Source organism: Myxocyprinus asiaticus, chromosome 23, assembly GCF_019703515.2.
Source record: "Myxocyprinus asiaticus isolate MX2 ecotype Aquarium Trade chromosome 23, UBuf_Myxa_2, whole genome shotgun sequence".
Classification (NCBI taxonomy): domain Eukaryota; kingdom Metazoa; phylum Chordata; class Actinopteri; order Cypriniformes; family Catostomidae; genus Myxocyprinus; species Myxocyprinus asiaticus.
In genome coordinates, this window is record NC_059366.1 from 11,521,836 (window position 1) to 11,593,924 (window position 72,089).

Sequence of the window (72,089 nt, forward strand, 5' to 3'; positions counted from 1 at the left end):
AATTTCACCACCAGCAGATTTCACTGAGTGAATGGTAGAAAAAGACTCTCTCTGCTTTATATATCTAGCCAAAAGCTTCCCTGCTTTGTCCCCCGACTCAAAGTATGACTGTCTTGCCCTGAATAGCCAAAACTCCACCTTCTGAAACAAAATAGTATTATATCTGTATTTCAATCGGGTCAATTCTCTGAGGCCATCAGACGACATTCGACGCTTCAGCTCTGCCTCAGCACTTTTAATATTCCCTTCCAACTCCACGAGTTCTCGTGCTTTGGATTTTTTGTGAATGAGGCATACTGTATGATCCGGCCCCTAAGAACCGCTTTAAGTGCCTCCCAAGCCATGCCTACAGAGGATACTGAGGACCAGTTGGTCTCCATATAAACATTGTTTTCAGCCTTTAACATTTGTTGGAAATCAGGATTTTTCAAAAGGGATACATTAAAGCACCAACTATATGATTTCTTTTTCTCCATATGTGGCAACACCTCTAAACACACCAGGGCGTGATCTGAGAATAAAATGTTTCCAATTGAGCAGTCAACAACAGATGAAATGAGGGACTTAGATATATAAAAAAATAAAAAAATAAAAAAATCTATTCTAGAATAAATCTTATCGACTGATGAAAAGAATGTATATTCCCTATTCAAAAGTCTCCAAATATCTGTAAGACCAAGATTTTTACACATCCTGTGAAGCATCAGTGTTGCTCTGGGGTGCTTACACACTTTAACAGTACAATAATATATTGATCGAACATACTATAGCACAGTGCAAATATATACAGATGGCTCAAATGATCCAGATTCTGGAATTACAGCAGCAGCAGTTTTCATACCTCATTTTAAAGTTACAATTCCAAAAAGAATCTCTGATCATATTTCTGTATTTACTAAAGAATTAATAGCAATATTCCTAGCACTTCATTGGTTAGAAGAAGTACAACTTACAAGGTCAGTGATATGTACAGACTCGCTTTCAGCTATCAATAGTTTGTCAAGTGGAATATCTGTAGCAAGACAAGATTTGATATATGAAGTGATGCAGAATCTATTTAGAATTAGATAATCTGGACTTATAGTAAACTTTTTGTGGGTACCATCACATATGGGTGTAAAAAGAAATGAGGAGGCAGACCATCTGGCTAAGCAGGCTTTGAAACATTCACAAATTGACATAAAAGTGTCTTTAAGTAAAACAGAAGTAAAAGGATTAATAGCGAATGAAATTAGAAAGATATGGAAGAAAGAGTGGGATAGTGGAACTAAAGGTAGACACTTGCATCACATTCAAGAAAAATGTGATCTAGAAAGAAGAAAATTTGGAAACAGGTAAGAGGATGTTTTAATTTCCAGAATGCATATTGGACATTGTACATTAAATAAGTGTTTGTACAGAATAGGGAAACACGAGAATGGTAACTGTAACAAATGTGGTCAAGAAGAATCAGTAGAACACGTAATTATAACATGATGCATATGAAAGAGCAAGATTTCATTTAACTCAAGCTTTAAGATCTCTGGGAGTAAATAATGTGTCAATTCAGGTTTTGTTAGGAAATGGCCCAAAGCAATCGAGAATTTATCAAGAATTATTTAATTACTTAAAAGATACAAGATTGATCAATAGAATGTAAGATATGTTTTTTGTTTTTGTGTGTGTGTGTGTGTGTGTGTTTTCCCAACTTCCCTACTGTTTAGCGTGCCATACTCCAATCCAGTAGGTGGCAGGAATGCATCATTTAAGTTGGAGTGCCAATCGCCATAAAACACCAGAAGAAGAAGAAAGAAGAAGAAGAAGAAGCATGGTGTTTGCATGCCACTCTCAGAATCCAGATTGGGAATTGTGGTGATTTATGCTCAATTAATTTAAGATGCTGTTTCTTTTCTTTGTTTCATGGGTGTTTGTTTATTGCTTATGTTTATTCTTATGTATACTGATGTTAGGTTAGGTTTTTTTGATTGTAGAAGGACTCTTTTTTTTGTTGTTCTTACTATTAATGCCAAAGATGGTGATTCTCAAGAAAAGAGTTATTTAATCTATGGACCCCTTGAAGACATACTATCTTGTGACCTTCAGGTACCAACACAAGGATTTAGGAATCAATGTTTGTGGGATATTGGTTGGAGTATTTCACCCTACTTCAGTTTACCCCATCTAAGGATTTATCTTCATTCATCTACAGTTACCGGGTGTAGGGCTTTACTGGTTGTTTAGATCAGTGTTACTATCAGAAATAATTAATAATTATTTCTGTAGTTATTAATCAATATTTAAATTAATTAATTGGATCTAACTCATTAAAACCTCATATGGGACTCCAGTAAATGTAGTGTGCTACGTTTAGGAGCAAGTTTGGTTATTAGCAATAATTAATAATTATCAAAGATAATTATTAATTATTAAAATCAATAGAACATTGATGAGAATCAATGTAGCTTTTCTTAATCCTTTAAAAAAACAATTATCAAAGATAATCGTTAACTGTAAACATCTATAAAACAATTAAAATTAACACTAGCTTATTGAGCATTCAAATTCAATCAAAGATAATTATCAATTATCAAAAATCAATAGAATATTAATAAGGATTAACATTGATGGGGCACCACCCTAGAATTAGGGACTAATAACCGAATATTAAAACAGTCTCAATATTAGATTGTTTTCTTAGGAAAATCGACATCTGAAGAATATCGATTTTCGGGAAAAAAACAATGAATGAAGGTTTGAATCCGAGCACTGACATCCCGTCAGCATGACACAGGCGTATGCAAAACAAACCAAAACACTTCTCTTTGTAATATAAACAAAGTTTATTTATGCAGTAATATCAATTAATAATTAATACAATGCAGTCAATAAACTTCCAACTTCCAACTACAAACTAAACAGTGACATGATTAGATATGGAAATAAAAATAATCCTATAACACAAAGGTGTGTGTGTGACAGTGTGTGTGTGTCAGTGTGGTTAGTGAGAGAGAGAGAGATTATTAAGTGACAGCCCGAAAGCTGATTTCGCGATAGCTGGAGAGAAAGCAGCCGTGTTCATCACTCAGAGACGCGGTTTTACGAGCGGGGCTCGTAAAAGTCCTGCGTTATTTGACTCTAATGGATGAACTCAGTTGCTGTCTCACCCGCAATGGCGAAAATGCACAACAATCCAATTTGGTTGGACCACAATACAGCAAAACAAATTTGTGATAATTAATACCCTGAGTATTAATAATGAGCGGACATGGTGGTCCGTAAACTGTACAAGCAAAAACCTTGAAACACAAGAATAACACGCTATAATATTCTATCTCTGCCCAGAAATAACCTCTTACTTGAATCGCATGAGGACACTGGTAGAATGTGTTTTCCTCCGTCCTTTAACTTTGACCCGGTTCCTTGAGGCTTGGGTGATGACGGGAGGCCGTTTCCTCGCTCTGTCGGCGGGCGGTACGGCTGTTGATTCTCGGCGGGCTGGCGGAGAACTCAGAAATGTTGACTTGATTGAAGATGGAAGAGAAATCTTTAATCTCTTCACTTCTGTAGGCCAACGGATGAAGATGCGAATTGCTCAGCGGTCTCCTTCGGATCTGTTAGAGTGTTCGGTTGAACACAGAGTAATCTCAACTCGTCCAGCAAGATGGAGATTGTATGGCTACAGTTTCAAGTGGGACATTACTCCCTTGTGCCACGAGGTTACACCGGAGAGCAGCAAAAGCTACGTCTTTACTCGGTGAACGAAGTCGCTGGAAGCCACTCTGGAAGCATTTCAGAATTATTTGAACTCCTGATGATGTCATGTTTGAGGGACGTTCTGTTGTGTGCCTCATCCAATAGGAGTTGAGAGATCGATCCTTTAGTGAGCAAGGCTTCATGGATTTGTAGTCTGTTTTGGACTCCCTTTGTTTGATTTTGGCGCGATTTTTATCAGTAAAATCTACGACATGGAATGTGTGGGGGCTGAGTTAGGTTTTACAACTTTTAGGCCTGCCTTTGTCTTCTATCTGAATACATGAGGCCCAACACAGGACTTTATATCTCCACTGTGAACTAAACCAGATAAGACATTTTATTTCAATGAGCTATGATTATTTTCTGTGGTATATTTGAAACTTCCATCTCAACTTTTTATTTATTTATTTTTTTTTTTTTGGCAGTTCATTGACTCTGGTTTTTGTATATATTTATGGTGTTTTGAAATTCACCTCATGAATTTATGTAAATAGTCTTTATATTTATTTTTTCTGAATTATGCTTACCACCTGCATATATCTTTTGTCCTACTGATTATTTGGTTTGCACACATTTCAGTTACATATTAGCCAGTGGTTCCCTCCCTAATATAGATTTTGTGGCATGTGATCTGGTTTTGAACACTAGGCACCGTTACAACATGTTCTTAACATCACACATTCCCACATGGATGCAATCCCAACCACAGGATCTGCTATTTTAAAAGACCTGCTGATGTCTGAGGAAAAGATTAAGCTTAATGGGAAAGTTCACTCAAAAATGAAAATTCTGTCATACTTTACTCCCCCTCATGTTGTTCCAAAACTGTATTATTTCTTACTTCCTTAGGCAACAAAAGGAGAATTTAGGCATAATGTTATGAGAAAAAAAAAAAAAAAAAACTATTGCTATTTTTAAATTGTTCTGTCCCAGGGGATCTGGCAAAATGAGGGCATTTCTAAAAGCTGTGTGGTGTCCCCAACTCAGATCAGTCCCCCACAGAGCACAAAAGTCACCTTCAGAACCATGGGGAGTATCCCCACTAGCAGTGAAGGACATTAGGTATTGTGTTGGAGGGGAGGTATGCCCTAGCCAGTAGAGATGATCAGTACCCTGAAGAACTTCTATCAGACACCGTTGTGCTGCATCTCCAAAATGCTAAAGAATCTCAGGTGTGCTGCATCATGCCTCAGCAGCACACTTGAAAAAGGACAGTGGAGCCACAGATCAATCAAATCAAATCCCTTTGTCACTCAACCATATACACAAGTGCAACAGTCGGTGAAAGTATTGGGTGCAGTTCCAAGCAACATAGCAGTATGACAATTACAATAAACATCTGATTTACACATAACACAGTTTACACATCTTGTTACACAATATACAGTATACACAACATAAAAGACTGTATACAATAAAAATAATATACAGTATACAGTATACACAAAATAAGAAGACTGTTGATAGTCAGTTGCCAGTGTGTTATTAAGTATAAAATGTGAGTCCAGTCTGAGGCTAATAATGTGCGGTGCTGCTATATGTATCGTGAGCGATCAAGAGTTCAAAATCTGATTGCTTGGGGGAAGAAGCTGTCATGAAGTCGGCTGGTGCGGATCCTGATGATGCGATACCGCCTGCCTTATGGCAGCAGTGAGAGCAGCCCATGGCTTGGGTGGCTGGAGTCTCTGGTGAACCTCCAAGCTTTTTTCACACACTGCCTGGTATAGATGTCCGGGAGGGAGGGATGCTCACCTCCGATGATGTGTCTGGCAGTTCGTACCACCCTTTGCAGGGTTTTGCGGTTAAGGGCGGTGCTGTTGCCGTATAAGGCAGTGATTCAGCCAGTCAGGATACGCTCTACAGTGCTGGTGTAGAACCGTGTGAGGGTATGGTGGTTCATTCCAAACTTCCTCAGCCATCACAGGAAGAAGAGGCGCTGGTGAGCCTTCTTCACAACGGCCTCAGTGTGGACGGACCATGTGAGTTCCTCAGTGATGTGGACACCAAGGAACTTGAAGCTGCTGACTCTCTCCACCGGTGCTCCATTGATGGTGATGGGGCTGTGTTGTCTGGCTTTTCTCCAACACAAGCTCCTTGGTCTTACTGACGTTGAGGGAGAGGTTGTGCTCCTGACACCAGCGTGTCAGAGTTTCATTATTGTCAGTGATCAGACCTACCACCATCGTATCATCAGCAAACTTAATGATGGCATTGGAGCTATATGTTGCCACACAGTCAGTCAGAAGCTACCTCTGTAGCTTCGGCCGCAGGAACTCTCTCCACGAGGGTGATGTTGTTTCCCTCGAAACTAGCATAAAAAGTATTAATCTCATCCAGGAGAGAGGCAGAGTTTTTATTCCCTTTGAAGTCCGTGATGATATTAATTCCCTGCCACATGCTTCTAGAGTTGATGTTGAACTGTCCTTCAATCTTGTCCCTGTACTGGCGTTTGGCTGCTCTGATAGTTTTACGGAGGGCATAACTGGCTTGTTTATGCTCCTCCGCTTACCTGGAATTAAAAGCGGAGGCCCACGCATTAAGTGCCGCACGAACATCGCTATTAATCCACGGTTTCTGGTTAGGGTAGATCCGTATTGTTTTGGTCGGCACTACATCTATGCACTTCCTGATGAAACACGTTACGGTATCAGCGTAGACCTCGATGTCGTCATCAGAGGCGGACCGGAACATCTCCCAGTCCACGTGATCAAAACAGTCCTGTAGCATAGAATCTGATTGGTCTGACCAGCACTGCATCGTTCTGAGAGCGGGTGCTTCCTGTTTCAGTTTCTGCCTGTAAGCGGGCAGAAGAAGAATGGAAGAGTGGTCCAATTTGCCAAATGGTGGGTGGAGGAAGGATTTGTAACCATCCCGGAAGGGAGAGTAGAAATGGTCCAAAACCCGGTCCCCTCGTGTGTTGAAACTGATGTGTTGGTTGTATTTCGGTGCTATTGACTTGAAGTTGGCTTTGTTAAAGTCCCCGGTCACAATGAATGCAGCCTCAGGGTGCGCGGTTTCCTGCTTGCTTATATGTGATTAGGATTGCTTTTGTGTGATTAGGAACCCGAACAGGCCTGTGAGCTTTCAAAGACAGCTCTACCTCAAGGACATGACATTGTCTTAACACTCTCTCCTTTCCCTCTTCTCTCCTCCAGGCTGGGACACATTGGAGGCTGAGAATCATAAAAAAGTGGAAGATCTGAGTTATCATTTCTCACACTCCCCTGTCCTTCATCTGATTGATACATTGTTTGAGATCCTTTACTGCTCTCTAGTCATTTTGTTTTGGTAAACAACTACATTATAGTGGGGAAAGTTGCTACAACTTGTAAAAGTGAAATTGAAATGAAATGTAAAACACGTTAAGTAGTGTGACTTTGATATTAGGTTTGTTTGAAATCAAGTTCAATCAAGAGCAAGTTGTGTGTGTGTGCTAAACCACTACATTATATAATTATTTTGTGACAAAAATTACATTATTAATTTTGACTTATTGCCTGTTTATACCTTTTATGTAGAATAAGTTTTCTCAACTGATTAGACATAATTTCTAAATTCTTCTAAATTCTAATTTCTAAATTCAGTTCAAATTTTAATTCTGTATTTTGCCATACAGCACTGCAATATATGTTTATCTGGGATATTTATCATACCTGAAATAGTGCCTTTATTTAACTTAAAATGTATATGTATATAAAAAAAGGCACAGATTTTTTTGGGAATTCCAAAACAGAAACATTGTATTGCTTGTACATCATATTTATCTGCATATAAAAGCAGCAGTATTTCGATTTTATTAGCTTTATCAGCAACAAAGAACACAACCGCAATATGTCCAGGTATTGTCTGACTTAGCTCTTTTCTGGTTCCCCCCATGACTGCAACCGCCAACTCTGGTCTACTTTCAAGGCGAGGTGCTTTACATCTCAAACGAGCCTATTTTTATCAAAGCATGTTTGCATATGATTTCTCCAACCCAATTAAGAGTGCACGTGCTTCGCTCAAAACATAAATTAAAAATATTTTTGGAATTCTGATGTATAAAGCTTCAATATACTGTATTTACTGTCCCAGGCTATTCTTTTTACTGTTTATCTTCTCTCGTCACTGTCAGAGGAGTGTGCTCCTTCCCCTCACATCCCTGTTTAGATCTCTAATCAGCCTTTCATGAGCTGGCCAGTCACAACATCTGCTGTTTATTTTATTTTATGCAAATCGGGATTTATGCAGACACACCACAAAATTGAAATTAATGAGGCAATAGAATGTCAAAGTCTCTTCTCAGTGACCCTAATTTTCACAGAGGGAGAGCAGATGAGGTGACAGCAAAATTGCAGGGGATATGGAAGGTTGGAGGTCATAGTACTATGGTTTGTAAAGACATTTTTTTTAAATATCCAATGTTTAGAATGTAGATAAACAAGTATTGTAAATAAGTGATGTGAGTTGAGAATTTAGTCCATAAATATTTATATATGTGTGTGTATATATACAGGTGCATCTCAATAAATTAGAATGTCGTGGAAAAGTTCATTTATTTCAGTAATTCAACTCAAATTGTGAAACTCGGGTATTAAATAAATTCAATGCACACAGACTGAAGTAGTTTAAGTCTTTGGTTCTTTTAATTGTGATGATTTTGGCTCACATTTAACAAAAACCCACCAATTCACTATCTCAAAAAATTAGAATACATCATAAGACCAATAAAAAAAACATTTTTAGTGAATTGTTGGCCTTCTGGAAAGTATGTTCATTTACTGTATATGTACTCAATACTTGGTAGGGGCTCCTTTTTGCTTTAATTACTGCCTCAATTCAGCGTGGCATGGAGGTGATCAGTTTGTGGCACTGCTGAGGTGGTATGGAAGCCCAGGTTTCTTTGACAGTGGCCTTCAGCTCATCTGCATTTTTTGGTCTCTTGTTTCTCATTTTCCTCTTGACAATACCCCATAGATTCTCTATGGGGTTCAGGTCTGGTGAGTTTGCTGGCCAGTCAAGCACACCAACACCATGGTCATTTAACCAACTTTTGGTGCTTTTGGCAGTGTGGGCAGGTGCCAAATCCTGCTGGAAAATGAAATCAGCATCTTTAAAAAGCTGGTCAGCAGAAGGAAGCATGAAGTGCTCCAAAATTTCTTGGTAAATGGGTGCAGTGACTTTGGTTTTCAAAAAACACAATGGACCAACACCAGCAGATGACATTGCACCTCAAATCATCACAGACTGTGGAAACTTAACACTGGACTTCAAGCAACTTGGACTATGAGCTTCTCCACCCTTCCTCCAGACTCCAGGACCTTGGTTTCCAAATGAAATACAAAACTTGCTCTCATCTGAAAAGAGGACTTTGGACCACTGGGCAACAGTCCAGTTCTTCTTCTCCTTAGCCCAGGTAAGACGCCTCTGACGTTGTCTGTGGTTCAGGAGTGGCTTAACAAGAGGAATACGACAACTGTAGTGTCTGTGTGTGGTGGCTCTTGATGCCTTGACCCCAGCCTCAGTCCATTCCTTGTGAAGTTCACCCAAATTCTTGAATTGATTTTGCTTGACAATCGTAAGGCTGCGGTTCTCTCGGTTGGTTGTGCATCTTTTTCTTCCACACTTTTTCCTTCCACTCAACTTTCTGTTAACACGCTTGGATACAGCACTCTGTGAACAGCCAGCTTCTTTGGCAATGAATGTTTGTGGCTTACCCTCCTTGTGAAGGGTGTCAATGATTGTCTTCTGGACAACTGTCAGATCAGCAGTCTTCCCCATGATTGTGTAGCCTAGTGAACCAAACTGAGAGACCATTTTGAAGGCTCAGGAAACCTTTGCAGGTGTTTTGAGTTGATTAGCTGATTGGCATGTCACCATATTCTAATTTTTTGAGATAGTGAATTGGTGGGTTTTTGTTAAATGTGAGCCAAAATCATCACAATTAAAAGAACCAAAGACTTAAACTACTTCAGTCTGTGTGCATTGAATTTATTTAATACCCGAGTTTCACAATTTGAGTTGAATTACTGAAATAAATGAACTTTTCCACGACATTCTAATTTATTGAGATGCACCTGTATATATATATATATATATATACAGTGGTGTGAAAAAGTGTTTGCCCCCTTCCAGATTTCTTATTTTTTTGCATGTTTGTCACACTTAAATGTTTCAGATCATCAAACAAGTTTAAATATTAATCAAAGATAACACAAGTAAACACAAAATGCAGTTTTTAAATGAAGGTTGTTATTATTGAGGGAAAACAAAATCCAAACCTACATGGCCCTGTGTGAAAAAGTGTTTGCCCCACCTGTTAAAACATAACTTAACTGTGGTTTATCACACCTGAGTTCAGTTTCTCTAGCTACACCCAGGCCTGATTACTGCCACACCTGTTCTCAATCAAGAAATCACTTAAATAGGACCTGCCTGACAAAGTGAAGTAGACCAAAAGATCTTCAAAAGCTAGACATCATGCCGAGATCCAAAGAAATTCAGGAACAAATGAGAAAGTAAGTAATTGAGATCTATCAGTCTGGAAAAGGTTATAAAGCCATTTATAAAGCTTTGGGACTCCAGAGAACCACAGTGAGAGCCATTATCCACAAATGGCGAAAACATGGAACAGTGGTGAACCTTCCCAGGAGTGGCCGGTCGACCAAAATTACCCCAAGAGCACAGCGACGACTCATCCAAGAGGTTACAAAAGTCCCCACAACAACATCCAAAGAACTGCAGGCCTCACTTGCCTCAGTTAAGGTCAGTGTTCATGACTCCACCATAAGAAAGAGACTGGGCAAAAATGGCCTGCATGTCACAGTTCCAAGACGAAAACCACTGCTGAGTAAAAAGAACATTAAGGCTCGTCTCATTTTTGCCAGAAAACATCTTGATGATCCCCAAGACTTTTGGGAAAATACTCTGTGGACTGACGAGACAAAAGTTGAACTTTTTGGAAGGTGTGTGTTCCATTACATCTGGCATAAAAGTAACACCGCATTTCAGAAAAAGAACATCATACCAACAGTAAAATATGGTGGTGGTAGTGTGATGGTCTGGGGCTGTTTTGCTGCTTCAGGACCTGGAAGACTTGCTGTGATAAATGGAACCATGAATTCTGCTGTCTACCAAAAAATCCTGAAGGAGAATGTCCAGCCATCTGTTCGTGACCTCAAGCTGAAGCGAACTTGGGTTCTTCAGCAGGACAATGATCCAAAACACACCAGCAAGTCCACCTCTGAATGGCTGAAGAAAAACAAAATTAAGACTGGAGTGGCCTAGTCAAAATCCTGACCTGAATCCTATTGAGATGCTGTGGCATGACCTTAAAAAGGCAGTTCATGCTCGAAAACCCTCCAATGTGGCTGAATTACAACAATTCTGCAAAGATGAGTGGGCCAAAATTCCTCCACAGCACTGTAAAAGACTCATCGCAAGTTATCGCAAACGCTTGATTGCAGTTGTTGCTGCTAAGGGTGGCCCAACCAGTTATTAGGTTTAGGGGGCAATCACTTTTTCACACAGGGCCATGTAGGTTTGGATTTTGTTTTCCCTTAATAATAACAACCTTCATTTAAAAACTGCATTTTGTGTTTACTTGTGTTATCTTTGACTAATATTTAAACTTGTTTGATGATCTGAAACATTTAAGTGTGACAAACATGCAAAAAAATAAGAAATCAGGAAGGGGGCAAACACTTTTTCACACCACTGTATATACACTATATTGCCAAAAGTATTCGCTCACCCATCCAAATAATTTAATTCAGGTGTTCCAATCACTTCCATGGCCACAGGTGTATAAAATGAAGCACCTAGGCATGCAGACTGCTTCTACAAACATTTGTGAAAGAATGGGCCGCTCTCAGGAGCTCAGTGAATTCCAGCATACTACTGTGATAGGATGCCACCTGTGCAACAAGTCCAGTCGTGAAATTTCCTCGCTACTAAATATTCCACAGTCAACTGTCAGTGATATTATAACAAAGTGGAAGCGATTGGGAATGACAGCAACTCAGCCACGAAGTGGTAGGCCACGTAAAATGACAGAGCGGGGTCAGCGGATGCTGAGGCACGTAGTGCGCAGAGGTCGCCAACTTTCTGCAGAGTCAATCGCTACAGACCTCCAAAGTTCATGTGGCCTTCAGATTAGCTCAAGAACAGTGCATAGAGAGCTTCATGGAATGGGTTTCCATAGCCGAGCAGCTGCATCCAAGCCATACATCACCAAGTGCAATGCAAAGCGTCGGATGCAGTGGTGTAAAGCACGCCGCCACTGGACTCTACAGCAGTGGAGATGCGTTCTCTGGAGTGATGAATCACGCTTCTCCATCTGGCAATCTGATGGACGAGTCTGGGTTTGGGGGTTGCCAGGAGAACGGTACTTGTCTGACTGCATTGTGCCAACTGTGAAGTTTGGTGGAGGGGGGATTATGGTATGGGGCTGTTTTTCAGGAGCTGGGCTTGGCCCCTTAGTTCCAGTGAAAGGAACTCTGAATGCTTCATCATACCAAGAGATTTTGGACAATTCCATGCTCCCAACTGTTTGGGAACTGTTTGGGGATGGCCCCTTCCTGTTCCAACATGACTGCGCACCAGTGCACAAAGCAAGGTCCATAAAGACATGGATGAGCGAGTTTGGTGTGGAAGAACTTGACTGGCCTGCACAGAGTCCTGACCTCAACCCGATAGAGCACCTTTGGGATGAATTAGAGCGAAGACTGCGAGCCAGGCCTTCTCGTCCAACATCAGTGTCTGACCTCACAAATGCACTTCTGGAAGAATGGTCAAAAATTCCCATAAACACACTCCTAAACCTTGTGGAAAACCTTCCCAGAAGAGTTGAAGCTGTTATAGCTGCAAAGGGTGGGCCGACGTCATATTAAACCCTATGGATTAAGAATGGGATGTCACTTAAGTTCATATGCGTCTAAAGGCAGATGAGCGAATACTTTTGGCAATATAGTGTATATATATAATTTTGTTATTGATCATGTAACTGCATTTTTTATTATTTCTCTAAAATACAGGACGTATATAATTTGTCTGAATGCAAATAAATTATTTAGCTTTATTCCCCTGATTATTTGCAGCAAACAGTGCAGGCCATTGTGTCACTTCAAAATTATCACACAGGAAATCAATGTGTTAGTTCCAAATGTTATTCCACCTAAAGTGAAAAACAGTAATTACTACTCAAATGTTTCAGAAAATTGGATCTGCTGTGCCTTTCACGTCACATTTATTTAAATAAGTAAGTTAAAGAAAACGGGTTTAGTCTTAGTAATGTTAGGGTCAGGTTTGGGCTTTGGGATATTACTACTCAAATGTTTCCAAAAATCGAACAGCGAGGGAATTTATTTTCTAAAATTGTTTTTAGTTCCCTCGCAAAAACTGTGTTCCCTAGCAATAGTTTTCTTTCACTCAAATACGTTTTGCTTTCTCTCACAATAGCTTTATTCATCCGCTATGAAAATTCATTGTGGTTTTACTACAGTAACCAAAGTTGTTGGTAGTAAAACCATAACCACAAAATTGACTGTTTTACTACAGAAACTTTAGTATAACTATTGGACAGAAACCATATAGTTCAACTGTGCTAATTGTAGTAAAACCATAACCACAATTTTACAGTGGTTTTGCTGCAATAACCATAGTTCAAATATGGTATTGGTGTAAAAAAAAAAATTTCACTACTGTGGTTTCATTACAGTAACTGTATTTTTACCATGATATTTGTTTATAAATCAAGGTACATGTGCCACAAATTAACAATGGAGTTACTGTAGTAAAACTGTAATAACCTATTTTTATTATTATTTTTTTTTTTTGCAGAATGATTATATTACCATAGTTTTGGTTTGCTGTGTTATAGTTAAAATACACCAATCAGCCACAACATTAAAACCACCTGCCTAATATTGTATAGGTCCCCTATGTGCCACCAAAACAGCACCAACCCACATCTCAGAATAACATTCTGAGATGCTGTTCTTCTCACCACAATTGTATAGAGCGGTTATTTGAGTTACGTTAGACTTTGTCCGTTTGAACCAGTCTGGCCATTCTCTGTTGACCTCTCTCATCAACAAGGCATTTCCGTCCACAGAACTGCCGTTCACTGGATGTTTTTGTTTTTGGCACCATTCTGAGTAAATACAAGAGACTGTTGTGTGTTACCATAGTTTTGGTTTGCTGTGTTATGGTTAAAATACACCAATCAGCCACAACATAAAAACCACCTGCCTAATATTGTATAGGTCCCCTATGTGCCACCAAAACAGCACCAACCCACATCTCAGAATAACATTCTGAGATGCTGTTCTTCTCACCACAGTTGTATAGAGCGGTTATTTGAGTTACCTTAGACTTTGTCCGTTTGAACCAGTCTGGCCATGCTCTGTTGACCTCTCTCATCAACAAGGCATTTCCGTCCACAGAACTGCTGTTCACTGGATGTTTTTAGTTTTTGGCACCATTCTGAGTAAATACAAGAGACTGTTGTGTGTGAAAATCCCAGGAGATCAGCAGTTACAGAAATACTCAAACAAGCTCATCTGGCACCAACAATCATGCCACAGTCCAAATCACTGAGATCACTTTTTTTCCCCATTCTGATGGTAGGTGTGAACATTAACTGAAGCTCTTGGCCCGATCCGCATGTTTTTATGCACTGCACTGCTGCCACACGATTGGCTGATTAGATAATCACATGGATGATTGTTGGTGCCTTTTGAGTATTTCTGAAACTGCTGATCTCCTGAGATTTTCACGCACAACAGTCTCTAGTATTTACTCCGAATGGTGCCAAAAACTAAAAACATCCAGTGAGCGGCAGTTCTGTGAACGGAAATGCCTTGTTGATGAGAGAGGTCAACATAGAATGGCCAGATAGTTTCGAACTGATAAAGTCTATGGTAACGGCTCTGTACAATTGTGGTGAGAAAAATATTGTTTTGGTGGCATAGTGGGAACCTACACAATAATTGGCTGGTGGTTTTAATGTTGTGGCTGATTGGTGTATAGCTACTGTAGTAAACCGTGGTAAATTTTGAGGTCATAGTTTTACTACAATTACCATAGTTGAACTACTATATAGTTACTGTAGTAAAACCATGATTAATACCCCCCCACTCATATACGTCACATTCAATCAAAGAAGTAATTAGGCATATATATATCTTCTGTGGAAGGGACAGGACACAAAATGATCGACCAATCATTGCATTCAGTCCGAATGTAATGATAAGGATGTCCTTCCTGTCTGTCAATCTTTGTTTGCATACCGTTGCGCAACTTGTTCACGCAGACAATCACACGTCATCAGCGCGGGTTCCTTGAAGCTGTGCAGAGCGAGCGCGAGAATGTAAGGCGAATCGCCGCTACCTTATGTTCCTCCTGAACCACCAGTAAAAGGAAACAAGAAAAGAAAGACCATGTTAGAAACTTCTACAACGAAAAACATCTGGATCAAGAATGTTCCAAAAAGCAGAATTAACATTGGCGTTGCTTTTCCACACTGGAGGCAACTGCGGGATTCAAAGGGTCTGAAAAATGATGCCATGGTTGCTGTTTTTCTTTTGGACAGGTAATTACATGGTTTGATTTGTTTTTGATATATTTTGTTAATGTAATGAAGTATTTAGCTCATGTAGTTTGTGTACTATTATGAATGATCTCAACGCTAACAGCAGCTACGGTGTAAAATGAAATTATTTTTATGTTTTCAAAGTTACGAAAACACTGCAACATCCACACCTTTGGTGCATGGATTCATAAGGCCACCACCACTAAATGAAACCTGTGAATGAGACATGAGGTAATCCGAAACCATTGCCATCGATTCTACCAACACGTCTCTCCTCCTGGCGCTTAGACTCTGCTCTGTGTATGTGTTCATGTGTGATAGAGGAGTAGTGGCTTTGGAGACACCTCTGAAGTGAGGGCGGGCTCTATGCTTTCAAAGCTAGCTTGCTAACTGCTAGTCTCTCTGGATTACACACCCTAGCTTTAAACTGTCCGCTTATCTATGGCATTATATATAGGGAGATTTGGTTAATGTAGTGTAGAGCCGAGGAAAGCAGGGCCGGGCTGGAATGACGCATGCCCAGTCCCCAATCAGCCTGATGGTGCGCGCGAGGGATAAAGGCGGCCGGGGACGACAGTTTGCGAGAGAGAGAATTACAGGCAGCTGTGCTGTGTGTGTTTATGTTTGTGTGTTTTTGGTTAAGTTGTTCATTAAATTATTATTTAAGTTGTCAAGCCGGTTCTCCCTCCTCCTTTCCACTGAACCCCCTTACATGTAGATGTACACAGTATGGATTAAAGTGATCACAGGTCATAACATCATTTTCAAAATGATCTAGCAAGGCTAGGTATTGTGTACATTTAGAGGGTTAACTCAGCGAAGTACTGTGACTTTGTGTGAAATGTTCCTGGATTAAGATGAGATGTCTTCGTATTAGAATCGTACAAACACGAGGGTCTTTAGCTCTGTGGTAATGAGTTTTTTAGCATGTGACAGGAAATGTCTAATTTTAAGTGTTCGTGTGTTATTAAATGAATGAAACACAGGGACATCTTTTTTTAGCTGCTGCTTGCGGAATACTGATCAGAGAGGATGTCTCATGACTAATTTGGAGCCTAGAAAATTGGTTATTGTCCAGAATAAAGAGTCATAGAACTGGCATTGTGTTGTTCATTGTAATTCAGGAGGATCTGTGTTTTACTTTGTGTCTTTTATTGCCCATCACATCTACCCTTGAAGTGGTGAGGATACTCTCTAGAAGATCAGTCCTCCAGTCATGTGAACAATTTATTAACATGAGTGTTTTCAAGTATATGCTATCTGGACAAGTCTCTCTTGTTCATTTTATTGATCAGATGTGTTTCATCTCATTTAACTGAGCCATGCCAGACTTTAGGGAGCCATTTTGTCAGCTCTTAGTTTTATGGCTCTGAGGAATTTATAATGCTCTGGGTCATCTTAGTGAAATTCTGTTTCAATTTTTCTTAATTTTCTTCTGCCAGGCTACTCCGATCCTACAGACAGTTCTAAAATTCTGGAAATTTTGAAAGCATAGACTGATTTTATCAAACGAGAAATTAGACCTTCGGTCGCCAATATTCCTGTTTGAACAGTCTGGTCACTTGCAGCATTACTGGCCAGCTTCTAACACCGTGTCCTATCCAGACGCATATATTTTTTTCTAGTTAAACTTCTCATGGAAAGTTTTGCAACAGCCATTTTTACTCACATTTAACATACTAAATGTGGACCCTGGTAACCCTTTTATAATGTTTATACTTAAATACAACATAAAAATTCCTATTTACATTGCATGTTCTTGGTCTTATTGTGCACAAATCATCTGTGCACATTATACCACAGAAAAAAAAAGTTTTGTTGCTTATCTAATCAAATTGTAATAAGTTGCTCTGCCTCTAAACAACCTGTTTTCCTTTTTGGCTTACGTCACCAACCCCTTTTTCAACCTCCAACCATCTGTCATAGACAACTATGAATAAAATATCACAAAGGATTAAATGTCATACACCCATCATACAATTTCTTTTGTAAAAATGCCACATTATGGATGTAAAATGTAAAACACTCTGATTAATACACAGTTTCAACCCTGTAAGTTTAAGTCATCCAATTTTTTTTGTAATTTTTTTTTTTTTTTTTTTTCGGAGAGTACTAACTCTAAAGCACCAACACACTTTATGCATTGAAGATTGCACCAAGAGTGTCCTTTTGTCTTTCTGTGTGTTCTTTGTGTAAGTTCAGTGGTGAGGCTGAGAGCTGAAACTTGTCTTCAAGTTACAGCATTACCGCAGAGAAACCAAGCATTTCTGTTCAGCAAAGTTCAGAAGTAATGATCTTGAATTAATCTGAGCAAATAGCCTTTATTAAACAAGTGATGCAGACTTTTAATGATGGGCAATATAACATCTCAGTGTGAAGAACAGAGATAAAGAGGTCTCACCACATTAACCCCAGGATGATTTGAGTTTTCAGTGGCATATGACTGGAGCTTCAACACTCGAGCTGCTTTAGCCACTAAAGTAATTTCACTGCTTTATGTTGCTTTCAATGATTCATCATGCTATTTTTCATCACTATCAAAACTTCAGATGCTCCCTGAGAGCACATGCCTCCAGTAAATTGACTCCAATGACACATTTCTCATTGAATACCTTCAATTCCTTTCACACCGCCTTCCAAAGGTTGCTATTTTGTGATTGTGTGGGGAAAGAAATTACACAGTATGTTCTCTGAACTAAAATAAGACAACAGAAGGGATTTTCAATTAGTGAGAGTCGGTTTCACCTCTATTACCTTTCCATTCTAGGTGATGTCAGGGTTGTCCTTTGTAAAGGCATTGGTTTTACCAGGCTAGTTATCACACCCAGCCTGTTGCTATGAGAACTGCTGGAGCAGCAATCCTTCTGCAAATAAATTATCCCGTCTCATAGGTATTAACAAATATGCAATTATGCTGTATGGGTCGATAGCAAACAGAGATAAGATGGCATAAATAACACTGATGACGCAGTTGTCTAGAAGTTCCAGACTCTCTGTCTAAAGACAACAAAGCACTGTGTGACCAGGGCAGTGTGCTCTGTTCTGCAGTAATCAGTATCTGGAGAGATGGGCCCATTACAGCCGGCTTAGCTGTGTCATTACCCAGCAGGCTTCAATCACTGCAGGTGGCAGCAATGTTGAACACCAGCTCTCTGTTCACCACACCATTTCTCAAAAAGTAGAGATGGCTCTGTTGTGCATGTTTGGACAGTGGATATATTAAAAAGGGGTTGCACATACCTTTTAAAGAGGAAAATTAACCTTTAATTTGCTCATAGACATTATACTTATATTGAATGCAAGATGCTGAAAGTTTAAAACTTTCAAAAGAATGTCAATATTGGTGTCAATGAGGGATTTAAACTAGACTTTGCATTTCCTGAAGGAAATACCAGTGCTTGCAGGGCAAAAAAATTTGTTACCTAAGTAGTAGTTCAGCCAATAATGAAAATTCTGTCATTATTTACTCACCCTAATGTCGCTCCAAACAGGTAAGATTTTCTTTCTTCTGTAGAACACAACAGGTATTTTTTTTTTCTTTTATTCAGTATGACAGGGAATAGCGACTGTTCTGTCAATCGAGAAATATGATAAAAAAAATGAGACTGAACCAATGAGATTTGATGTTACTAATGTTGCTGCCATATTTGATTTAAAAGAATATTCTGGGTTCAGTACAAGTTGTAGCATAATGTTGATTACCACAAATAAATAAATAAATTGGAGGGTTTAAAGAAAGAAAGGTGAAGCTTATAATTTTATAGAAGCACTTTAATTCTGTTTAAACTCATGCATTATTTAAGCTGCAAAGTTGTTTTCAGGATTAGATTCAGTACAACGCCAAGTCATCATGGCAACCAAGTTGTAAAATTGGATATTTTTTTTTACACAAAAAAGGTTTGTAAGCAATGTTATCACACTAAAATCATGTTTACAAGCATATTGTTTGTCTTGTTGCTATAATTTTGAAACAGTATTTGGCCCCATTCACTTCCATTGTAAGTGTCACACTGTAACCAAGATTTCTGCCTTTTATTTTTTTTACAGGAGGGACGAGTCAAAATCAATTTTTGTGGTAATCAACTTTATGCAGCAAATGCTGTCAATTGAGCTTAACTTGTATTGAACCTGGAATATCCCTTTGTTTTAATTACATGATTTGAGAGTGAATAACGGTTTAAATTGCATTCTTCTCTTCGCACCAAAGAGACAGGGGTAAATAGCTGTGTTCCCCTAGAGCACAAAGTGATAGTATGGCTTCAGAAGACTTGGAATATGCACTATATATCATAATGAGTCATACTGCTTGCTTTAACAGTGGTTTTGTCCCTTTTCAAACTTCTCAGACCGAAGTCACTGATCACAGAAGAAAGACATATGGGTTTATAGTGTTGTGAGAAAATAACAGAATAACATTTTTGGGTGAACTATTCATTTAAACATATAGGTTTGTTTAGGTTTTAGGCTTTCGTACAGAGTAAATTAAATGTTGCATTAGAAATGCTTTGCTGTTGTCATGACACTCTGCATGCATCATGTTTGCTGTCGGCTGCAAAAATCAACAGTCACTGTGCAGTGTCAAGTTGGCTAAAAATGGCTAAACATACAGTATGCAAAAAAAAAAAAAAATGGCAAAAGCAATTGCTCAAATCACAAAACTCAGTATGCAAATATTATGTCTCACCAATGTTGGTTACATTTTGAATGATGCAGAACATTCTATAAAGTCAGAAGCCGATTTTCCAACTTTAATCTTGCATTTCTTGCATCTGAAATATTTCATTTTAAAACTTAAATTTCCAAGTACAAAAACTAAATTGGAAAACAAAGAGGCTGAATTTATGTCCAAAACGTTTGAAGAGTTTATCTGGTAGAACATGGCACTAGCAACACCAAACTCTTGTGTTTGATTCCCAGGGAAAGCAATAACTGATAAAATATACATTGAATGTTGTGACGAAGAGGGCGGGGCCAGGCCATGGCGACACACGCCTTGCCCTGAATCGGGATAATCAGCTGGGAGGGGGATAAAGACGAGCTGGAGGTGCCAGTTCAGGAGAGAGAATCACATGCGGCCACTGTGTGTGTCTATGTGTTTAAGTTGATTCAAGTTCATTTAATGTTATTAAAACTTACGTTGCCTGTTCAGCTGGTTCCCGCCGCCTCCTTGCCCACCTTACCCAGTTACAAATGTACTGTCACTTTACAAAAAAGCACCTGACAAAAGCATAAATGTAATGTAAATAAATCTGTTTGCCAAGCGCTTTGGATGGAAATAACTGCAGATGCTTAGTACTAAGGGTTGAAAACCAACCATTTCCTGTGTGGCAACACTGAACCCAAGACCACAGGATGTTGTTTGCTCTTGACTCAGATATAGAAAAATACAATAATAACATCTACCATTAGGACTATTAAAGGTCAAAACAGAAGAGAGACAAGGAACTTTCACTGTTTTTTTCCCCCACTTTTTACAAACAAAATATATTTATTCTCCTAAATACAAATTACAAGGACTTCATTTACAGACTGCCAAGCTGTAATTGTTCACTGTCATTTCTCAAAAGATATGAGGGGATGCATATGCAGTAGGTTCGTATATCCGAGCAGTGTGTGCTAGTCACGATGAGTGTGAAAATAGGACCAAAATCAAAACCAAAGCCTGCTGTTGATTGTTCGAGTTAAATGCGAGTTCAACTCCATTATTTCCCCCCAAGGTGTTAAAAATTAGACATTAAGGTAAATTACTGCCCACAAGACAGTGAGGAACTGCTGTTTTGGAGGGAACAGTTAGACGTCCATATGAGAGAATAAAAATGGTTTGGTGAAATCAAAATCAACACTCGTGAATGTACATATGCAATGACGACCCCATCATACCCAGCAAGCTCATCAGAATGTTGGTTTGTTCTCAGATTGGTAACATTAACTTTTAAAATCAGTGGGGACTGGTGACACAAAATACTGCAGTTATAAATAAGAGCAGCTTTATGGAAGTGAAACAGCACTGAAGTAATCAAGTGATTTTGTGACTGTTTTGAGGGCAGAATGACAATAGTCCATGTCATCAGTCCTACTCATGATCATTTTAATGTATTATGCAGGCACAGAAAGAGCAGGTCACTGTGGTTTCCTGGGCTGGGCAGCGACATACAGGGCCATTAAACAGTAGAGGGTGCCACCGATCGTCAAGCCCATTGTGGTCCTATACAGCATTTTGTCCATGACTCCACGCTTCAGGTGAACCGGTGCTCCATCAGCTTTCTGTAACAGATCACATAATTTAGTAAAAAAGCAAAGCCTTGTTACAGAAGCCCGTTTTGACCATTGTTTACCACTTTTTTTCGGTCTTGTTTTCTCGTGATCACAAATTAAGTGTAAATCACTGCAGAATCATTCCAGAGATGTCATGCAGTATTGCAATGTCAGAGGAGCAGGAGCGCATCACATATCTCTTCTGTTTATTGCAAAAGTAGGCTTCTCTAGGTCAAGGAGATGGATCACGAGAAAACAACTTTTGTTATGTCAAGATTAAAAATCATGGACAATAAACCAAATCATTTGCATCATTGCAATATATATATATATATATATATATATATATATATATAAAATCTCAGTTTTAAAAATGTTATACATTTGTCCTTCATAAGATTGGTGTATAAATGTCTCCAAAATAAAGCTCCACAGGTATTATGTAAATAGCTAAATAGTAAGGGTGTAATGGTTCTCGGTAAAAAAACCAAACCGTACGGTTCGCTAACCATGGTTCGGTAAGCATCTGCTCCATGGTTCATCTCTAGTTTAATAACGCATCTGGATCATACACTTTGGCGAAGAAAATAAAGCACCACATAGACATGCGCAGTTGTAACTAGTACCCGATCGATATATCGGTATTGGCGTATATTTTACCGATATGCGCCGATATGAAAACTTTTTTCAGAACATATAATGCAGAAAATAATGCTTTAGAATTGGTGTCATAGCGTAGTTTGTCCAGCAGAATGCGCTCCAACTCCACTGTTTACAGAGCTGACTCTGAGCTGACGGTGGATCTGCAGACAGGGCGGAGTTCAGTGGTGTCTCGGTAAGTTGCTAACTAGTTTGTGAAATACATACTGGAAAGTTAATAAACAATGACCCCATTTTATATAACTAATATAATGTTAACTCTGTCCCTGACAACCATGTTACTCATGTTTATCACATCTGTTTGTTATGTTAGCCAGTTATAATTTGTCAGTTCAGTCAGTAATGTAGCAGATTGAAAGGTAAACATCCTGAGCATCTATTTGCAGCTCAGCAGACAACGGTGCAGTAGTGGATTATGTCTGTTGAGTGCTGATTTCAAGCTATGTTGTTACCTAGTTGGTGAGACACAATGCTGGAAAGTAAATAAAGTTAGTCTTTTACTCTCTGTGACAACAAGCTTATAGCTAACCACGTAGCTTCTTTCATTGTTGTCAGCTGAGTGGAAGCTAATGCGTAAACATGTATTCAACAAACTGTTTTGTTCAGGATTCACAGTTTGGTACCCCCTTCAACCGAACAATTCCAGTCGTTGCATTTATAAAATGTAATATTTAGAAGTCTGGTTTTCCAGACATTAAAATACCATATGTAATAAAAGTAGATTTAATAAATAGCATATTCGCCCTGTGTAAATAATAATATATAGGAACTGTATCTAAAATAAATGAGGGGTGATAAATAAATACTAATACAACACGCTGGAAAAATAGACATTTATTCATTTTAATATCCTATATATATTTTGAATGTGTTGAAACTTGACACTGGGTGACGCATCCTGAAAACTGCACTGTTAGATTGGGTTCATATGCTGAAGAGCCACTTAAAAGTACGTTTTTTTTTCTCTCTCGTAAATGTAAACGAGTGTAAATGTCAACATCATCATATATGTCAAAAGGACTGATGCCTGTCAACCAAAACATGAGCTCATTGATGTCATAAAATATCAGTCTGCTTTTTTATTCCATCAGTTACTCCTGGTCGGAGGCTTCCGTAAGTATTTAGTTTATACGTAGGGTTACATCCTACCTAAGTTTGATCGTGTACAAATATTTAGTAGTGTGTAAATTGTGACTTAGTGCCCATTTACGCCACAACTAGGCTAAGTTGTAACGTACGTATAGCTGGTGCAACTGGTCCCTGATGTTTATTTAGCTATTTATTTTATTTTAATGGTCAGTATTTGACTGATACTAAACATACAGTACTGATTTTTATTTTATTTATTCTTTATTTAAATGGTCAGCAACTGACTAATACTGAACATACAGTACTGATGTTTATTAAGCCATTTATTTTATTTTTATTTATTCTTTAATGGTCAGCCATTGACTGATACTAAACATACAGTACTTATGTTTTAAGCTATTTATTGTATTTATTTATTCTTTATTTTCTCAGTTTTCCTTTCTAGAATTTGTTGTCAATGTATAATAATAATGTCAGATGTTCTTTGATAAAAATATTTGTTTAAGAAAGCAGCCTGCTGAGTACCTCTGCATAGTCATATCAGTGCAAAATCTGTGAAAAATCCACATAGAAAAGGTCTGTTTTCATTCCAGCTCAAAAATTAAATATATCGGCCACCATATCGGTAATCAGTGAATTTTCCCTCTCTAAAATCGGCATCGGTCGGGCTCTAGTTGTAACCTCCGCTAATGCACCTGTATGGCTCAGTAGATGGACACACTCTGCCTGTGTTTCACATAGGTCAACTTTCTACAGAGAGAAGCTGTCCTATTAACTGTTAGTACGTTAAATCATTTGATGACATCACAGTTCTGCTCGCGTTAGTTGGCAAAATGGCAAGCAGAGAAAACAAGCCGGAAGAGAGAAGCCCCTGTGTCATTTAAGTCTCCTGTCTGGGAACTTTATCTTTATGCAGTCAATTACAACAGCGATGGTCAAAAAACGTTTACAAAACAGGCACTGTTTGCAGACACTTTTCGACGTGAGTGCCGTATACTGGTAATAAATCAATATATGATAAGCTATTTACGCCAACATCACACAAGGATAGATAGCACGGCGCACACAGAGCCGCAGGTGAGCCCGAAACTGCATACACTCCCTTCTGTCTTTAAGCAGGCACTTAGTACTAGTTCAGACAGACATGAAACAAGATCTAAAGCGCTTGGGGTGTTCATAGCAAAAGTTATGTTGCCCTTACTCTGTTGATGAAGATGTAGGATTTCCACTTATGATTAAAATACTTGAGTTGCGTTACGACATCCATTCTCGTATTCATTTTAATAGCAAGTTTATTTCTTCTATAGTGATATACAGATTCTGAACACTGAATATACGTTAAGTTCGAAATGCTCTTTGATGCATGTAGCGTAATAATGCAGGTATTTAGTTAAAATGTTGAGTTAGTAATTAGAGAATTCGAGTTGTTTTAGTTAAGCACCCTAATGAAAATTAACCATGGTTTTACTATAGTAATACTGTAGTAGCCATGACTGAAGTAACAATGACTGCTGTCACCATTTTCTTGGCAGAAATCATAGTTTTAATACAGTTAACTAATGTAATACTGTAGTTTCCATATAGTAACCTTGATTTTACTATAGTATTGTAACCATGACAGTAACCATGTTAATTTTGTGGTTACTATGATTTTACTACAAATATAATGTTTAAACTATGGTTACTGAAGTAAAACCATGGTGATTTGTAGTGAGGGCAAATCTCTTGAAGTGTCTGTTACCAAATAGAATATTTTTACTTTGGATTTTGCAGTCCTATTTTTTATTTCTCCCTGAACATAACAAATACCGAACCGTACCGAAACCGTGAACCTAAAACCATGATACAAACTGAACTGCGGGAAATTTTAACCATTACACCCCTACTAAATAGACAGGATGGTAGTAGAACAACAAGGAATGGTAACTGTAGGGTGGACCATCGCAGAACAACTCAGGGGCAAAGGGCTTTTTCTGTGAAGTGTTCCCAAATCTAGAACATGCTACCATCTGAAATAAAATCAATAACAGACATAAAAGAAACCAGAGCTGAACTCATTTTTAATTCTCAATGAATCATTGGTCTAACTTTTATATTAAATGTTACCAGGGTTGGGAGCAACTGTAGTATTTATTTAGCCATTTCTTTCTTTTTTTTTTATATATGATTAGAGTATATTGCTTGATTTATAAATTTTTTAATGAAAAAAGCCTATCTAGGGACCTGAGATGCAAATTAGAATGTGCTATAATCTCTATATAAAATGCCTTTATTTTTTCTGCTGAAAACAAGTTTTTGTTCTGTCCCTATACAAATAACCAATAAAAAATGAAGATGCTGTGCCTGTGATGTTATGAGCTGCTCCAGGTGCCAAAAAATGTTTTCTTGTGGGAACTTTAAGTCGAAAACATGAGAATAAAAGAGAAAATTAGGTCGTGATCACGAGATAACTTTTGTTATGTTGAGATCATGAGCAAATTTAAGACGTGATCACAAGGAAAAAAGTGATAAACCATGGACAAAATGGGCTTCTGTACCTTGTACATTCTGAGGTAAATCTGTTTGTTATATTCTCATTTCAGGTACACTATATAACAGATTTCATTTCAGAACATTGTTGTGTAGATCCATCAGTACTGTAACTAAGTACTGGAGCATGTAAATGAAAACGATTCTCCATTCTTGTATTAATTTTGTTTAGGGTCAGTCCAACTGAAGTGGTCCAATAACTGTAAAGTTGGTTGCTTGACCATTTGTAAAGAGTGATTACCTCTATGTATTGGTATTGCAAAACCACCAGTTTTTTATTTTAATTTTTCTTGGTTTAACCACGAAGGTCATCTTTGTGTCATGGCACACAACAAATTTTGGTTATACAGCTGTTTACAGAAACCTCAAAATCTCAGCTCAGGATGATCCTAGCTCCATGGAACAAAAACTGATCTCTAGAGCACATTACAAGGTACATGAACATATATAAACACATTCTTGTTCATTAGACTTAAAACTTAAGTCATTATGTAATGCTCAAGATTGCTCAAAGTTCCACATTTAGGGTCAATTTATTATGGAAAGGGTTAAAGTCTCAGTCTTAATTTTTTTAGGGGGTACCTAGGTAAGTATAGTGTGCATGCAGACCACTTCAGGTTTGAGCCTTCTCTTATTTTTTTTATGGGGCGAGAAAGTGCAATTTTGTAAAACTCCCTTCAATCTCGGGTTGATTAACTATGGCGGGGGACCAGATAGGAACCTGAAATTTTACAGAAGAATGCAACTATAGCGGACTTATTTCTGTGAAAATCTGCAGCTCGAGCCTGATTGAGGAGAGGAAGAAGACACAGCTCACAGTCCAGATGCACTCCAGACTTTCTAAACAGCTTCAGATGATATGAATCGCGAAGTATGTGGGAATTATACAAAAATACAAAATAAGTAAATACAGAAGCACTCTCATTGTGAAATAAACCGGAGCTGAAGCTGCAGTTCCGCTTAAGCAAAACTTGCATGTCAGAGTATCTTTAAAGGAAACACCCCGGTGTTAAATCTTTAACGCATCCTTTATTGAAGTTCAAATAATAAGGAAGCAGGTCATGTAAATAAGAACAAACTCCGAAACTGGCATTTCTCTGTGCGGTCAGCGCCGCTTCTATGAGTCACGTGAAGTGACCCGATCTAAGGGGGAGAGATTGATACTCCACCCGGCTGATGCACACTCTGGCACGGGGACGCTCATCCCTGATGTTGTTACAGCTAGATTATAACGTGATGGCTCACGACGTATTGAATCATAATATATGTGTGACTGTGTGTTTCTTATCGTAAAGAAAATCTCCAATACGCAGCTCTATTAATAAGAGAGTTTTTTTGAGTTAAAGATGGATTGAAGTGAACAAAGGTGAGAGAGGGTAGTTTTTGCCCCATTATACACTGCATCAAAATACGTTTTTGATTTGTTTTCGTTTTGGCTTGCTTTCCAATATAAATATCTAAAACTCTTTTAAAGAAGCATACATTTACTTTAGCAGCTATACTGCAGAAGAAATTTGTCATCAAAGAATGCTGAACATAATAAAAATTTAAATATCTAAAAATCCTTTAAAAAAGATGCATTCACCTGAGAAGCAGCATATAAGATATTTAGACTTGCTTTCAGAGAATAGATCTTGAATATAAGTGTATTTTGTCTTTACAGCACTGGCAGAAGTATAAACAAGTGAAAAAACACACTAAAATACAAAATACACTTATTTAATATACATTCTCTTAAAGCAAGTCTAAATATTTTATATGTTGCTTCTCAAGTAAATGTATCTTGAAATGTAGAAGATAAATACACAGTAAGTGAGCAATGCAACAAAAATAGAAAACTCCCATTATAACCAAGGCACAGACGTGGTTTAAATTATTTATTTATTGTGCAGTGTAGACAGCTTCATTTGTAAAGAGAGCATTTCTCGAGTGCACAGACTCTGCGGACCGTCAGTGAGCTTGTGCCAAACTGCATCACTCAAAGTGTAAACCTGCAGTGATTGACCGCTTCAGTCATTATAATAGGAGAGTTCCAATATTCTCACATTGCTCGATTTAAAAATAAAAAATAAATGCATTTTAAAAGAAACAATTATTTTTGTCTTGCTTCTCAGAAGGCCAATGTGAAGTTGCTTTACAGATGTATAAAACATCAATAAAGTAATTCAGCTTAACAGTTCTCAGCTTGTTTTGGATGTGTAGCGTTCATAAAGAAAATGGCATGATGTGATTGCAGCCCTAAGTTAGTGTAATACCTGGAAGATCTTCTGCAGCTCAGGGACTTTGTTTATTCCCAAGTAGTTAACTGTTGGACCTGCCTCTGAAACCACCTTGGTTGGTGAGGCAAAAACCATGGGAGGGGGTTGAGAGGGCACCGTGGGCTTCAGCCCCTGTCAGAACATAAACAATGACAGGAGAGCTACAAAGACATTCTGTCTTAGGCAATGTATCACTTCACAATACTGTAGTCACATGTGCACTTAATTAACATGGATATTGAACAGGCAAAGTCATGGTGGAGGATTGAGGGCCTAAATGTCAAATCAAGGCCATTAACCTGCTTAACTTTATTATGATCTGGTCATGTGATATGAGTGGCTGACCTGCTTCGTGTAGAATAAAATGGCTTTTTCGAGGCCACTGGTATGACTGAAGTCATAATCTTATTCATCTCATTTTAATAAGTCACAAAATACCATTTATTTCTTTGAGTTCCACAAATAAATGATGAAATAAAATAATAATGAGTGCAAATCTAACTGGATATTTCAGCTGTCCTTGACATCAAACAAAGAGACCTCAATATGTTCTGCTTGTATTCGATTGTTCTGCTCCCTTTCAAGAGTTTATAATGACAACAGCGCTGTCTCTCAGGCAGTCAACAAGCAGTTATGACTATGAGACAAGAACCTACCAAATCCTGCCCAGGCCGTCTTGGATTCAGTGTCAGTCTGTTTTTACTTACGTTGCGAGAAAGCGTCAACTCTATTATTTTAATAGAGTATATATAGAATGCAACCGTGATAGTAGCACATGAGAATGTTTATCAGCACAATAAACGGACAGAATTGCGCAATGACAGTGAGCCACACAAGCGGCGCTTCCTGTGAAGGTCATCCGTGACAAATCGCTTCATTAAATAAAAACAACGGAATAGTTCACTACCTGTGGGCTGTAAGCGGACGCTGCGGTAGTTCCTGTTAATTTCCCGGTGACACCGCTGACTTTATAGTACATGGTTAATGAGAGTACTGTGAGTTACAGCGGACACAAGGTGCACGTCCACCACCGGCGCTTTACGAAGGGAAGGAGAGGACCCTGCAGCCGGCGGAAATTACATAGACTTAGAATACCCGTTATTGCCTGATTAAAAATGTCAAACTACCGTTCAGCTTTGGTATTTTATGTACTCTTTATTAATTGAATATTCCAGGTTCAATCCAAGTTAAGCTTAATCGTTAGCATTTGTGGCATAATATTGATTAACACAAAATTTTATTTCGACTGGTTCCTACTTTGTAACGAGGTTACAATGAGGCAGTTTCAAGTTAATGGAGCACAATTTTTGAGGGTTTAAAGGTAGAAATTTGAAGCTTATAATTTTATTAAAGCACTAACATTAATTCTGTTAAAACTCATGTATTATTTTAGCTGTAAAGTTGTTTAAATTGTAATTTTTACAGTCATTTTAGGCTAGGGTTTGTTGACATTACATCGTCATGGCAACGAAGTTGTAAAATTGCCCAGCTAACAATTTTTGGTTCCCAGAATGTTCTGAGACCGTTAGTTTTTGAACGTACGTTCCCAGAATATACATTTTTTTAAAAAAAAAAATTATTTTTTTATTTTTTTTGGTTAGCCAGGAAAGTTTTATTTACGGAAAAATAAATCTCAAAATCACAATGTTCTCTCTTTGCACTGTCAAACAAATAAGTGACAGCCAGTGCTGAAGCATTTTACCAATCAAAAATTAGCATAAATAATTATAATTCAAAGTATTGCCCAGTATCGTCCAATCACTGCCAACCATATTAAAATAAGCATTATAAATTCTGGATCTAATTACTGATTATTATTGTCCCATATCTGCCAATCATGTTGAGTGCTCCAAACATCATCTACAGCCTGAAACTGAACTTTTGACCGGAAGTCAGGCGTGAATGCACTCAGCTGCATAGGAAAGCTATAGGATGCTCCCTTCCTCCCTATTTAGTGAATGACTTAACCTCCAGTGTGCTGTCTGTCTGCACTGGTCTCAGAACAGTTCAAAATGCACCTTATTTTCATCCTAACTCCATAGAAAGCCTCTGATAAAGCAACATTTTTCAGCTTTTGAATGAACCCCTTGATTATCAATGTGATAATGCACAGTAAATATAGAATTCTTAAGGAAAGAATAGCGCTAAAGTACACAATAGTGAACATTGTGTTTAGCAGAATGACGTTTCGGGATAAGTCGCTCAAATATTAAAAATTGCATATCAGATGAAACTAGAAACTCTTGACTTTTGACGCAAACAGGTTTCAATGTAAAAACTTAATTAGGTTTTCTTACCAGATGTAAAACAAACCCCGCTGAGACCGGCGGCATGTTGTTTTGTCACATAACTCAGTACGTCGAAAATGTAACCCTTTACTGACAGCCCAGAGAGTTCTGAACTGAGATCAGCCGCTTTAAATTAATTTAAATTATGCACTGCGTATAGTGAATCCAAAATACAACGTCCAGGCATTTGTATGCGAGGTTGCAAGAGGTTAAGTTAAAATAGGGTGACAATACGTCCTCTTTTTCCCGGACATGTCCTCTTTTTCGGACCTTAAAAAAGCATCCAGCTGGAATTTCTAAATTTGCGAAAATGTCCAAGATTCAGCTTTAGTTGCATTATGATGTGCATCTGGTATAATACTTCAGTGTGTGCGCGCGCATATTTGCACTGCTTTAACCCCTCTTTGTAAGTCCCGCCTTCTTGCAGCAACTATTGGCCAAATTCCTGCCTGTCAATCTCTCCGCGAACGCGCGAAGCGCTGTTGTGTTCGGCATCAAACAGTTGCTTGACAGTAGCAGCAAATGACAGCTGAGTGGAAACAATGCCCAAACGAAAGTGCAAATTTACAGAAGAGTGGAACAGAAAATTCCCATGCTTTCGTCCAGGTCGAGATTTGTGGGAAGCAGGATGTATGACATGTAAAGCTGACACTTATGTGTCATTTGCTAATAAAAGTGCAAGTGATTTAGAAGCACACATTAGCTCTGCGAAGCATAAAAGGTCAGCAAAAGGTGAAAGTTCATCAGGTAAATTAAATGACTACTTTTTGCGACCAGGTAAAATTGTTATCACATTGCTTCATTTTCCATGGCCATTCAAAATAATAGCAATAGTAAATGAAGGTACACTCATGGCATCAAATATTTTATTTTAGTACATGGACATTCAAAAGAATGTTGGAAATGTTATATACATATTTATGTTATGCTAATAGAGTGTCTTTTTCACTGTTTTAAAGTTTGCATTCATAGTAACACTGTTTTGAACCCTATTATTCCACCCCAATCCCAACATGTAGATGCAAAGTTATTTATATTTCGTTGTATTTATTACTCAAAAACTTCAATACGTTGGATAAAATATAATTTCATTTTTACAGTGGAGACAAGGCTGAAAAATACTCATTCCCTTTGGATTTAGTAAACTTACTGTATTGGCCTAAGGAGCAAATAGTACATCTTGAAACAGCAGTGCAAAATCTACATGCAAACATTGACTTGACAGTCCCAAAAGCAGTGTAAATTTGGAGCATTACCGAAAGTGCAGTATGTCTCTATATCTTGTTAAATTTATATGTTTTGCTGGGTATCTATTTAATCATTTAAATGTCACCCCCTTACTTTTATTTAGGCTATATACCATTAGAGGCAATATCCAAACTTTTTTTCCATTCAGTATTGTTAACAAAAATGCTCCCAGTATGACAAAGCATTTAGGTCTACATAACACAAGCACATGGAGCTTATGTAAAGTTTTATTTTGATGACTGAAAAAACATACACAAACTACAAAACAGTCTTTATATTGAATTTATTTATGTCCAGACTTGCTTTAGATAATACAGAGGCATATTCTAGTTAATTTAAAATAGACTTTCTTTTTAAAAAAGACATTGAAAGCTAACAACATACTAATCATTGCAGAAAAAAAAACAAAAAAACAAAAAACAAAAAAACTGATGGGGTCTTATTTCCATTTTACAGCATATTTTCAAACAATTTACCAGCTAATAGTCTAAACATTGGGTTTTAAAACATCCCTACAAAAATCTCAAGCCATCTGTGATAAACCCAAGCTGTCATATCATATTCACAATGTTTATAAATATGATCATAATGCACACAATGTTTGTTAAAACTCTTTATTAAATTGTTTTTAAATTGGATAAATATCAGAATGCTTTGTGTCAAATGCTAGTTCTACCAATAGATCAATGAAACAAATAAAACATTAAAAAGTATTACAGTAAACTTATTCATAAACATGTCCACGGTGAGTGCTTTTGCTAACACAGTGGTTATCAAGTGTCATGTAAAAGTGAACAGTGCCCGATGAGAATGTTCAATAATCAGTTTGCACCATAAAATTGATATTACAAGTCCCCTGCTGTCTCACAATTCAAAATACATCAAGTCCCATCGGCAAATTGGCCATGCAAACAAGACCTACTGGTTTGAAAGATGATAAATAGGATCCCTCAAGTTTAGCATGGTTAATGAAGCAGGCAACAGAGAGAGCCAGTGGTAAAAATCTACTAAGAACCAATGACTGGCAGCCTACACACGCAGTCTGCAATTAACTTCAAGGATTTAACTTATTTTCACTTTTGCATTCATTTATGGATGTTGTTGTGTTGTATGTGTGTGTCAAGGGAGTTTGTTCCATCTCAGTATTCTAAAGTGATCTGAAACCTCACTCAAAAACACCTCGCGGCATGATCGCTTCAGGAGGTTTAATTAATAAGGAGGGAAGTTTTGGCACATTTTGGTCTGACACATTTTGCTTCCTGTAACCCAAATTGGAACACATCTTTTTGCAATCACACAAACTTCTGATAATAAATTCACAAAGGAATGTGCTGCAATCAGTGGCTGCTGGTTTATATGAATACATTACTGTGGAGAATGTGAATAAAGATGATGATGAGTGAGAAAGTGGTAATTACAGAGAAGACAGTCACTTGGACTAGAGGGAACTATAGACCTTTTTCACACTCCGGGTTTTGGAACGCGGGAGTAAACATTTGCAGGGTAAACTTCAACAGCGGTGAATGGGAGATCACAGCAAATATTATTTTCACATACCTACTTGCTCCAAGACCAAAGGAAAAAATCCACTATTACGTTTGAATGACTTTCCAGAAAAGGACAAAATAGAGAGTGGTGGATTAAGACAGTAAAATGAGAGAAGCAGCTGTAATCGAGCAGCTGTAATCGAAACCCCCTCGCAGCTGTGGTAATTAGTTTTTTAAAACTAATTCCAGGGTAATATAACACAAAGAATAATGTTACAAACTTACACTAAATATTTAAAAAAGGTATAATATTAAAAAAAATTGCGAGATTTACATTGATAAGGCAGAACGCGTCATCACAGTCTGTGAAAAAGGTCTATTATGAAAAGGAATATTTTCGTTTTTGGCTCTAGGTTTATTTCTACTGTGTCTAGGAGGATTTGACAAAGTGACAGAATTTTTTTTTTTAAATCTGGTGTGCAATATTACAAAGAGGAAAGTTTGAAGATTCTAGAAAAACTTAGCTTTTTGCCTGACAAAGCTTTGCTTGACAATTTTAAATACTTTTAAAAGCCTTACAGACAGGAAGACGGAAGACAGAGAAAGAGAGGAGGAGAGATAGATAGAGAGAGAGAGAGTGATTTAGGAGGAATTACAGTCAGAATTACAGTTTGTTACAGAAAAACATTGTATGTGTGATCGGTTAGAAAGGATACGGCAACCAGAGTCAGAACAGGCTTGAAGTTTGGCGGATGTAGCTGGAAAACTCTAGGAAAATTTACAATTTAAAAGTTTGGTCTCAGGTTAGGAATTTGGTAAAAGAATAAATGCACGTTTGTACAAATAACTATATCCAACAAACATATTTAACTAAAGTTCTGTCAATCTGATGTAAAAAAACAAACAAACAAAAAACAAAAAAACATTTTAATATTTCCAATGAACAGTAAAAGGACATTTTAAACACTTTATAATACACATCCTTACAAATCATACTAAATATTACATAACTGATGGTTTTTGCCCGCTGTCCCACTGAGAAATTGATATAATATAATAAAATATTTTAAAATGTTCAGCTCAATTGAACAGTTGTCATATACTGAAGCACACCTAACTATATGCACTTAAATATCTAATATAATATTAATAATAAAAAATAATATAGAGAAGGATGTAATGAAAAAGGCTAAAACCTGACAAAAGTGATACAATGGAGTCACTTTATCACATCTGAAGAAAAAGCATGAACTGCAAGAATTGGAAAATGTTGATTCCAAATAAATAAATAAAATATAATTAAAATACCAGTTAAAAAGTTAACAGAGTTCTGAAATTTTTGCAATGCTTGAAATTAATATGTCTCTCATACCATAGTCCTTATTTTTGCAACATAATCTCATGATAATTTGTAGAGATTACAAAATTTGTAAGACATCATATTTGGCTCATGTGAAAAGGTACAACTTTTATTCCCATAGAGACCAACCAATCAATAAACAGAATTTAAAAACGATACAATCTACAACCACCAAATTTTAGGTAGCCTCCTATCCAACACTTTATTTTAAGAAAGAAAATGGTTGTGAAGTTTTGTTACCCATTCAATATTTATATAATCATTACAAATGACTGATGTATGTCAATAACCTGTATACACTTTCATTGTCTCGTTCCAAACCCCAATGTTTTCTTTCCTCCATGGTAAACGAGACTTATTTTCCTATAAAAATCACGGCTAGGTTTAGGGTAAGGAGTTCAACTTGAAAATCATAATAACATCGTTCGTCGGTTCGTAATTTTTTTCTATGGGAGTAAAATTCAAACGTTTTCTCACTATTTCGTCATATCGTACTATTATTATGATTTGTCATGAGATATATCATGGATTGAATATGAGGTGAATGAATGGACATTGGAATAACTAATACATGCGTGATGGAAAGTTTAACCTCTGTGCGGTTTGAAAGTGGAACAGGACACATGCATTAAAAAGGTAAATAGTGTCAATTTTGACTTCATTTTGAATTTAAAAATTTGTTTTTCTTAGAGTTTAAATAGTAGCTCAACAACATTTGAGCCCATTTTTTGCATTTTCTGCAGCAGATGCCCTCCCATGACAATCATTCTCACAAACTTTGGAGAAATGTGGAAACATAAAAGCAAACATGTTGCCTGGTGTCTGTCTAAGTGCATTAAGGAACATTAGAGCCACAACAACATAGAGACAGCAGTGAGTCGGGGAGAAGTGGGTGTTATGGGTGACTCCAAGGGAGGAGAGAGGGCCTTGAGGTTGTTGTGTCCCGAAAGATCTTCTGAACTTTTCATGGACTTAAAGAGAACTTTATGTGAAGATGTGCACAAGCCTCAAGGCTTCTCCTTTCCCAATCTAAAAAAAGGCAAGGCAGTAGAGAACATTCACAGGTAGCTGATTCTGGAAGAACTCTACATGCTTTGCGTGGTGCCATCCAAAACACCAACTCTCCATGACAGCACTCTCTCTCCATGGCCTGTTATGTTCCACTCTACGCTACATAGCTGCCCACACAGCTCTCATTCCATCCCTATAATTCTCTCTATTTCTTTCTCTCGCTGTATTCTGCTCATTCTCTCTGACTATCTCTGGAGGCTTGCTGTCACACCAAATTGAGCTCTACATGACAATTTAGCCTGGAAAGAGTACTCAGTAACTGGAAAAGATGGATTGAATTATTTTGTTTTATTAATCTATTGTCAGTCATCTGTGCTTTTGATCTCATTAATTAAAGCTGTCTAAAAAATAGGTTTTGTTGCCCTCGATATTTTAAATGCTGGGGGAAATGGTGCAGCTTTAAAACTTCATTGCATATAATAAATTCAAAGAGAGGTTCCTGGGTGACAAGATGATTGAATTATTTCTCTCCTATGTGCCTGCCAACCCTGTAGGCTGTCTAAGAGGCATTCAGAAGCTAAATCCTTCTGGCGGGATGCCACATGGATAGAGCAATTCGAATATCTTAAAGTACGAGGATGTTGGAGTCTTTTCAAGGCCTCTGACTGACATTTGTAAGCTGCCCTCTGGCAGTGTGTACCTGTCAAGTACATCTGGCCTCGATGCCACCGTCACCAAGGTAGCCTCCTCTGTTGAGTAACAGATAAAGCACTGAAACTCAGCAGCGTCGAGGAAGCCTGTTCTGGAGATGAAAATGCCTGATGGAATTGCCTCAGGAGATGTCACAACACAAAAATATTGGGTTTGGTTTCTCTAACAGAAAGTGGAGACTGGACAGCAGAGAGTCACATTATTTGTGATAGTCAAACCTAGGGAAGGAGTCAGTTGAGAAACTCAGCAGAGAAGCTTCTGGTGCAGCGAGCAGAACGGAATTTAAGTTCATGGTAGCACTGCACAAAGCTGTGGTAAATGAACGTGATTGGAAGAGCCAGCAGCACTATACCACTCACAACGCACAGGCCACCAAGCACACGTCCCGGCACAGTGATGGGGTACATGTCTCCATAGCCGACAGTCGTCATGGAGATAATAACCCACCAGCAGGCGGCAGGAATGCTAGCGTATTCATCGTTCCCAGACTGCAGATCGAGACCGTGCTCCAGAAGTTGCGCCAACGCCCCAAATATGGCCATGGCCACGCAAATGAAGACTAAAAGCATGACCATTTCGCGGTAACAGCGCCTCAAAGTCAGCCCCAAAGTCTGGAGGCCCAGGAAATGGCGTGCTAACTTGATGACCCAAAAAATTCGCATCATGCGCAGCACGCGTAATGTCACGCCAGCCCTCTGCAGCTGAGAGTTCTCTCCTGTGAGAACAGTCATGGTAACGGAGATGTAATAGGGTGTAATGGCCAGAAGGTCTATGATGTTTAGTGGACGTCGCACAAACTCGCACTTGTCTCTGGAAACAATGAAGCGCACGATGCACTCTGCCGTGAACCAGCCGATGCACACTGCCTCGATGATCCTGGACAGGTGCACATTGATGGGGGAAAGAAAACAAGAGAGTCTGAGAGAGAAAGAAGACTAATTTGAAGAGGAACATGTTGATCCATTTCAAAGAGAGTGGTCTCATTACCCAAATTAACATTTAACTAGACTAGTTCAAGGTGCCTGAGTGTTTTCATCATTTTGTGATAATTCAAAGCCATTTTAAAGCTTTTACCGAGATTTATCTTGCAATTTGCTAAGATGCTGAGTGCTTTCATGTGTTGCTTTAGATACTCACACACAAAGACCCTTTAAATAGCCGAGGCAACAAATAGTAAGGTCTACCAAATGCCAGCATTCAGTGTAAGAATGAGCGCTGAATACAGAATGTGGGATTAGGTTCAGAGATTAACTTTAACAGTGGCTTAGAATTAAAGATGAATTGATGAAATTGCACTAGCAAAAGTATGATCAGCATTTTCAATTGTTTTGTGGTCCAAATAACCATTTACTAATTACTGAATAAATATTTATTTGACATAATTGCAGAGGGAAGATATGTTTTTACCATGTGAATTCTTGAAGCATTTGAGATGTACTTAAACCATGCAACCAGTTGGAATCCCATAAGGCCTGGCAACACTTTCTTTCTGGCAACGTTTGCAAAGTAATGCACTGTGCTGATCACAGTAATGTATTCCAGTTATGAGTCTAATGAAGAGTTAGGACAGTCAGGAAAATGAAATGAAGCATCTTGCCAGAATGCCAATACTCATTAGAAAAATGAGCTCAAATTAATAACATTCTGTTTCAGAATACTGTGGTTAACTCATGACATATGTTAACGCTTACTGTCTTTACTTGTTTTGAAATTTTGTTTAAAGGGTTGCTGGGTCTTAGAGGGTTGGCCAAAAAAAAAAAAAAAAAAAAAAAACATAAAAGCAATTCATTCCAGTTCAGAGCCATCATTTTGTCCTATTTTTTTCATATATATCATTCCAAATATGATTCTGAAATCAATAGACAGGACTGATATGGAATTGCATGGTAACAAACTTCTAATGTGCAATTGTTACCTTGATCTGACCCTTAAAAATTATATATATATATATATATATATATATATATATATATATATATATATATATATATATATATATATATTACACCAATCAGCCACAACATTAAAACCACCTGCCTAATATTGTGTAGGTCCCCCTCGTGCTGCCAAACCGCACCAACCTGCATCTTAGAATAGCGTTCTGAGATGCTATTCTTCTCACCAATTATTCTTCTCAATTGTACAGAGCGGTTATCTGAGTTACTGCAGACTTTGACAGTTCAAACCAGTCTGGCCATTCTTTGTTGACCTCTCTCATCAACAAAGGATTTCCATCCGCAGAACTGCAGCTTACTGGATGTTTTTTGTTTTTGGCACCATTCTGAGTAAATTCTAGAGACTGTTGTGTGTGAAAATTCCAGGAGATCTGCAGCTACAGAAATACTCAAACCAGCCAGTCTGGCACCAACAATCATCCATGCGATTATCTAATCAGCCAATCGTGTGGCAGCAGTGCATAAAATCATGCAGATATGGGTCAGGAGCTTCAGTTAATGTTCACATCAACCATCAGAATGGGGAAAACATTTTATCTCAGTGATTTGGAGCGTGGCATGATTGTTGGTATATACACTACCGGTCAAAAGTTTTGAAACATTTACTCATTCTTTATTATAATTTTTTTTTTTTTTTTTTTTTTTTCACATTTTAGAATAATAGTAAAGTCATCAAAACTATGGAACAACATAAATTAAACTATGGGAGTTATGTTGTGACTGAAGATGCTAAAATATAACACAGTTTTGATTTATTTTGGATTTTGTTTAAAGTAGTCACCCTTTGCCTAGATTTTGCAGACATGTACTCTTGACATTTTCTCAACCAACTTCTTGAGGTATCACCCTGGGATGCTTTTTAAACAGTATTGAAGGAGTTCCCATTTATGTTGGGCACTTATTGGCTGCTTTACTTTATTATTTAGTCCAAATCATCAATTTCAAAAACTTTTTTTTTTTTCTTCATATAAATTCATATGGTGGCACACTTATATTTTTGTCTACAAAACTAATTCAAACATTTAAGCATACACCTTCAGAAAGATCATGAGAAACATTTCAGTCAAGGGTTTCAAAACTTTTGACCGGTAGTGAATACAGTATATTTGATTCTGATTAGAAAAGAACCAGATGTTGTTTAGATGTTATCACATCAAGCAAATAGTTTGAGGTTATATCTGACTTTTTTTCCCAGTAAATTTTTGTAATGAGTATACCAAAAAGGACTGGTGAAGCAAAGATCTGGTAAAAGATTATAACAATTATTTATTTCCTTTTGTTTCTCTGAGAGAGAGAAAGCTGTTTTATAAATGTATAATACTGATGTTTTTTTTCCATTTTGAAAAAATCAGACACTGTCAACATCTGTTAGACCAAAATGACTGGTGTAGCCTACTTCTATTCCTCTGTTTCAAATCCCAAAATAGATGCGTAAAATGTTTTAACATCAAGTGAAGTGGAACTCCAGTTTATATGCAACAAGGTTTCCTACACTTTTGCCTCAGACATTGATTTTCTGACAGAAATAAAGTCGGAGCTGGAATGAATGCATTAGCGGAGGATGAATGGAGACTGGTTTAGGTTGAAAGTTCTCTTCAAAAACATAATCACTCATATTGTTTTTGCATGAATAACAAACCTGATCTTTCGGCAACATAGACCATGTTAAATCATTACACACAAACACACACTATGGAAGTTTGCTCCTCAGGTACCAGTACCTTCAGAACAGTCCACGTGGCAGTCATGAATACGGAACAGACAAGCTCAGAGGTTAAAAGGAATATTAAACACAAGAAAATTGTACTTATATTTGGAATTTAGTTCTAAGTAGTCAGTGGTAGCTGTTTATTGCAGTTCTTGAGGTGTGTAAATGACTGGTGGCACCAGTCTTAGACCCACTTTTTACTTTTCTTTATTCATATATATATATATATATAAGTAATGGTTTGCTAGCTTTTATTTGTATTTTTTCATTAATTTGTTCATTTTGGAAGATTGTTCAAAATGGCCTTACTGTGGTCAGAATGGGCAGAGCTTTCTTTAGCGAAAACTCATTTGAACCAAATAACTGTCATCAAGCAGAATTGTTTTGTTGTTTAGAACTTGTTAATTTATCGCAAGATGATTCATTCCTATGTACAATCTACAGACCTAAACAGCTGGCTCTCAACATTCATTCAGAACCTTGGAGAGTGACAGCTTTTAGCTACCTTGAGAGATCATTTTCATATTTGTGACATTTATTACTAATTCTCACAATCAGGGGAAACTGAGGAGCCCTTAACTTCGAGATGCTCAAGTAGGCTATAAATTGACTATTCTATGAAAGTTTATGACTTTGTTTCATGCTGAAAGATAAAGGACAAACATTTAAGAAATGTGACATAACATGACACCAAACACATGATCCAAAAGACTCTAGACAAATGTGGCTGTGGACATGTATTTAAAATTTGGTGAATGCATTGCTTTTCATATTTGATTTAGGGTGTGGTGTTGGTTGGGGGGTTCACACAGGATGTGTTCTTGTATTAAAACAGTTGCATTTAATTCGTTGAATATTTGAAAAAAGTAGAATTTTTGATGCTGCATTTTAAAAAAATGGTGCAAAATGCTGGAAAACACGATGGAGAAAAACAACTGTCTGGCACAAATCTTTGGGTAGATTACATCTAAAATTTAACCTTGAATTGATTACAGATTACACAACTAAAAATTTAATCTGCAGCTTAATCTTTTAGATTATACTTTATAGGCAGTCTAATCTTTTTATTTTATTATTATTATTGCTTTTTGCATGTTTTGATGAATCAATTTTAATGTATTAAGAACCAATCTGCACATCTTTTATTTCAAATTAGAAATTATTATTATTAATAATAATAATAATAATAATAATGATAACCTAATCCAGATGGCATTGCATTCCATCACTACCCTGCACTATGAGTACACAAATTAAAAATATCGTAGACGGGAGGCAAGAATGTGTAAACGTGCCCTAAATGTTCCGTTTATACAGGAATGTTGTGTTCTGCTGCATTTTTAAAACACTGGAATAGTTCATTCAAAAATAAATTGTCATTTTCTCACACTCATGTGGTTCTAACTCATATTACTTTCTTTCTTCGGTGGAAAACTAAATAATTCAAAGCAGAATGTCCAAGCTGCTCTTTTCCAAAGAATAAAAGCGAATAGTGACCATGACTGTCAAGAAAAATGAAGACTTTTACATAATAATGACTTTCATTTCAGGCTGTTCCTCACACAAAGCTATCGTGTGGCTTCAGAACACTTGGAATGTATCACTTGAATCATTTAGACTACTTTTATGTGCTTTTGTGAGCTTGACAGCACCCATCCACTGTCATTGTATGGAAGAGTGCATCTTGGACATTCTGCGTTAGTGACGTGCACAGACCTCAGCAGGGACAGGGGCAGAAGAATGTAAAAGGGCAATGTTTTTTATTTATTTATTTATTTATTTTTTAATGAGTAGTAATTATATATACTTAATTATTTTATTTTTTTTAGCATTTTTTCTTGTATTATATATTTTTCATTTGTTTTCCCTTTATCACAAATAATAGCCTATTCTGTATAATCATTCATTACCATGGTATTACCCTGTCTCATCACTCTTTTCACTTCTCTCATCTCTGCTCCCTCACTTCATCCAATCATTATAACTGATACTTCTTATATTACTTCATATAATTATTTTAAGAAGAGAAAATTATTTTACTGTATTCTGTCATTAATATTTATAAATATACAGGACCTTACAGTAATAATATTGTGGAACCATGGTACAATGATGGTGTCAAGATGGTACCATGTTTTTGAATGGTTATCATGGTACATATCCAAAAAAAAAAAAAAAAATGGTAATACTATGGTATTTTTCTGAAAGAGATTAGTCTAATGGCTTATTAGTTTCAACAAAACCAAACTGGCTTTGGCTAAACCTGACAGCTCTTTCAGTTTATGTCAATATTCTATAAAAGACTAATTTATTTTATATCACTGAAAGCAACGCGACCGCTCCCATTATAATTAATAAATCTATCTACATAAATGGTACACGATGTCGGAAATGCGGAGTATTATTCTTCTGATGAACTTACAAAACAATACATGGAGCGGACTTTTTGTTTGACCTGTTACTCCTCTGAGGTAACAGCATGTTCTGGAGCGAATCCTGCATTTTTGCTTCCTTGAAAGGCCCTCCTGCGGGAGGGGATGCCACTCAAAAGCTGGTCTAAAACGAAAGTGAGAAAATGAATCTTTTCTCGGAAGGCACTTCCACAAGACTGTTAGCGAAGGGTACATTCATACAGTAATGCCATGTTTCCTTCAGAGTAATCTCTTCAAGGGCTCTGCAGTTCAGAGTGAGTATAGGGCATAGGGAGGATCACTTGCGATTGGAATCCGCCCCGATCTGCTGTAGCGTGCGCTCTTAAAAGCACCTCCGCTTAATTTTCTTGCCCACGTTTTACAAAGAAATCTCATAATAACACATTATTACTGTTATTGTGAGATTACAAGATCTTAATTTTGTTTTATTTAACTATTTTAATGTAATTATTAAAATGTCTCCCCTTTTTATGGACGAAAGGGCACCTTTAGATTTGTGAACGAAAGGGGCAGGGGCTTGCTCCCCTGCTGCCCCCCTTCTGTGCACGTCAGTGTTCTGCGTAACTTCTCATTTAGTGTCACTGAAGAAATAAATTCATAGGGGTTTAGAGTAAATTATGACAAAATTGTAATTTATGGTGAACTATTCTATAACATACTATTCTATAACAAACAGGGTCAATCTGTTCTATTCCATTCCGCTACTACGCGTCTTGTGTGAACTGCCCCTACGAGGATATTTATTTACTGTGGAAATTTCTCACCAAACAGTTAGTTAACGGAAAGTTTAGGCAAGAAAAAAGACATAAATACCCAGATGGATGCTCTAAAGAGTACCTGTTCTCTTCCACAATGTTGCTCTCGGCAGTTTTCCAGTCAGGAAGAGTGCTTGCGCAAAGCATTATCATGGACACAATGACAAAAATGACCGACACGGACGCCAAAATCTGTGCGGCCAAAGAGGAGGTGGGCTCCTCGAAAGTCCTGCGCATCCGCTCCAGCCACTTGGAGTCCCATTTTGCGTCAGCCGGTCTTGACACCTCGTCTGTCGCCATAAATTGCTCGTCCGTTTTGTGGTCCGCCTCGGGAAAGTGAGTGTACGTTTCGGACATGCGGTCGTCAAGTCTCCGCTGGCAGCAGAACTCCAAATGAGAGCTTTCCAAACCCCAGTAAATCATCTCGTTGTAAAACGACAGCTCGCACATATGCGGAACGAAGCGCAGTTTGCCGTACTTCACGTAGAGCATGATGAAGCCGAACGCTTCCGAATGTCTGTCAAAGAAGAACTCGTTGCTCTCTCGATCGTAATCATCGCACACTTCCAGCACTTCTCTCTCCGAGGCGCAACTGTGGAGACGACTTACTCTCCTCAGAGGGAAATCCTTGATTACGTCCTTTGGAAAAGCATACTTGGTGCCACCCACGTTGATGATACAAACGCTTTTGCCAAACTTCATTTTTGCGAACCTTTAAAACATATAGTATAGAAGAAAGTCATTTTTGAGTGTGTCGCATCAAAATGACTCCCAAGCTTGGAATTAGATTCAAAGTTCACGTTTCAGCCCCCTTCAAGAGTCCATCACGCGGCGTGGAAAGCAGCAGAAGATAATGCTGTCTCTCTGGGTATCTTCTGTCTTGATGAAAACTGCGCGCCCGCAATGGCGCACTTGTACCTGTGCGACGGTTGCAACGCGGCGCGCTCCGCTCCACTGGCTAGGCATCTCACTGGATCAAGAGGGTAGCCTACTTTCGGTTTCCGCGAGACTCCCAAACTGAGTGAGCCACCTGAGCGCGAACAGGGATGTTACGCGTGTGCGCACTCGCGCACGCACCCGCGCACACTGCTTCTGTGGTGCTCTCAGGTCTCTTATCTTGATGTTCTCTTGTCTAATCAGTTTTCAGGAGGCACTTGTTTTTAAAAGTCCATTATTTAACCACATTACATAATCAAAGCATTGCATCTCTTGCACAGTTAAACTTAATGTTAAAGGATCAACGGTAAACCAAACAATTAAAATCTGCTTAAACTAGTTATAATATTTTAATTAATATTGTATACATTTATAAGATTAAAATACATGCGACAACTTGCCCCAATACAAAAATGTCAACTTGTCCTTACCTGCTACTGACATTCATGAAAAATATCCTGGTCCTGAGAACGCAGATTAACCTTTCTGTTAAAATCTACCTTCATAACTGACCCTTGCCTTAAAGGAATATTCTGGGTTCCATATAAAATAAGCTCAATGGACAGCATTTGTGGCACAATGTTGATTACCACAGAAAATATTTTTTGACTCGTCCATTCTTTAAATAAATAATAAAAATAATAATAATAATAATATAAAATAAAAAAAATCTGGGTTACAGTGAGACACTTACAGTGAAAGTGAATGAGGCCATGTGCTATAGACATTACAAACACCAATTGCTTCTGATGTCACTTAGGTTTTACACATGTAGGCCTATTATATAAACCAATAAAAACTTAAAAAATCATTAGATACTTCAGACACCATTAGGGGTTCCACATTGGACCAAATGGTTCTGAGCACATGAGGAACGGTTCCAGTAGCATTTCCACTTGAGGTTCTGCACGATTACAAACTGTTTTTGGCCCGGATTTCTCAGTATGGTTTGCTAACCGTGCTGGTGGAATGGGTTTAGTATGTGCCAACGCCAAGGAATCTAATTTGTTTCTTGGTAGCTGATATAGTTAGCTATGGTGAGGTTAATAATAATAATAAAAAAATTTTTTGTATGTTTTGTGCATCTTCATGATATTATAATGATTGTTTAACTCGTAGTGTACATTATTTTTATACATGCCTTTTTCGTCAAGGCGGTAGATTACACTAGCTAGCTCATTAAAACTTATATAATATATAATTATATTACTCGTATTATATTTTGTACTTTTATCTAGTCTGGGAACTTTTACCTTTCTGTGTGTTCATGTCCGGTGGCATGCACACCCCTTTAGCAAATTATGGAAAACCTCTCACCTTTTTCTCTTTGCTTTCTTTTTTATGACATGGGCCGTATTTTTCCTGCGCTTTAGTAGAGTAAAAACCAAGGGGAAAAAAGCAGTCTTAAAAACTAGAATATGCCTTCATCCTGCATTGCGCACTCGCTCCAGTGTTTACTTCTAAAGCTGGTTATTACAGGAACTTTTGGTTTTTATTTTATAGGTTCCTTAGAGAAATGTGATAGATGGACAGACAGACTCATTCTACTCTACGAGTCAGAGGTAGAGTGTAAAATGGAAAAACATCACAGCTAGAGGGCGCCCCCTCTCATTCTTTTATTTGTTCTCCTGTGTGAGTGACATTCACTCCAGGCCAGTGTATGAACACGAAAATAGGGTTCAGTTCATTATGTTGATACAGATATCAGACTATGAACTATGTGCAGAACACTAGACTCAGTTTGAAAGTGATGATTAAAGACTGATAATTACAGCTCCTGCCTTGGGCTTTAATTACCCATGGCAAATAGAAAAACCTGATTATGAATCTACTTTAATTAAAAAGCAATTTAGTGCCAAAGAGCTCTGGAAAACAGGTATGCAGTGGAGCTTTTAATAAGAACCTCATATAGACTAGACAGAATTGAGCATTATAAAACAGTGCCTGCTCTTGGGTGAAAAAATAAATAAAATAAAAATTTAAATAAAAAAAAACCTACAACGCCATACCATTGTTTTATTTTTACCAAAACACTAAATGTTAATGTTACAAACAGCTAATTCCCAAACACAACATAAAAGGACAGACAAAAATGCAAATCCAGTAAAATAGTTTATTCAGAACCACTGAACCAGCCTGCCTGAAATTAAGCAAATAAATATGTCTGAAAAAAAATAAAATAAAAAAAAATGATGGGGCAAAATACACAAGTGAGTAGCAGGGAGAAAAATCAATACCTGTAACCTAAATCAGAATAGCCTTGAGTAATGGCTGTAACCATAGTGACAGATACAGTAACAGTAGTAAATATTGATACTTTGTATTGCTTGTTTTATTTCAGTTTTATTCAAAACTATTTCAGGAATCTCTTGCTGCTTTCATCCTTTCACAGCCAAAAACTTGGTTGTGTCCAGTTTTTTTCCTCCTCTGCCCAAACGCTTAACAGGGGTTTTCTGTTGCTATCCATTTGCATAAAACCGCTATTTTCCATAGCCTGAGGGTAAGAGACAGGCCTCAGGACTGATAGAAAAAACTAACTTGCAAAGTGCACACTTCATGCTATATGTATATCAATGACAGGTCACACTTTGTATTAGGTGGCCTTAACTACTATGTACTAACATTAAATACATTCAAAACTATGTATTTACTGTGTAACTACATGTTGTTCTGCAAAATTCCCACAATTGCTGCTACTGAGGTTGAGGTACGGGTAGGTTTAGAAGTAAGGGTAGGGTTAGGTTTAGGATTAGGGGTTAGAGTTAGGTTTTGGGGTAAGGGTTGGGTTAGGGGTAAAGTTAACAGTGTAACTACAAATGTAATTAAATGCAAGTGCTTTAAATATAATAATGCAACAACATGTATGTACATAATACGTACATTGTATCAAATGGTTAAGTACATAGTAGTAAAGGCCACCTAATATAAAAATGGTCCCAATGGCGCAGCAGTCAACTAATTGTCAACTGTAGTTCTATTCATAGAGGACATATCAACCAAAGTCAATCTCAAAATTACATTTTAAGTCACCTCAATTATAGAATACTGTTGGTTGACACTCTCAAAGCTAACTGAACTGTGTTTAAACAAAACCTTATTTAGCACCCCAAACAGGACAACATATTCTGTTGCTGTGTGAATGTGTGAACCCAAAGGTGACTTTTATCCAACTGAAAGGTGTACTTCATCCAGCAGAAACACAAGCTAATAACCAACTAACATTCTCGTCAATCAAAACTGCCCCACGTTGCCACCACAGGACAAAGAGGAGCAAATGTACAAGGGATTGTAGCGAATAACATATAATGCTGTATTCACTAAGAATTGTACAAGACATGTTTTTGAGCCAGTTGAGCCCATTGGGAACACATGTGCCTTGTGAATACATTAGGGCATTTAAATAGCTGTTATTAAGAACAACTATACATAGAGGTTTTAGCTCTTTTGTAGTATTACTTCTGTTGTTTTGCTGCAAATTGTTGTTTTGTGTGATGTAATTTGTGTGATCTGTGTCGCAGTCTGACCTGACTGTGCCTCCCCTGACTATCTGTTTGTCTCGTCTGAGTGTTTTTCCTGTGTTTGCCTTGTCTCTTACGCCCTCTTTTGTCTTACAGGTGCCATGTTGAGTTTGCCAGCTCCAGCTGCCTTGGCAACGATCATCAATCAGCTGATCATCTGTGGCATCTGCTCTCCCAATTACATCTCCCTATAAAAGCTCTCCTCGTGTTGAGTCCTTTGTCAAATTGTTTGTATTGTTGTGCTGTTTATATAATCACATAAGAGAAGATTATGATGCAACACTCTTGATCTCCTCACTTCAGGAGGCTTCACTTCATAAATTGGAACATCATCAGCAACTTGGTGTACAATGATGTGGACTTGGTCTCCCAATAATTCCTGAGTTTTCCAGGTCCTCCTCTTGGGGTCAGGTTCTTTACAAAGACTCTGCTTCCTGGATGTAGGTCTGTGCATCTCACCTTGTTGTCATAATTCCTTTTGTTTCTTTCACTGGAATTTTTTGCATGTTCTCTGGTGATCTCTTGGGCCTCTTGCATTCCTTTTTTCCACTTTTCCATGTATTCACTTTGACTAACAGAACTGTTATCTGAGTTGAGCCCAAAGAGTGCATCGATGGGGAGTCTTGGACCAAACAAGAGGTAGAAAGGTGAGAAACCGGTAACTTCACACTTGGTACAGCTGTAGGCATTGATTAACTTGTGACTTCTTTGTGACGAGGAGGAGGGCGGGACCAGTTCAGTGACTCTTTCCAATTTGATTTCTGTTTCTCTGTCAGGGTTTTCAGCATTTGCAACAATGTTCGGTTAAATCTTTCCACTGCCCATTTCCTTCAGGGTGGTCCTTGAACCGGTGATGCCACCATACATTTGGTGTTGTGTGAATAGCTGATTTTCAAATTCACCAGCTTGGTCATGGTGTATTCTGGATGGGAACCCGAACTTCAGTGTGAAATAATTGAGGAGTCGGTCAGCCACTGTTTTTCCAGATTTTGAGGTTGTTGCATAGGCCTGGGCGAATCTTGTGAAGTGGTCGATGATGACAAGTATATATTCATATTCTCCCTTCCATTTGTCCAAGATAAGGAAATCGACTGACACAAGTTCAAATGGGCAGGGTGTTGTAATGCTCTTTAGGGGTGCTCTTGTCTCTCGGCATGATTTCTTTTGTTTAATGCAGGAGCAGGCTCGCAGTACATGGTGTTCTATGTCTCTCTGCATGTAAGGCCAAAAGAAGCGATCTCTGATCAGGCTTGTGGTGGGGTCAACACCCTGATATCCCATCTTGTCATGCAGTTCTTTTAGAACAGTTTTCTTAAATTTTGCTGGCAATACAAGCTGTGTGCTCTGAGATGTTTTTCTGTGTAAAATATTATGCTCATCCAGTATCAGTTTATCCCATTCTTGCGAAAGGCCTTTGGATATTGGACTCGCAAACCGCCACTGCTGAGAAGAAGGTTTTGATCCTGACTAGCTGCAGCGAAGGACCATGGTAAGTCTGAGTCATCCTGGACTTCCACTGCTTGTATCATGGCTCCTACGGAGTCTGTTGAGAGCTCTTCAGTACATTCTCTCATGGTTGTTTCCAGGCCAGCCGGCATCCTGGACAATGAGTCAGTATCAATGTTTTCTTTACCGGACGATATCGGATGGTAAAGTGAAAGTCTGCAAGCTCAGAAATCCATCGGCACCCAGTGGCAATCAACTTTGCAGAGGACAGCACGTAAGTGAGGAGATTGTTATCGCTGATCACAGTGAAGGTTGGTGCATAACAGAAGTAATCTTGAAACTTTTCTGTGATATCCCATTTGCGGGCTAGAAACTCCAACTTCCCGCTGTGCAGATGGTCATTTTTCTCTGCTGTCATCAAGGTTCTTGAACATAGGTTATTACTCTTAGTTTGCCATTCTGGTTCTGGTACAAGACAGCTCCCAGACCTTGGTTGGACGCATCTGTATGAAGCACAAATGGTTGTGAAAAGTCTGGGAATCCCAACCATGGAGGCTGAAACAGGCAATCAATCAGTTTTGACAATATTTCTTGATGATGCTCTGTCCACTCAATTGGCTTACTGGATGGAACCATGTGACTTTTTCTGCTGGTTCCTCCTCTGCGCTTACCTTTCTTTGGCATCTCCTCACTGTCAGCATTGCCCATCAGATGGTCGTAAAGGGGGTTGGCAATCCTTGAAAAGTCTGGCAATAATAACTCAGCAGGCCTAAACAACAGGCCTCTTATCCTTGAGTGCTGTTTTGGTGACAGTGTCTGCAGGGCCCATATGGCTACCTTCAGCTGAAACGATTCTACCCAGGTAATGAACTTAGTTCTTGAACAGCTCACATTTCCATGGTTTCAGCTTCACTCCATGGGCTTGAAATCATTGCAGCACTTTCCTCACCACTTCAACATTTTCATCAAATGACTTTGTGAAAACAAGTATATCGTCCATGTAGGGCACACACATTTAATCTCGGAGTCCTTCCAGGCATTCCTCCATGAAATGCTGAAATGCAGCAGGTGGGTTCATAAGGCAGAACGGAATATGAATCCATTCATATAAGCCCCACAGTGTGCTGAATGCTGTCAGTGGCCTACTCTCTGGGGACACAATGCCTTGATGGTACACCTTTCCTTGATCTAAAAAGGAAAACCATGTGTTACCTCCTGTCCAGAATGTCCTGTACTCTGGGGATAGGCTGACGGTCAGGCAGTCTTCCTATTGAGGTCTCTATAGTCGATACACAACCTAAGGCTTCCGTCTTTCTTACGGACACATACAATTGGAAAAGGTAATGGGATTTCTCAGCCAAGCCTTGGGCAATCAAGTCGTGCAAGTAGTCCTTCATTTCCTGATACAGTGGCTTAGGAACAGAAGTGTACATGTGGACAGCAGGCATACTGTCGGTCAAAGTGATACTTAGCTGTAGACCCTTGATGCATCCGATGTCATCGTCTGACTTTGAGAAAGAGTGACGCTCCTCCTGCAGCATTTGTTTAACTTTCTGTTGTTCATGCGGAATTAAATGGCTCACGTCAACAGGTGGGTCCCACAAATTTTCACTGGAATTTCCATCAGCACTTGTCATTTTTGGAACCTCACTGATACAGGCCGTGGTTGCACAATATGATGCTGCAGCTGGACTTTATTGACTGCGTTGTCCCAAGCTCAGTTTCCCTGCAAACATGATGTCATGGTCTGTTATGTTTTGCACACTGAGCTTGACCAATGGTCGGCTTCCTTTTTTCAAAGTCAGGAGGGTTTCAAGAGATTCTAGACCATCGGGGTACTGTGGATTTACATGTGGCTCAAACAGAAGAACACTGTACTGTTTCACTTTAGGCACTTTGACTTGACACTGAATCTACATAATTGTGTGCTTGGGTATGTTCACAGGTGCGTTTGTCATTTTCACCAGATATTCATTCAGATCCTCAGCTGTCACAGGATTAATGAAGGTCTGTATTTTGTTTTTCTTAATGCCAGGAAATATAACCATGGGGCTGCATATTGTGATGGGTGAGTGTGATGAGGAGGAGGGCGAATCAGCCGAGGAGAGGGATAAAGCAAAGACAGATGTGGCAGTTCGGGAGAGAGAGAACCACAGGCAGCTGCCGTGTGTGTTTATGTTTGTGTCTTTTTAAGTTTTCATTAAACATTATTTTGATGGTTCAGCTGGTTTCCGCCGCCTCCTTGCCTGACCTTTACTTCTTACATTGGTTCCGAAACCCAGGAAGGAGGAGGGATGTGCTGTCGTGGAGACCTCGCCACTGCCGTCCGCCCAAAGGAACAGCCGTGGCCACTGGGGGATAGAGGAGTCACTGCCGGCCGCCTGGACATGGAGGAACAGCCACCGTCCATGAGGGAAGGAGGGGCTCGCTGATGGCCACCTGGAGCTGCTGCCAGGGGTGGAGGGGCTCGCTACCGGCTGCCAGAATGTGGAGGGGCATTCCATCCACCAGGGGTTGGAGGACTCGCTGCTGTCCGCCTGGGAAGGAGCAGCTGTCATCTGCCAGAGGGTGGAGGAGTGGTCGAGGACCAGGCGATGGCATGTCTGGGAACCGGAGAGCATTTTTTCTCTCTCTCTCTCTCTCTCTCTCTCTCTCTCTCTGTCACTCCGCCTCACTCTTTCCCTCTCCCCTTTTCCCTCTCCTTGTCTCTCTCCCATGTCTCGAAATGTAGGGAAAGCCTGCCGGCAGGCACGGCCGGAAGGGCAACGCCCCCCTTTGGAAAGAGGGGGGGATATACATCATGCCAGGGGTTCCCCGGCCTGAGGCAAAGGAGGGAGGAGTGTGATGAGGAGGAGGGCAGGGCCAGGCTGTGAGTGCGCACGGCCGGCCCCCAATCGGGTTAATCAGCTGAGGAGAGGGATATGGCAGAAGCCGAGCCGGATGTGGCAGTTAGGGAGAGAGAGAGCCACACGCAGCTGCCGTGTGTGTTTGTTTGTGTCTTTTTATGTTTTCATTAAACATTATTTTGATGGTTCAGCCGGTTCCCACCTCCTCCTTGCCCGACCTTTATTTGTTACACTGAGTTGCATATTGTGTTGATGCTGGATGGTGCTGAGGCTGTTGTAAGGGCATTGAACATGGCAGTAGACTGTGAGGATGTGATGCTGCATACTGCTGTTGCAGAAATGCACTCTGTTGTGATTTGAGATAGTGGGACTGATGCAGATATTGCTGTTGTTCATATGTAGCTTGGCTTAGTCTTAGGTTTGGTGCTGTGGCTCTTTACTCCACTCTGATGTTGGCTGGTAACTTTGCAAGAAGTCCTGCAATGGCTGGTGAGCTATCATCAATGCTGGAGCCTTGTTGATAACTGCAAAACACTGTTGAGACACAGGAGTGGGTTGTTGGATGGTTGCTTTAATATGCATTATATCCTCACTGAGACTTTTTAGTTGTGGCCTCAAGTCAAATTTAGGCTGTTTTGGTTGGCATTTTTGGTTTGTTTGACTGTGTGGCATTAACTCTGAGCATGGTCATTCTGTAAGCCAGTCAGCACTGTGTGTAGGAACATGTTTTGTACTAGAGCTGGGTCATAAAGCAAACATAATTTTCTGTCTGAGATCAAGAACACGTATCAGAAAGCTTTGTGGTGATTCTTTAGTGTGCTGAGCCTCTTTAGTGAGCTGCTTGTATAGTTCAGTAGCATTTTTCTCTTGATATTGAGAGCGGAGTATTCGTCTCAGTGTTGGAAGTGTCAGACATGCTTTTCCCTAAAGATAACTATGCAACTGAAGTACAGGTGTGATGGCCTTAATGACTGAAACTATAACTTCTTGCTCAGGGTAACCCTTATTCAGTCCGCTTTCTATTTGATGCGCAAGGCTTGAAAATTACAATCTGTCCGTTTGACCAGGCTCACCAATAAGACCTGAGATTTTGAAGTCTTTGTGTCATATTGCTGATGAGTTTGTTTCTTTGATGGAGGTGGAGGACCAACCAGTGTACTGTCTGTTGCTATTTGTCTTGTTGCCATACTCTGTGAGTGAGCAGGTCTTATGTACATGGCAGAAAATTATTCAGTTGTACTCTCAATTCCTCTCAATGGTCTTTGGACTATATTAATTCTTCTCCAGCTTGCCTTAACTCTGTTCTTGGATCAGTCACATTAGCATTTGTTATCATCAGCTCACTTAATTTCTCATTGATGCTCAGAAGTTCAGCCATGCCTCCATCCTCTAGCTCCTCTAATTCACTTCTTAATAGATGGTTACTGAGAAGGTTTACTAAGGACAGGCGTGTGATGTTTGCTACATCCTCTGCAGAGATTTAGGAAATGACTGAGCTCTATGAGCTTTTCTCATGGTAGTGTGCATAGTCTTTCACCCATTTCCTATTGAAGGCTTTGAAGCGCATCCATCTTTGACAGCAGTATTTAACAGGGTGTTGTAAGTGGACATTTACCTCACTGACTTGACTTAGCTGCCTCTGCTCAATCAGCTCTTTCTTGCAACTTCACACTGCTGCCCATCTGGGTAGTTGAGGGATGAATGTTACTAGGCAGGATCTGCCAATCATGGAGATGAACTGCCCAACATCTATCCCAGCGGTGTCTCCAAAACTGTAGTACTCCTGAAAAAGGAGAATAATGAGAGAAGGAACAACTCGAATACAATGCTTCACCAATGGCACTTTATCTCGAATGAAGCACATCAAGGGTGTAGGATATTAGAGGCAGAAGAATTGCTGGCAATATGACTTCAATCTAGAAAACCCAACCTTTTAATCCTGGAATTCCTCAATGCAGCTAAAAAGGAATCTATGAACGTTGTACTTCGCTGAGTTAACCCTCTTAAATGTACAGAATGCATTTAAACCTACAATATACACAATACCTAGCCTTGCTAGATAATTCTGGAAATTACTCTGATCTGTGATTACTTTTATAACTGACAAATTAATGATTATAGCCTGATGTACCTTTTTAAAATATGTGTAGTGATTTGTAATCACTTATAACTGACAAATCAATAAGTATAATCGTTAATCTTGTATTATTCGTCTTATTCTACTAAGAATGATAACTTTAAGGCTTAACCTGATAATATATCCTGACAATCAGGTTTTTCATAACATGTAATGTTTTATCCATGTTGTAAAACCAATGAATTAACCAGTATGATTTGTAATCATGGATTTTCATGTTTTGTTACTTACACGTGTAATATTCATGAAAGTATGTCATATTTAGTATGTAAATGCTTGCTTGTTCACGTAGAAAATGTTGATGACAACGAATGTGATGTCTCTTGCACCGTTTTCAAGATATAAAAGTTCATGACTAAACATTCACTATTTTGAGTGGGAGCTGAAAGGATCATTCACACAAAGGATTGTAAATCAACTTTGAAAAGGACAGACCAGTTGACCATGTGACTTTGGAAACCCACTTCTGATTGGCTCAGGACACCTTTGGGGTCTGGCCAATTTCAGTTCAAATGTTTCCAAAACAGGAAAAACTCTCTCTTATACCTCTTCTTCTGCTCTTAGAACTGCTCTCGGAATGGTCTCTTCAGCTCATCCTTCATGCCATGTAGAGTAGAAAAACACGGGACACAAAGTGCTGAGGAAGCCTCTCACTCTCTGCTCTACGTTTCATGCACCCAACGTGAGTCACGAGTCTTCCTTGCAGAAGGCCTCGCTTCAAAGCCCACCTCGTCATCCATCGAGACAACAGACAACAAACTATCAGCGATCATAAGAGTCCAAGACATTGATGGAACAAACTTTCTTCAAATGCCAAAGAACCAAGTAACACAAGGAAATGCAATGCAAGGAAACGCAACGACACATAAGTACATCTCCAGACATTTGCTCAAAGTGCTGGTGTATTAGTTAAATACTTTGGGTAATCCGATTGCAAATTGATTTAGACTCAAAGAAGGATAAATGGTTCTTAAGGCATTGTCAACAGACTCCATAAAGTTAATTTTCTCTGTATTGATCATTTATTTCACATTCTGTCACTACTCACCAACCTGTTTCATGTTGTATGTTAGATTAGTTTATGTTTAGAATAGCAATAAAGTTTGTCTGTATTCATAGATAGAGTGTGGTATATTTTGATAAATAATCTCATCCCTGTTTTTAAAAGATTTCGTTTCAAAGCTATACCTAAAATATGTGTGATATTATTTTCAATAAGCCATGAGAATAATATTACTCCAATAAGTGAATTAATCAAAATTCCCTTATTAAAGCTAATTCCTTACAATAGAAATTGTGAGCGGATACAAGACGTTGTATTACGATTTTAATGGTGGAGAATTTTATTCAGACAAATAATCTTGTTATTTGTCATTTATCTAATTTATAATAGTTGTCGAATGAGACTAATTCCATTTATAAATTTCCTTACATAATAATGTAGAATAAGGACAGTTTAATTTAATTCCTAGCTCACACATACTAAATTTCCTTACATATAATGGTGGAGGTACGCGGGCACTTTAACCCATCCCGTGTACATTTATACTGCCAAATTTCCTACACGGGTGACGCGGGCGTGCAAGTGCGTAAAGGAACGACTATTTTGGCACACACATAACAAAACATTACATAAAACATACACTGCTATGAATAATTATTATAATAACTTTTATCATTTACTGCTTATAATTTGAATTACCAAAGAAAACTGTATAAACTCAATAACATTACTGTATCTCTATTTTAATCTGCAAATAAAGTGATTGTTTTATAACTTTTGTCATTTTCCCTTCATTTATGAAAACGGTAAATACCTTTAATTCACAGAAATATGTAATTATATGCCTCTGTAAATACCTTTGGATGCACAAGTTACATTTGTTTCAGTATACCACATTCACACTATTTCATTCCCCTTGTGCATGTGCAACTGAAGTACAAGTATATATGAATTTCTGTGGAGAATTTTGTTCATTTAATGATTGAATCAGTTATCATCTTTATTTAAGCTATGTTATTGTATGACCTAAATGAGCGCATTCAATTGAAATTATTAAGTAGAAATTATTAAGTTAGTGAAGTCTATTTGCATCTAGTTACCTTAACTTAAATAGTTAAGTTCATTCTATATTACCAAATTAGGTAAAAATAAAAAAAAAAAATAAAATAAAAAAATAACAGGTAACACTTTATAATAAGTATATGTTAATAAAGTACTTATAAATAATTTGTAAGCTATTCATTTATTGTTAATTCATAATCTATAAATTGTTGTCTCTACATTGTTAATACATTAATAGTCTGTGGCATGGGGGGTGTGATCATGTGTCTGTCTGCAGGAGAGGGAGAGCGGTAAGGCTCGTCACCTGGGTTGTGATGATATCTAACACCTGTCTCTAATTATAGTGATGGCGGCCGGAGACCTCAAAAAGGCACGCCAGAGCGTCGATATGGGAGAGCGACTGGAAAGCATGACATCTACAAGAGACAGAGACTGTCTATTGTTTAAAAGTGCTTTCATCACAGAGTGAACAACATTTGTGTTACAGACGGTTACCGTCCATTAAGTGTCTGCTGAGCAACAAATTAAAGAGACTGACCTGTGAAATGTTTTCATTGTCTCCTTACTCCTCCATTGCCAAGAACTTGATCTTGTCACAGTGGTGCCAAAAACCCGGCTTTGGAGGATAATGCCGTTATGGAGTCCTCACCGCTGGGCAAAGTTTAAAACCCTCGCTAGCATCCAACAAAACCAGCATCAAGCCCTTATGGAGGTATGCCTGGAGCAGGAACAGCATTTCCAAGTCCTGCTCCAGGCACAAGTGGAGGACCGCAGGTGTTCCAGAGCCTGATCGCCAGAGAGGGGGCTGGTACTGCGACCCAGAGCCCACCCGTGACCCTGATGAAGATGGGGCCGAATGACGACCCGGAGGCCTTCCCCGACTTATTCGAAAAAAATGCAGAGGTATGGAAGTGGCCTCCCGACTAGTGGGCGGCCCGCTTATTGCCCTTACTCTCCGGGGAGGCGCAGCTAGCGGCACAGCAACTTCCCGCCACCAGCCTCCTTAACTACCATCATCTGAAGGAAGTCATCCAGCAACGGACTGGTTGTAGCCCAGAGCAGAGTCGTCAGCTCTTCAGATCCCTGAGCTTTGGGAAGCATGACCGCCCGTTTGCTTTTGCCAAACAGCTCCGGGATGCCTGCCAGAAATTGTTGCTGGTGGAGGGAACCCACGGCGCCATGGACATCATCGATCTGGAGGTACTGGAGCAGTTTGTCTCCCAGCTTCCGCGAGGAATGTCCAAGTGGGTCTAGAGCCACTGCCCGGCGTCACTGGAGGAGGCCATTCAGCTGGCAGAGGACTACATGGTGGCGTTTTCAGGAGGCAACAAAGCAGTATCTTTCATCTCTCCTCCCTCTCCACCCCCTGTGTCTCATCCCCCCCCCAGTTCTGCCCTGATCTGGCTCAACCCAAACCCCTTCCCGGTTCAGGGGACCCCTCCCCTTCTCGGTCCCTCCTACTCCCCGTCACCCTCCACTCTCCTCCCCAGGTTGGCGAGACCAGCCCTATGAGTGTGGTGGGGAATCCTGGGCCAGTCTGTCGGAGCTGCAGGGAAGCTGGGCACTGCCAGGATCGATGTCCAGTGATGGAGATGGGGACACTGATCCAGATCCCTGATGCTCCGCAGGCCACCCCCGATTGGGCAGATACCGGTAAGAGTAAAAGGGGATACACATCAAGCTTTGGTGGATTCGGGTTGTTCTCAAACCTCTATCCACCATCACATGGTGCATGGTAGGGCATTAGATAAGAATAAATGGGTGAGTGTGAGGTGTGTGCATGGTGACATTCACAAGTTTCCGGTGGTTACCATTGAGATAAGATTCAAGGGAAAAAGGCATAGAGTTGATGCCGCGGTTAATTTCCGCCTCACCCATCCACTAATTCTGGGAACCAACTGGACTGGTTTAAAAAATGTATTGAGGGTGATGTGTGTGGATGTGTCCTGCAAAGTGGGTCAAGGTGTGTGGTGCGCGACACTATGGCTGGAGAGGCGGTGCCAGGTCCGTCGACATCTGCTCCGTGTCATGAGGATGCAGAAGAGGGAATTCCCATACTCAGGGGCTTCCCTGAGGGGGATTTCCCTCTGGAGCAGTCACGTGACAAGCACACCTTTGACCAAGTGAAAGTAATTGATGGTCAACAATGTTGCCCTCACATATCCATACTTTTCCTTTATTAAAGAGCGGTTATATCGAGTGACTCAGGACTATACAACTCAGCTATTAGTACCAAAGAGCCGCTGGGAAACACTCTTCCAGGTGGCTCACTATAACCCAATGGCTGGCCACTTAGGTCACGAAAAGACTTTGAACTGTATAATGGCCTGTTTCTTTTGGCCGGGCATTCACGGTGATGTACGCAAATGGTGTGCGGCATGCCATGAATGTCAGTTGGTGAATCCAATGGTCACCCCAAAAGTGCCATTGTGCCCTCTGCCACTGATAGAGGTCCCCTTTGAGGGAATTGGCATTGACCTCCTCGGGCCATTAGAGCAGACCGCACGTGGCCATCGCTTTGTATTAGTTCTAGTGGACTATGCAACGCAATATCCGGAAGCAGTGTCTCTACACAATATCTCAGCATGTAGTGTTGCGGAGGCACTCTTCAAAATTATCTCCCAAGTGGGGATTCCAAAGGAAATCCCCACTAACCAAGGCACAACATTCATACCACGTACACTACACAAACTGTATGAATTATTAGGCATTCAATCGATTTGCACCAGCATTTATCACCCGCAGACCGACGGGTTGGTCAAACGATTTAATAAGACCTTGAAAAACATGATTCGTAAGTTCATACAAGAAGATGCTAAAAATTGGGATAAGTGGCTTGAACCCCTATTGTTTGCAGTATGAGAGGTCCCGCAAACCTCCACAGGGTTTTCCCCATTTGAGTTACTGTACAGGTGTCGGCTGCGCGGCATGCTCAACATCATACGGGAAGCTTGGGAGGAAGGACCTTCGAATAATAAGAACCAAATTCAATACGTTCTTGACTTTAGAGCAAAACTCCACACTTTGGGGCAGGTGTGGTAAACATCAGTTAAGATGGCATTCCAGGGACCAGTTTATGGCAGGGCCCCTCTTTAACTGCCAGTGTGGAAGATGATGTGCCACACTGTGATTGGATCCTTGGTGAATGAACATAAACAAATGTTCAGCAACCTCAGATAAGATGCTAAGACAACTGCCAGACACCTCTTACAGGGCAGGAAGGGGAACCTTCTGCACCCACCACCACCAAGCAGAGGACTTCTCATTGGACTACAGGTTGACTTTAACCACCAAACTCATTTCTAAGGTTTAGGCAAGAACTGCCATAAAAATTCCTTCAGGACCTCCAGGATGCAGCAGCAGTGGAGGGCCACAAAGATCTATTCATTCCTATGTTTGGAGGCCTTAAATTAATCTAAACTGCAACACATCCACTCCATCTTCATGCAAGGCATAGTTTATGTTAATGGTTATTGACTGTTAACACAACAGTTCACGGGACAGACCTATTAACAGAAAAATGAATGCATGGACAATGACTTAACAGTTTATTATCGTGTTTGGGCTCTGCTGTTCCATACGATGCCTTTAATAATTTGAAAGAGGTTTGGTAAAGAAATAATGCATGGGTAAAATGTTAAAGAAACAGTTTTTACACTCTACTTTATGCTATGCAAATGAGTTCCACACTAGGGTGGGCAACACCGTGGCTACTTCAGACACCAGTGGCCAATCACACTCCAGGATCGGAAAGGCACCAGATTTCAATCTCCTCCTCATCAGAAAGGGATAAATATGTAGACACACCTTTGACCTGCATTTCCAACTCGGCGGGGAAGGAGCCACTAGCAGACACACCACATCCTGAGTTTCTGACCTGACGAGGAAAGAGACTACAAGATAATTGAGGTTAAGCTTTTGCAAGGTTTATATTGCTTTTGTCTCCACTCTAGCTGAAAAAGGGCCCCAGCATTGAGGGACCTTATCTGACCCTTTCAGCTCCTCCAGCAGCGCAGCCCGGTCCACAAAGGACCTCTGCATCGGCAGACATTGCCTGTCCCACATGGCTCCTCAGTGACGCAGCCAGCCTGCAAAGGACTGTGTGAAGATTCAACTGACCCAGCTGCCCAGTCCACTCTTTAAGGACCCTCTTGGCACAACCGAAGTTCAGCATCCTCCAGCCCAGCATGGCAACGACTACTGGATCGCAACTCTGTGCCCTTCCCACTGCACGCTACCCGCATCACCAGTGGAAGACATCTCTACTGCCGGACTGATCACCCGACTGTGTGGAACATAAATATAAACTTACCAAACCTCTTTCTAGAGACCTTGGCATTAGTTCATACCTGCAGCATATGTTTTTCTACCTTGCTTAGATAACAGTTACCTGGGGTCAGCTTGTTTAAAATAATAGGCATATTATTTGTTTAATGATAAATAAGCATTATTTATCACCATTTTGCAATAGCCATTAGGTGGTTTCCCATAAGGAGCATTCCCATACAATTCTCTCCCATTGCTACATTCAGTTCAACAGCATTGCATTTATCCATTCTGTGTTCAAATCATTTATTTGTTTTATTGTTTAATTCAGTACTTTCCTTTTTGGTTATTAGTTTATTATCCTTTAGCAGTGCATATTCATTATTAGCATTATTAATCGTTGTGGTATTTACTCTTGCATATCTATTGTTAATAAATTTCATTAATTCTATTACAGCTGTGTCTTCATTGTGTTGATGATCAAAGACTCTACTAGATGTCCAGACTCTCACAAATCCTTCAGATAAGTCAGCTGACCAACTAATTTACATTAATTCTAAATTATCGAACAGCTCTTTTGGGAATGTTCTTAAATTGATAAGATAGTATTCTTAACTGGTGCCCTGTATTGCAAAGGGGGAGGGGTCATCTGATACACACATAACCACACCTTAAGTGACACGTGATCAAAAATCACTATGTCGGAGAATTGAGTAGAAATCACCACACAGGTAACAGGAGAATTTGCTCCAAGCAAAAGAAAGTCAACGCCGAATGTATGACAGGAGCACTCGACTACGTGAATTCGCACAGGGAGATAAAGTGCTTGTATTGCTGCCCACTTCAAGCTCCAAATTACTCGTCAATTGGCAAGGACCCTTTGAGGTCGCACGACGAGTTGGAGATCTCGATTACGAGGTTAGGCGAACAGATAGTGGAGGGGCACGTCAAATCTACCACCTCAACCTCCTCAAACCATGGAGAGAGGTGGTGCCTGTAGTCTTCGCGACGGTAGTTCCGGAGAGGGCGGAGCTTGGGCCGGAGTTGACTCCCAAACCAAATTCGTTCACCCCGGTCCCTTGTGGAGACCACCTCTCACTGTTGCAGCTTACAGACATTGCCTGGTTGCAAGCGGAAGTTGCGGACGTGTTTTCACCCCTTCCCGGTTGTACAAACTTTGTAGAGCACCATATTGAGACCACCCCATGGGTGGTGGTTCGTAGCCACCCCTATTGTCTTCCTGAACACAAGAAAAAGGTTGTTCAGGAAGAATTAGAGGCAATGCTTGAGATGGGCCTAATACAAGAGTCGCACAGCAATTGGGCCAGCCCGGTTGTTCTGGTACTGAAGAGTGATGGCTCAGTCCGGTTCTGAGTTGACTACCGGAAAGTGAACACTGTGTCCAAATTTTACACTTATCCAATGCGGTGAATTGACGAGTTACTCGATCAGTTTGGCGCAGCTCAATTTTACTTGATGCTGGACTTAAAGGGTTATTGGTAGAGCCCTTTAACTCCAATATCCCAAGAAAAAACAGCTTTTTCCACACCGTTTGTATTACACCAATTTGTGGCGCTTCTGTTCGGTTTGTTCGGGGCCCCGGCCACGTTTCAGCGCCTCATGGACAAGATCCTCAGACCACATACGGCTTATGCCGCCACATATCTAGATGATATTATCATTTATAGTAATGACTGGCGACAGCATATGCAACATCTGAGGGCTGTCCTGAGAGCGCTGTGACAGGCGGGATTCACGGCCAACCCGAAGAAGTGCACAATTGGGTGGGGTTCCACTTGGGCCACGGGCAGGTGCATCCACAGGCTAACAAAACTGCAGCGATCGTGGCCTGCCCAATGGCAAAAACCAAAAAGGAGGTAAGGAAGTTTTTGGGTTTGACTTGTTACGACCGGAGGTTTGTGCCTAGTTACTCTGATGTCACCAGCCAGCTTACTGACCTTACTAAAAAGGGGGCCCCCGATCCAGTCCAGTGGACAGAGTCATGCCAACAGGCTTTCTTGAAAGTAAAATCCACACTTTGTGGGGGGATGCTTTTACATGCTCCTTACTTCTCTCTCCCCTTTATTTTGCAGATGGATGCATCTGACAGGGGGCTGGGGGTGGTGATCTCACAGGAGGTGGGTGGGGAGGATCGGCCTGTACTCTTTATTAGTCACAAGCTCTCCTTCAGGGAGACAAAGTATAGTACCATCGAGAAGGAGAGTCTTGCGATTAAGTGGGCTGTTCTAACCCTCCACTACTAACTGCTGGGGCGGGCCTTCACTCTCTGTTCTGTTCATGCTCCTCTGTAATGGCTCCACCGCATGAAGGATACTAATGCGTGGATCACCCATTGGTATCTGGCTCTTCAGCCCTTTAAATTCGAGGTGATCCACAGACCGGGACGCAGATGGTTGTGGCTGACTTTCTTTCCAGAAATTGGGGGGGGGTGGGGGGGATTTGGCAGGCCAGATGTTTCCCCGGCCTGAGTAGGCGGTTTGTGGCATGGGGGGGCGTGGTCATGTGTCTGTTTTCGGGAGAGAGAGTGGTAAGGCTCATCACCTGGGTTGTGATGATATCTAACCCCTGTCTCTAATTATAGTGATGTTGGAGGGAGACCTCAAAAAGGCACGCCAGAGCGTCGATATGGGAGAGCAACTGGAAAGCACGACATCTACAAGAAAGAGAGACTGTCTATTTTTTAAAAGTGCTTTCATCACAGAGTGAACTGCATTTGTGTTACAGATGGTTACCGTCCATTAAGTGTCTGCTGAGTAACAAAACTTTGTTACTGTACTTAAGTTCATTCTCATTCAAAAAGCATTATATCTTACTTTTTACCGTTCCTCGCTACTTTGAAATTTGTTCTCGCGAGACTATTACCGTAACCCGGCAACAAATGCGGTCTCGCAAGAGTTTCCACAGAACGAGGGTTATGTGTGTGTGCCAAAAGCCATTTTTAAATGTCTTATATATAGCAAAACACACAATGACTGTATCGGCTTTCAAGAACTCACCATCAAACTTGAAAAACACATCAAGGTAAGTAATTTTTTATATTACATTAATAAAAGTACCGCATACGTACTTGCTTGCTAGCAGTAATCTTATAAATGTACTCTGGCCAATGCAAATTCGTTTTCAGGGTAATATAGGATATATAGAGAGATCTCTATAAAGAGCAGAGAACAGTTTATTAGGCCTGTTTCTCTTTATATGTCAAAGAAAATATATTAATATCTGTTTTAGGAATCATCAAATCATAAAATGAATAGCAAGGCTAAAGCGTGAAACCAGATTTATCTAGCTTTATTGCAATCTACAATCTCATCTGTTTAGCGTCTTCGGTCTTCAGTTTAGTAGCAATTAGAGATCATTCAATTTCAGGTCAGGACTACTTCAGAGACCATCTGGGAGAAGAGATCGCTTTCCAGTCACCAGATGATACCTCCAACACTTCTGATGAAAAGGACTTCTTTTCAAGTATGAAACACACATACAGTACAGTCAGGAAAGTGCCAAACACACGCACGCACGCACGCACGCACTGTTATTGTGTTTGGCATTTTTTCATTATAAAAAGTTCTAAACTATCTGTGTGCCTTTGACATTAGACCACTCTCTCCTTAAATGTATATGAGCAGGAGGATGCAGCATATTCAACTGCAAAAAAATATTAAACAAAAGCCTTAAAGGGATAGATCACCTGAAAATGAGAATTCTTTCCTCATTTACTCACCCTCATGCCATCCCAGATGTGTATGACGTTCTTTCTTCTGCAGAACACAAAGATTTTTAGAACAATAACTCAACTCTGTAGGTCCATACAAAGCAAGTAAATGGTGGCCAGAACAATATTTAAGTCCTTTTTTTACTATGAATTGCCCTCCCTGCCCTGAAGGTGGCGATATGCACTAAGAATGTGAATCACCAAAAACAAAAGAAAAAGAAAGTGAAAATGATTTATAGTACAAATGGACTTAAATATTGATCCGTTTCTCACTCACACATCATATCTCTTCTGAAGAAATGGAATTAACCACTGATGCCATATGGATTACTTTTATGCTGCCTTAATGTGCTCTTGGAGCCTCAAAGTTTTGGCCACCATTCACATTCGCATTGTATGGACCTACAGAGCTGAAATATTCTTCTAAAAATCTTTGTTTGTGTTCTGCAGAGGAAAGAAAGTCATACACATCTGGGATGGTGTGAGGGGGAGTAAATGATGAGAGAATTTTCATTTTTGGGGTAACTATCCCTTTAATAGACCAGTACTTTTTACTGTTGATACTTTAGTACATTTCAAAGCAAATACTTTTATACCTTTACTCAAGTGAAAATTTAAAAGGAGTAATTTCACTGGAGTAATATTTCATTAGGGTATCTACTTTTACTCAACTACAGGATTAGTGTACTTTTTCCACCACTGCTATTTACCCCTAATAAAACATTTATTAATAATTCATTACTCTAAAAGTTGGCCATTACATAACCTTTTTTAGTAAGGCTCAAAACACACAACACAAGTGATGGAAAACATAGAATACATTTAATTTATTTAATGCATTCTTTGTTTTCTGTATTGCTATGTTTCTAATTACAGTGACAATAAATGAACATACTATTTGTATATAGACTATTAATGTATTAACAATAATTAACACCTTATTAGGACTAGTTATTAGGGCTTATTAGGACTAGTTACTTATTATAGGACTAGTTATAATAGTCTTGACTGTACCTATGAGTAGACCACTTAACTGAGTTGGGACTGTGCTAGTGGAAACTTTGGTGTCCTACTCCATAACAGATACTGTTTTCTTTTCATCAGGCTCTTAATGATTTAAATAATCTCTAAGAATATCTGAAGGCAAACAATGCTATTTTTGTAATTTATTAATTTTTTTTTAATTTTTTTTTTTAATCAAAAATCATTCAAACAGAAGAAAATAAAACATATTTAACACAAGAGGAAAACTTATGGGAAAATGTCCATAATTTGTCCATAAGTCTTGGAGGTCCAGACTGTAAAGTCTGTTATGTATTTGGCCTTATATTTACAGTGCAATATAAGCACAGGTAAGATCATGGATGTCTTCTCATTACTGTGGTTAGGTCAATGTATCTAGTCTTTCTAAATAAATAAAATAAAAAAATACAAATAATAATAATAAAAAAAAAATAAAATAAAAAAAAATAGTAGTAATAAAATTGAAGTCTAATAGATTCCTCCTAATAGATTATTTAATATAAAACTATAACATATTTATACATTTTAAATCAAAATACCACAGTTTTTACTGCTGTGAAGTCGTTTTACATTTTAGTTAGGGTGATCATATTTAATTCGAAAATCTTAACCTCTCTTTTCCTCTTCAGTTCTGTCTAGCTGTTCAAGAGGTTTGACTTCCTCCACAGCTCTTGAAACTAGAAAATTCTCAGTAGAAATCAAATAGGTCAGATAAATTTTGTCATTTGCACAGTGATATTGAGGGAAGACCGATCTCACTTGTGTAAGTAATACGCTCTGTGAGCACTCCGGGAATACATTAGAACAAAGAAGATCAGATCACTTCACGTGCACAAATGGTTCTGTGATGGCTCATGCCATGCTCACATGAAAACCAGGCTTTAATCATGCAGTGCAAATACGCCTTTCATCTGAGAAGCATATATAGCATGTACAGTATAATGCGCTAAACGTGAGATGAATATCATGTAATCCACTCAACACCAGGGCAGTTGATCTGAAAGACGCATTTGCACTGCTCGGCTGTAGCCTGGTTTTCGCATGAGTTCAGAAGAGAAAACGGTCGCATAGAAGAAAACATGCCCTGAATGTTTTGCCCTAGTGACGCCTCTGCTTCTCACCATTCTCCGTCTGTGGCTCCTGAGGGACCACACAAGGGAGACGTGCAAGGGCGTGATGGTGAGTTTGGAGAGTTTAAATAGTTAAGGTCACTGGCGCAAGTCTTGCGTGCCCCCTCACCTCGCCCTCAAGTGTCTTTCCCATGGAGTACACCCGTGGAGTCTGCATCACGCTATCGCTGCAGTCTCTGAAGCTGAGCATTTCCAAGTACTCTCTCGGACGGTTGAGAACCTCAAACTGGAATGACCCATTCCAAAGCATTCTTGGCTAGATGATCGGTTCTCTCTGAGGTGGCATGACTATGTCCCATTCTTCTGCCATTCAAAGACTGCTATTCGCCATACTCAGCGCGAGTGCTCATCTCGGGAGCCATGACCTTCTTGACACATGACCACTCTGAGCAACGCGAGGCACGCTCACCCTTCCAAACCCTGCAGGACGACATCAGTGCTCTTAGGCAAGGCCTAGGGAGTGGTGGGTCAGGCTGGCTCTGCACACCAAGGCGGTACCGCAGGTGTACGAGGCTGACCTGCTCAGGGAAATGGACACGAATGGGCAAGACCATGAGTAAAGTCAAGTTAAGTCATTTTTATTTGTATCGGATATTTGCTTTCATGGCAGGAGAATGGAGACTTCATCCCCAGATGGTTCGGAGGATATGGGATCTGTTCGGGGAAGCCGAAATAGATCTGTGCATCCCCAGAGACCTTGTATTGTCACCTGTAGTACTCCCTGACTCATGCTGGGACACAAATATGCATTCCCTCCTGTCCACTTGCTTTACCAAGTATTGTGCAAAATACGGGAGGACGAGGAAACTGTAGTGCTAGTGGCACCAGAGTGGCCCAACTGTCTCTGGTTTCTAGAGCTGATAGAGCTCTTGGATACCCCCAACACCCCCACCCGTGGAGGATTTCACAGAGCAGGGATCTGCTCACACAGACAGGGGGCATAATTTGGCTTCCACAGCCTGAATTGTAGAAACTCCATATCTGGCCATTGAATGGTGCCCGTCTTATTCAGAAGGGATCTCACAGCCAGTGTTTGACACCATATAACAAGCCAGAGCCCCTTAGACAAGATGTTAATACAGTTTAAAGTGTCGAGTTTTCGCTGATTGGTGTTCCTCTCTGTGCAGGCTATACTTCACTTTCTGCAGGAACATTTAGAAGCCATACCCCATCTACGCTTAAAGTATATGTCACAGCAATAGCGATCAGACATGTCCCCCTGAGTGGCTTGTCAGTAGGCAAACATCCTCTGGTGATAACATTCTTGCATGGTGCTAGTGATTGAGACCATTTCGCCCTGTTACTGTACCAGCATGGGATTTAGCGCTTGTGTTGAAAGCGCTCATGGGTCCCCCGTTCGAACCATTAGCCACAGTAAGTTTACGCATACTGTCACTAAAGACTGCGCTGTTTCTTGCTTTGGCATCAGTAAAACTTGTTGGGGATCGTCAAGCATTTACAGTCGATGACTCTTGTGTAGAGTTCAGACCAGGCTTTTCGAGAGCCATTCTCAAACCTAGAAAGGGCTACATGCCCAAATTTTGACCACTCCCTTCAGTGCTCAGGTTATTACCCTTCAAGCTTTCTCCCCTCCCCTGTTTGGCTAACAAATCAGCTTTTTGTCTGCGTTGCAGGTCCCTCAAATGGTTTAGCTGTTTCACAACAAAGGTTTTCCCATTGGATCATGGATGCCATTGATTCGTAAGGCATACATTGCCTTATTGGCATTAAATCTCACTTCAATAGAGGCATGGTCTCTTTCTGGGGCCATTTGGATATTTGCCTAGCTGCAGGCTGGGCTTGCTCCAGCACCTTTGCTGGGTTTTATAATCTGGATGTCACCTCCTTCAGTTCCTAAATGCTTAATGTGAAGGAGAGTTAGTCTGCGTATTTTGCGAATATACTACAAGCTTGTATATGCATGGTCATTCCATGAACTGCAACAGCTGTTATTTTATGCCAAGTTTCACTACCCATCAGGCTAGTGGATTTGTATTCATGTTCACATATGTTAGTGAATTAAAACATCTTGCAACACCATCGCCATGAATATCCACCTAGTCATCATTTTGCTCCTTATTCCTATTATGATACGAAGAGGAGAGTGTCTGTGTTTAACAACCCTATTGGCTAGTGGGCATTGTCTGCGCGTGCGAATCAGTAGCACAGCATGATGATATACATTTCCCCATAGCATCAGCTATCGAATGCAGCGTTGAAATGACCAACTTGAAAGGGAATAAGGTTAAAAATGCGTAGGCTGACTGCGCCTCTGAATCTGCACTGCGAGGGCAGAGTGTCGGTCTGTACCCTTCAGTCGAATATTTGGATCAGATAGCGCTGTGCTCTGCCATATATATTCTCAAGGAAAGCGCTATCTGCCAATTAAATTTGCCGTGATTTTAAAGAACTTCAGAGATAGTTTACACCTGCAGAGATACCCCATAGCATCAGCCATCTGATGCAGCATCTCATTTCAGGGAGTCACGGTTAAAGTCATAACCTTATTGTTAGAGTTCTTCCTCAAGGCTTTACTCTTGTAGCGTCCACTTCCCTAGAGAATTCTGCCTGGTACTAAAGGTATTTACTTTGCTGTATTTAACCCTTTCATTCATACCGTCACACGTCACCGTTAATAACCGGGCCCCGCAGATTTGCGTCACACATATGCATTTCTGCAACAGCCAGTTACATTACAAGCTGCCAGATTCAAATCGGCTTTCGCACTGGCACAGGCTGCGCTGATCAAGCGTCTGCAATTTATATTAGCTCAAACAGTTACTCAAACCACAGAATAAGTTTATTTTATATACATACATCCAACTCATCACCAAAGTACCACGATAAAAAGTTTACAGCTCTTAGGCATAGTGGTGGTGTAGTGGACTAAAGCACTGAACTGGTAAGCAGACGGTTGTTGGTTCAATCCCCATAGCCACCACCATTGTGTCCTTGAGCAAGGCACTTAACTCCAGGTTGCTCCAGAGGGATTGTCCCTGTAATCAGGGTACTGTAAGTTGCTTTGGATAAAAGCATCTGCCAAATGCATAAATGTAATGTAAATGTAATACGCACAGTCAATACATCAAACGCGATCTTCCTCCGATGCATGCTCCCATTTGTTTACATTAGTAGTTGTTGTCATTCATCAAACAAACAGTTACTCAAAGAGTCTTCAAGTACATAATATGTTTATTTTATGTAACAAACTGCCAAATTGTCACCAAAGCACCACGATAACTGTTCACAGCTTGTATATGCACATCCATCATCTCTAAACGTGATCTTCCCATGCACACAGCCACGTCTACTTGTTAGGTGCAGATGTGTTTTTTATTCACACAAACAGCAACTCAAACAGTCTTTTCAGGCATATAATACGTTTGTTTTCTGAAATAGACCAAACTATCACAAAAGCACCACAATACCAGTTTAAAACTCATACAGTCACAGTGAAAACATGCTGATCGAGCGTGATTATCCGATGCACGCAGCCAAGTCTGTTTACTTGTCACACACACACACACACACACACACACACACACACACAGTCTGAGAAGTCAAACAGTGCATACAGGCAAACGATTTTGTTATAAAGGGTATTACATTAGTTGTATCAGGTCTGTGTTCATGAGGGAGATCGGTATTGGAGGGAAGGCATGTGGGCTTTAGATAAAACCTTGATGTCACTGAGTTTTAAATAGGTTTTATCTGTTTGTGTTTTGTTTTTGTTTTTTCTGTCTTGAAAATGTTGATATTAATAAAGCTGTGGCATGACTGTGTGGGTTTTTTTTTCTTCAGGAGTTGTGCTACTGCTGTTTTGTCTTGATTGAGTTCATAGTTTTCCTTTTTGTTTCTTTGATCTGCATTGTAATGGGCCTGCAAATACTGATACACTTTTTTGTGTGTGTGCGCTCGCTTTGTTTAATTATTTTATTTTTTTAAATTAAGTTTTCTCTTTGTTGAATGCTTTGAAACATAGTTTGTTATTATAATTGGTGTGGTGGTGGTGTAGTGGTCTAAAGCATTGAACTGGTAGGTGGAAGGTTGTTGGTTCAATCCCCACAGCCACCACCACCATTGTGTCCTTGAGCAAGGCTTGGTTGCTCCAGGGGGATTATCCCTGTAATCAGGGCACTGTAAGTCGCTTTGGATAAAAGCATCTGCCAAATGCATAAATGTAAATGTAATTGGCAGTTTACAGTCTGGGTAATTCCCAGTTTGTCAATGGTCTAAGTGTTAGTCAGTGTTTTCACAGTTGAAGGCAGCGCCCAGTCAATGTGTTTTCTGTGTGATGTCAACCTTTTTTTTTTATCTGATATTGGTTTTGTCTGGTTATAAATTGTTGAATTAAAAAGAAAGATTTTGTATACATTCTATTTGAGTCCTTCCATCTCAGCTTTGTTAAAGCCAAAATATACAGTACCTAAGCATTGAGGGAAGGGGTTTTCACTTTGCGATCCCCAGAGAGAGAGTGTATATATATATATATATATATATATATATATGACATGACAGTTGCCCAAACATCACAGATAATTAACAAAGAAATAGTTCTAATTCTCATCTGAATGCTTTTTATAAATGTTTGTTGATTTCATCTCATATATCATATATTTTTAGCTGCATTCATTCTCATACATTATTGCTTCTCACGATGAAAGTACTTTGGAAATATTCATACTTTGTTTTGAAGTGGACATTTTATCACATTCACAAAATTCTCTTTTGTAATTGAGAAAAAAGCACAGGTTGCACTGACATGTCCTTCAAGTGGTGAACCACTTGATAGTTCCTGCTGTGTTCAAATGCTCACAAGTCCACTTGATCTTTAGACTTGCAATCAGAATCCTGCTTTGCAAAATTAATGGATGTAATGTACTCAGTGGCATAGAATACAGTCTTCAAAACTATTTTCTAAATTATATATAACTTTATTACCCAACTCTCTGGAATATTTAATTTTGATGTATAATGTGTATTATGACCTTGAGAACACTGCATAACTAATCGCTTATGTGAGAAGAACCTACCAATACATCAACAGTCAAAAGTTAACTCTTGTTACTTTGTTTTTTGTGCATGTAAGTTCTCAACTTGAATGCATGATCACATTTTAAAATATCCTCACAGATTTGAACATTCATCTTATGTCAATGAGCCAGTGGACGATCCTCTGCTTGGAGACAGCGCTTCCTTTCCGCTGTCTGCCAAAGCAGACGAAGAGCTGCTCAGAGATTCTAAAGTTCTGCGTGCAATCCAAATAGATGCGTAAAGCATCTCTAGGCACATTTCGCTGACAGAGAACGCTTGCAGGTCTCCTACCCTCTTGATGGAAGTGAGCACAGTCAGGAGGGCAGTCTTCAAAAGAGAGTACCTTAAGCTCAGCTGACTGCAAGGGCTCAAAGGGGGCTCTCTGTAGACCCTGAAGAACTACAGAGAGGTCCCATGAGGGAACGAGGTGCGGTCTGAAGGGATTCAACCTCCTGGTGCCTCTCAGGAACCTGATGACCAGGTGCTCTGCGGGCATAGGTGCACCGTGAGCACCTTATCCACCGGGGGATTGCCGAATAGCCTTTGGCTGCCCCACCATCGTGGGTAGTGAGGGCGGGGAAGCTGAAAGATCGGGACCAGGCAGTAAAAGGTGCCTCCCACGACCTTGTCAGCTCTTCATGCACTTCCGGGAAGAAAGGAACGGGGGCGGGGCGTGGCTGTGAGCGGCACCACGAGCCCAGGAACCAATCATCGAGCCGCGAGGGTTCAAGGGAGAGCGGAGGGTTCCACTCTAGCCTGACGCTCACGGCTGCCCGGGAATGCATGTCGTCATGTCCTTGTTAGCCTGTGACTGGGCGACCGCACCCAAAGGGAGGAGCCCAGCTGAGGCTTCCGCATCTGACTGGACAAGCCCGCTCTCCGATGCTGTGCTCTAGAGCTCATCACCT

General features: G+C 39.6%; 2 protein-coding genes across 4 annotated transcripts; both read right to left on the reverse strand.

The window, feature by feature from the left end:
- Positions 1-20,756: 20,756 nt before the first annotated feature.
- Positions 20,757-30,712, reverse strand: LOC127413670 (cytochrome c oxidase subunit 7A-related protein, mitochondrial-like). Of its 2 annotated transcripts, none has more exons than XM_051650984.1 (3): positions 30,393-30,712; positions 28,093-28,227; positions 20,757-21,568 (listed from the first exon to the last, which is right to left on the reverse strand). In XM_051650984.1, the coding sequence occupies exons 1-3, from the start codon at positions 30,426-30,428 to the stop codon at positions 21,425-21,427; spliced, it is 315 nt and encodes a 104-aa protein (XP_051506944.1). In that variant the 5' UTR covers positions 30,429-30,712; the 3' UTR covers positions 20,757-21,424. The 2 variants fall into 2 exon arrangements, with proteins under 2 accessions (XP_051506944.1, XP_051506943.1); XM_051650983.1 differs by lacking the exon at positions 30,393-30,712 and adding an exon at positions 29,003-29,166.
- Positions 30,713-31,897: 1,185 nt separating this feature from the next.
- LOC127413666 (potassium voltage-gated channel subfamily G member 3-like) lies at positions 31,898-44,166 on the reverse strand. Of its 2 annotated transcripts, none has more exons than XM_051650970.1 (2): positions 43,133-44,166; positions 31,898-37,076 (listed from the first exon to the last, which is right to left on the reverse strand). In XM_051650970.1, exons 1-2 carry the CDS (start codon positions 43,750-43,752, stop codon positions 36,431-36,433), a joined length of 1,266 nt encoding a protein of 421 aa, XP_051506930.1. In that variant the 5' UTR covers positions 43,753-44,166; the 3' UTR covers positions 31,898-36,430. The 2 variants fall into 2 exon arrangements, with proteins under 2 accessions (XP_051506930.1, XP_051506932.1); XM_051650972.1 differs by having other exon boundaries at positions 43,109-44,166.
- Positions 44,167-72,089: the final 27,923 nt, after the last annotated feature.

Coding starts and splice junctions, on each gene's coding strand:
- LOC127413670 (XM_051650983.1), bottom strand. CDS start 29,074: ATGTACTATAAAGTCAGCGGTGTCACCGGGAAATTAACAGGAACTACC. Junction 28,228..29,002: donor CGTCCGCTTACAGCCCACAG/GTAGTGAACTAT, acceptor ATGTTCTGACAG/GGGCTGAAGCCCACGGTGCC. Junction 21,569..28,092: donor AGCTGCAGAAGATCTTCCAG/GTATTACACTAA, acceptor GATCTGTTACAG/AAAGCTGATGGAGCACCGGT.
- LOC127413666 (XM_051650972.1), bottom strand. CDS start 43,752: ATGAAGTTTGGCAAAAGCGTTTGTATCATCAACGTGGGTGGCACCAAG. Junction 37,077..43,108: donor TCTTTAGAGCATCCATCTGG/GTATTTATGTCT, acceptor GCACCTGTCCAG/GATCATCGAGGCAGTGTGCA.